This window comes from Plecotus auritus, assembly GCF_963455305.1.
Source record: "Plecotus auritus genome assembly, chromosome: X".
In the NCBI taxonomy this organism is placed as follows: Eukaryota; Metazoa; Chordata; class Mammalia; order Chiroptera; family Vespertilionidae; genus Plecotus; species Plecotus auritus.
Window position 1 is genome coordinate 18,418,549 of NC_137784.1, and position 72,089 is coordinate 18,490,637.

The 72,089-nt window shown below is 45.1% G+C and overlaps 3 protein-coding genes across 3 annotated transcripts; all 3 read left to right on the forward strand.

Annotated features, from left to right (window-relative positions):
• Positions 1-23,423: 23,423 nt before the first annotated feature.
• On the forward strand, positions 23,424-24,461 carry LOC308239320 (melanoma-associated antigen B5-like; the record flags this gene model as incomplete). The annotated part of the gene is made up of 1 exon (XM_080652123.1): positions 23,424-24,461. One exon carries the CDS (start codon positions 23,424-23,426, stop codon positions 24,459-24,461), a length of 1,038 nt encoding a protein of 345 aa, XP_080508249.1.
• A 24,975-nt stretch (positions 24,462-49,436) lies between these two features.
• On the forward strand, positions 49,437-50,462 carry LOC308239527 (melanoma-associated antigen B4-like; the record flags this gene model as incomplete). The annotated part of the gene is made up of 1 exon (XM_080652310.1): positions 49,437-50,462. One exon carries the CDS (start codon positions 49,437-49,439, stop codon positions 50,460-50,462), a length of 1,026 nt encoding a protein of 341 aa, XP_080508436.1.
• Positions 50,463-64,194: 13,732 nt separating this feature from the next.
• On the forward strand, positions 64,195-65,262 carry LOC308239528 (melanoma-associated antigen B5-like; the record flags this gene model as incomplete). The annotated part of the gene is made up of 1 exon (XM_080652311.1): positions 64,195-65,262. The coding sequence occupies one exon, from the start codon at positions 64,195-64,197 to the stop codon at positions 65,260-65,262; it is 1,068 nt and encodes a 355-aa protein (XP_080508437.1).
• Between the last annotated feature and the right edge of the window lie 6,827 nt (positions 65,263-72,089).

Below are 72,089 nucleotides of genomic sequence, written 5' to 3' on the forward strand. Positions count from 1 at the left end.
TACCTCATGATTTTTTCCCTGTGGCATAAGCAGTTGCATAATATTTTCTTTCTTAAAATAGCCATATTCACTCTTACCCACTGAGTATTTTTAGTTCTTTGTCTTTTCCAACCTTGGCCCATTTTCAGTGCCTCATTAATCTCCAAGTTTAACCAAAGATAATTTTCTGTTATAGGTGACATATGCATATTACTTTGCAATGTAATTCTCATAATATTTTTACCTCTTCTTAAAAATGTGTCCGTAATTACCATAGAAGTTTAAAAGTAATGAATAAACAGCAGTATTTTTTCCTAATAATTTTGCTTTATTGATTAAGGTATTATATATGTGTCTTTATGGCCCATTCCCTCCCCCCCTCACTCATGCCCTCACCTCCCTTGGATCTGTGTTCATTGGTTTTGCTTATATGCATGCATACAAGTCCTTTGCTTGATCTCTCCCCCGACTCCCACCCTCCCTTACCTTCCCTCTGAGGTTTGAGCATCTGATCGATGCTTCTCTTTCTCTTGATCTGTTTTTGTTCATCAGCTTATGTTGTTCATTATATTCCATAAATGAGTGAGATTATGCAATATTTATCATTTCAATCAGCATTTCATTCCTGCAAATAAGAACCCTTCTTTCTTTTTCCATTTTATCACCTTGTTTCTTTATTATGCCCTTGCAGAACATCTAAAAAACTTGTTGCCCATTTTTTCTTCAAATATTTACACATTACTACTGGATTATAAGGAAGTCGTTAGTATTCTCCACAATTATATGTTCTGCATTTTAGCTTTCCACAACCTTGTATTATATATTCCTTGCTGAACATGCACAGTTTCCTATACTTTTAGCTGCTCCATATTCTGTTTTGTGAATTTCTCAGGCACACACTAGTTATTGAGATTCTGTGTCCCTGAACCTCTGGCAGTTAACAAGCAAATTTCCTACCCCTTCTGCATTTTATTCTGGTTTGAGCATCGAAGTATAACAATCCCCACACCATCTAAAATTACATTTCTCTCTTTTATATCTCCCGTTTTGACAAATGTTACTTTTTAACTAATTTTTATTTAAGTATAGTTAGCATATAATATATACATAGTTTCAGGTGTCCAATACAGTGATTTTAATACTATACAAAAATATGTCCGTGCCATTCCTTATACCTTTTCTCTTCCATTTATAATATTACTTTATTTATTAATTAGATTCGTTTTCTTCTAGTTGTCCCAGAAACAATTTAACTATGTTTACATGAAAAAGACTTTAAATTAAGGTAACATAATAATTAAAAATGTAAATGATTAAAATAAGATTTTTAAAAATGAGATTAGAAATGGCAAGTAGAACTGAACAAGGAGGTAGTACTCAAAATTTTAGTTGTCTAGCCTGATCTGCTTGGATCTGAAACTTGTTCCTACCCATTCTAACATACAAATGTGAGGTTATTTACGTATTGAGGACCATAAACCGAAAACAAGTGCCATTGCCTGGCACAGCTCTTTTTCCTAACACAAGAAGTACAAGAGGGCAATAGCATTACTGGTCCAGAGCATGCCAACAACAGTAGAGGAGCCCAAGTGCTAGGAGTAGAGGTGGAGAGCCAGAGAGCTAGGGCGTGGGAGCCTGAGAACCAGGTGGAGAGCACAACAGAGAGTCAGAGCATGGGAGAGCAAGAGTGCACAAGAAGAGAGCTCTGGAGAAGAGAGCTTGCCAGATGGAGGTGAGCGTGGGAGACAGAGGGGAGCTTGCCCGGCTGAGGGAAGCTTGGGAGACTCAGAGAGCCCTCTCTTGGCTCTTTAAACATGTGAACAGGGAACATGGTAACTGACACACCCTGTTCTCACCTCAGCATTCTAGTGAGTACAGCAAAGTGTTTCAGGGCTATCCCAGGTGCACTGCTCTATGCTGTGCTGGTGGCTGCAATGACTCACAAGATGGCATGGACTTAATACTTTTCCAGACAACCTCTCTCCCTGTGGTACCTTTTTTCTGCTCTGTTGGGCTTTGGAACCGACCCTCCTTCACTCCTAATGTCTCTCTTTTGCTTCAATTTTCTTCTTCCGGTGTCCTCCTGCCTTAGCCCCATTATTCTCTATTTTGGGAGAGGTAAACTTGAAGTATCTTCTAATACCCGAGTCCCTTTCTGATCCTACCTATAAATGTATAAAAGCTCAATATGCCAATTGTCCCCTCGGGAGTTCGACCAGGAGACCAGGAGTTCGATCGCTCGCTATGATGTGTGCTGACCACCAGGGGGCGGCATAGAATGAAGGAAGACCCAGGTCGGCAGCTGGCAGCCAGGTTAAGTAGGCCCCAGCCAGCAGCTGGCAGTGGAGAAGGGCAGCCCCTGCTGGCAGCCAGAAGGCCCTAATCAGCCTGATCATCGGCCAGGCCTAGGGACCCTACCCATGCACAAATTTCATGCACTGGGCCTCTAGTAGTTTTATAAATGTTTTCAGCATCTTGAGGTCACTAGGCTAGGTTCCTCATTTTCCTTATTTGCATCCCACAAATGGTCATACTGCAACCACTGTGATTTTTAAAATATGAAAATTTTTAAAAATGACTTTTACTGTCCATTTCCATAGCCTTTGCAATATCTACAATCAAATGTAAATTACCTTTAATGGTTTGAGATGTTAATGTTGAATGTCTGGATGTTCTTACTTACTTAGAAGATTGCATTCATTGTTGCCAAGTGCCAAGAGTAACATAGTTGGATCTTGGGAGGGTGACACATATTTGTACAAAAGAGGAATATGAAACGATAGGGTCTCCAGGGAAGACTGTGGCACCTAGAATTTTATTGGGGACACATGATCTTTACGTCCTGGTGATTTTGCCTTTGTGTACTCCCATCCTCAAGGGTAGGGTAGACCTGTGAATTGATTGAAAGGAATCGTTTATGACAAAGGTGCTGGATGTCACTCCCCTGCTAACAGACATTATATAAGACACCATTTTGCTATCAGGAGTGATATTACTATCCTACATGTTGTGAAGAAATAATCAACCATATTTGATTGGGTCAGGGAGTACAAAATGTGGTATGAAAGTGCAGGCTGTGTGTAGGTATGAAGATTAGTTTTTAAGCACATCAGGAAATAACTCTAAATGCTATAGGCAAAAGGAAATGAATTCTGTCCAACAAACTGAGTGAGCTTGAAAGTCGAGTATTCTTGGTCACATGCAGTTTCCAAGCCTGCAGGTAAGGAGCTTCAATGGTCACTCTGATTCTTCCAACAAAAAATAGACTGAAATGAAAATTGAGAAGGCTTCTTAGCCCCAACAGAAGATTGAGGTCACCATGCTCATGCTGCCCCTTAAAATGCAACGATGGAGTGGTGGATACTAAAGGGAAACAATGTCTTGACACATTGACTGCATTTCTTAGAAAACTAATCAAGAGTTCTCAAGAATATGGCATTTCCAAGGAAGCATTTCACAGAACAGTTAGGAGTGAAGAGCGGGATTCTAATGAATGTAGACAGGGGAGGCACAGAGAGACTGTCATGTGTCTTCACTCAGAACCAGAAGGCCCAGGAATGGCTGTCAGATTGAGAATCCATTCACTAATTTTCAGGGTTCTCAGGGACATGAGAGCTTTTGTATACATGGGTGGTGTTAAGGTGAAAGAAAGAGGAGTTCCAGGGGCCTGCCAGGAGTCAAGGGAAGGATCCTGAGTGAGGACTAAGGGCAAACCCTTACTCTGAACAGACAGGCCCGAAGGAGCCTGAATGCTGATGTCAACCCTGGATGGGCACTGGCAGAAGAGCCCAATGTGCATTCTCTGACTTTTCCTCTCTGGCAACTCAGGAGGTGAGGGCATTGACCTACAGCTGTGAGACCTAGGTGAGCACAGGAAGGGAATCTATGCCCTGCCAGGAAACAAGGACAGAACCATGAATTACAGCTCTGGGGAACGTAGACACTAAGACCATGAGGTGGCACAGAGACTGCCAAAACCCTCATCCGTGAGATTCCTAAGACAGGGCCCTTAGACTGACTGTATGGAGGGTGTCAGAGATGTGAGGGCCTTGCTCTGAGGTGAGATCCTCAGGTAAGGAAAGGAAGGAGTTCCACATATCTTCCAGGAGTCAAGGTGAGGACCCTGAGTGGTAATGTTGGGAACCCACTCCTCTAAGAACTGTGAGGGCCCCAGAGTAACATGCCCTTGCTGTTGCCATGGGACACTGGGCATTGTTGGCATGATGTGATGATGCAATCACCACCTCTTATGGTGTCACAATGGGGGTGAGGGACTTGTTCTAAAAGGTATGCCTGAGGCCAGTAGTCAGAGGATTTCTAGGCTTTCCAGAGGCCAAGGTGAATCCTAGGAGGTCTGAGGTAACCACTCACCCCACAATAGTCAGTATACCATAAAAGTAAGTCCTTACTCAGCCTCAAGAATCCAAGGACAGGTATGTTCAGATCAGGAGATCCTCACATTCCTCTAGGGCCCTCAGCGTGGACCTGGCCTTAATATGAAGGGCAAGCCCAAGGGTCAGGGAGAAATCATAGAACAAGAGAGCAGTGGGTCAAGGCAAGGGCAGAGGGTGCATCCATCCTTAAATAGAAGAGATGACAATGCATCTGACCCCACACTGGCTTTCAGAACTTGAAGACCCAGGACAGGGCTAGCAAGCTTCAGCTTCCCCAACACTTATTTTACCTGGTCTATGGAAGGGAAATCCTTAGAATGAAGGTGTAGCCACTATTCAACTAAAAGGGTGGGGACACAAGGACACATATGAAATCAAATGAGGACCCTTAGTGAGAACTGCGGACCCCAAAGAAACCAGGACAGAAAACCCATCACTGAACAGTCAAAGGTGGGAATACATGGACTGGGTGAATGAGTTGAGGGCCCCCTTAACTTCATTCTTTTTGGTCCCATAGCTTGCCACCGGTTGAATGGTCCTCTTGAATGTGAAATTACAGACTGCTCAAACTCAAACACTGCCAGCCTCTACTGTCACCTCAGTATGCCTGAGGAAGGACTGGTAGGATACAGCCTGAAGTTTTCCTAAGGTACAGGAGCCCTGTGGGTTTTTAGAGTGGAGGCATGTGAGTGTACCCTGGGAGGAAACACTACATCAAAGGGGAATCTAGAAGATTATCACCAATGATCTAGTGAAGTTGGAGTACCTGGTGTACCTCTAGGTGCCTGATACTGATCCTCCATGCTATGAGTTCCTCTGGGGTCCCAAGGCTTAAACAGATGATAATCCTGGAGTTTTTTGCGAAGTTCAACAGTATGTTTCCAAGTTCCTTCACATCACAATACAAAGGATCTTTGACAGAGGAGGTAGAAAGTATACAAACCAGATGGGCAGCTGGGGCTGACACTGATACCACAGGCAGGAAATTTTCCATGGCCTGATTCATGAGTTTCTCTATCACTAGTGAAATCTAAGGGTTAATTTTTGTCATGAAGAAAATATCTGACTTCATAATAGAATATTGCCTTGACATAGGAAGGAATCGCACAGTAAGATAGTTGAAACTATAGAATAGAAAAAAATAAAATTTCATCCACCTTGATTCTCCTTTGTCTTTACCATCCTTTCTTTTGTAAACTTAATTGTTTTATACCTCTACTAGAGGACTTGTGCAGGAAATTTGTGCACGGCGGCGGGGAGGTTTCCCCTCAGGCCAGCCTGCAGCCTCTCACAATCTGGGACGCCTTGGTGGGTGTCTGACTTCAGGTTTAGGCCCAATCCCTGCAGTCGGACATCCCTCTCGCAAGCCGGGACCACTTACCCTTAACTTCTCACATGCCTGCTTGCCTCTATCTGCTCAGATTCCTGCCTGCTCACCTCTTACAACTCGCCTGCCTTCCTGCCTGCCTGCTCACCCCTAACCGCTCACCTTCTTGCCTGCCTGCCTGCTCAGTGCACTTCATAGTGACCTGTCTTCTGGATGTTCTGGTCCTTCCAATGTAAGGGTCACTTAGGTTTTATATACATAGATACATATTCTCAGCTTACTAAATGTTGTAAGATATAGTAAATCTTAACACAATAGATCTCTTACACCCTTTCTCCTCTATTCCAAAAAATTAATTGAGTATATGCCTTTAGGACAGTTCATTGCCAGTACCGAGGATGGCAAGATAAAGACCCAGCCTCCCTTCATGCATAAAACCACCACCATTGATTTTCTCACAGTTTTGGAGGCTGGAATTCCAATGTCAAGGTAATGGCAGTTTTTGGTCTGTTCTGAGCCCTCTCTCCTTAGCTTGCAAATGGTTCCATCTTCTCCTGGCTGTCCCTTGTGTGAGCCGGCTGTCACCTTGGGTGACCTACACTCTTATAAGGACCACAAAAATTTAGATTATGTCCTATCATAATGGCCTCCTTCTTTCTTTCTTTTTTTTTTAAATATATTTTTATTGATTTTTTACAGAGAGGAAGGAAGAGGGATAGAGAGTTAGAAACATCGATGAGAGAGAAACATCAATCAGCTGCCTCCTGCACACCTCCCACTGGGGATGTGCCCGCAACCAAGTTACGTGCCCTTGACCGGAATCGAACCTGGGACCTTTCAGTCCGCAGGCTGATGCTCTATCCACTGAGCCAAACCGGTTTTGGCAAGCCTCCTTCTTTCTTAACCATCACTTTAAAGACATAGTATCTCTGGCCATGTAAGGACACAAGGAGAAGTCCTCAGTCAACCATTGCACCTGATCTTAGACTTCCAGGCTTTAGAACTGTGAGAAATCAATGTCTGTTGTTTATATGCCACCCAGTCTCTGATATTTTGTCATAGCAGCCGAAATGATAAAGAGAGTTGAAAATGAAACCCTTGGCTCCCCAGGGCCTCCAGCTGGCTGACTCACCCTGCAGATCCTGAGACTAGCCAGTACCTGTAATCATGTGAACCAACCTCTCTTTGTCTCTACATCCTATTGCTTCAGTTTCTCTGAAGAACCCCAACTCTTCGGCTGCTGTACATATATATTTCATGCTTAGGGACTTAAAATGACATAAATGTACACACTTGTAGTCTGCTAGCCAGAGTCCTACATGACCCTCAAGGGACTGAAATGGAAATGTGATCAGACTGGGCACCCTCCAGAAGTTGGGGAGCATCAACTGGAGGCCTCTAGCAGATGCTTGCGGTGGCTGGTGACCTTGGCTTGTGGCTGCAACCCTTCCATCTCTGCTTCTGTCTTCACATCTCTTTCTCCTCTGTCTATGCTCACCTGCCTCTCTCTGACAGGGACATGGTGATGTTATTTAGAGTCCACCCAAACGATCCAGGGTCATACTCAACTCAGGGTCCTCATCCTCCTTGGAGGCTGCCATAAGTAGGAATATTCGCAGACTCTGGGCATCAGGGCCTGGCATCAACACCCCAGCCTTTCACTCTGCCAACCACGGTGGACTTCTCTGGCCCTGGCACACTGGGACCTGCACACAAGAGGTGATTCATTGCTTGCTGAGGAATGTGTGAACAAGGGGACATTGGAGGTCTCTTCTGAGCAGGTCTCCACACAGGTATCTGGGCAGGCTGCCCCCAGGAAGAGCTTAGCTGAGCAGGCCCTCCCAGCAGTGCAAGGAGACTTTGCTGTCTCAGTCTCTAGGCCTACAGTCCTAGGCCATTCAGGTTTCTCTCCAGACCCTCAAACAAAGGGCTTGCCTACTTTCATCACAGGAAGAAAGTGAATGGTTTGAATTCAGATGCCTCTAGCTCCGGGAGAGTTAGGCCTGGGTGGAAACCAGCTTCCATGGGCGACTAGGGAATGCTACCAGAGCTTCCCTTGTGTTTAGCTCCTTGGCCAGGCTCCTGTGGGGTGTCACCAATTTTCTCAGGTATGGAGCACTTTTCTTGTTTTGCAGCCCTTTTTAATAGTACCAGTGCTGCCAGCTTTCATCCCTATTCTAGTCCATTAACTGAATCATTTCTGAGTCTCAGACCCTGGGAGGGCTCTCTTTTCAGCTTCTCAGGTTTGTGCCCATAGTCCTACCTGCTCGCTTGCTTGGTCCCCACCCCAGTCCCGACAGTGGACTCTAAAAAAATAATTCTTTCATTGATTTTCTTAAGAGAGAGAGGGGGAGGGAGGAGGGGAGAGAGAGAGATATGAGGGGAGATAGAAACATCCATGAGAGAGAACCATTGTTTGGTTGCCTCCTGTACATCACCCACTTGGGATTGGGTCCTCATCTCAGGCATGTGCCCTGAGTGGGAATCAAACCCATGACTTCCTGGTTCATGGGTCAACGCTCAGCTATTCGACACACCAGCCAGAAAAGAGAGGCCTTCTTGCCACTGTGCTGGGTTTTGTGTTGTCCCACCTCCTTCTCTAATGGTTTTCCGTTTCTAATTGTCATAAAATTCTGGTAGGCTGGGTGCTCATTGGGGCTGGTCCTGAGGCTGTGGAATGCATAAGCTGTGAGAAGCCTGGGACCATCAAGAGGTAGAGAGCCCAGCCATTGCCCCAGGCTTTTCAGGCCTATGGAGACTCAGAGGAGCCTAAGCCAGAGTCCCAGGGTTTGGAAGGCTGGGCTGGGGAGCTGGATCCTCTCTCTGACACGTTCTATCACCAGTCACCATGGACTGGGCTGCATGGAAGGACCTTCCTAGGTTGAGTCAGGAGTCCCAAGCTCTCTGTTCTCCCGCCCCAGGAACCAGAGAATAAAGAGACGCCTCTTTGGCCTTCCCCTATGTTTCTCTGTGCACCACTCCAGCCCTGACCCCATTGACAACACTGGGAGGACCCTGATCACCCAGACTGGGTGGCAGCTGGAGGGTTCTGGGGAAGATGGGAAGCCACAGGAAAAACGAGCTTTGTTTGTGCAGCTGACAAGAGGCTGGCAGACATGGGCTTGAGTCCAGGCCCTGCCCAGAGACCAGACTGCAGCTAATTAGCTCCCACCCACCCACATTCTCCCCTCCTGACAAAGAGTCACTTGTGTGGTGCCATTTCAACTCCATATCACCCTGCACCCCAGGACCACCAAATTCCCTCAAAACCCTCTGCAGACAGCCCTCAGCAACCCAGCCCATGTCCCCATGATCCCCAATCCTTGTTGCCCACACTCTCTGGAGACACAATTGCACCCTTTCCCTCCTGTGGGCACCTGTCATGACCAGACTTTCATGGGATCCCAGTACATCTGAATGAGCTCCCGGTGGCCATAATTACCCACATGGTGAGCGGTGAGCAAATGCACAGTGAAAATGAGCAAAGCCACCACCTCCACACATTCGTGTCCCAACTTCACATGCCTCCCACTTCCCAGCCCCTTGGCTCCCTATGGCCTTGGTTTCCATGGACTATTGGTGGATGATTTGCCCCCACAGACTACATCTGCCACCCACAAAAGGAGCAGAAGCCATGTAGACACGGGTGCAAAAAGTCTCAGAGAGACATTTCTGGTTCCTGCATGTCCAGGTTGTGGGGGTGGCCACCAAACTCTGGGCCTCAGTCCATACCCCTCCCCACTTCACCAGCCTCTCCACCTCCTAAACCTTTCCTGAATCATTCTTCCCACCCCTGACTGTTATTAGGTTGTCACATCTCCATGATTGCCCAATCACTATGATGACTCTCAATCCTCTACTTAGTGGCTCCCACAACCCTTCCCAGGATTCATTTCAACCAATTATAGGGCACACTGGTTCCCATCAACTCCCAGTTCCTTCAGCCTCTGAAAACCTGCCCCCTAAATATCTACTCCCAGGCCCAATGCCCCACCAAGACAGGAGTCCCCCTTTACCTGGTTCTTAGTCCTCCATTCTTCCACTTTATCCACAGATTTCAGCTGTATCTAGTAGCTGCACCCTCATCCACATGCTCCTCAAATTCACTGTCCTCATCCTCACCCTTCTCATCCTCATCCTTCTCATCCTCACACTGCTCATCCTCTCTCTCCTCTTCAAGATTCTCCTCTTCCTCACTCTCCTCTTCCTCACTCTCCTCTTCTTCACTGTCCTCATTCTAACCAATACTCTATTTCTGTGCCCAGGGATTTGCTTGAAGGTCTTAGAAAACAAAGCTGACTTCCCCGCAATATTTGGCCACCCACAGCTCCTGTTCCTGCTCAGTTCCTTTGTCAAGGAATTGGAAGAACTGTGTCTGCATTTGTAACATGAGCCCTTGAGGGCTTCTTCTGCAGCTGGCTCCTTGCTCTGCTTCTCTTGGGTTGCCCTGGTGTACCATACTCTGGCCTCATCCTGCATCTGCTCTGTGTCCTGGGAGGTACATCTGAATGAGCTCTGTTGAGGTGGATGTTCTGTCTCCCACTGGCTACGAGGTGGCTGGATCTTGGGAAGTATCAGTAGGAAATGGAGGGCAGGAGGAGAGTGAACTGGGTATTCGTTTTCTGGCTTCCTCCATGCCAAGGTGCTGTACCCTGAACAAGGCACCCCACTGCTTTTGGAATGTTCTCCACCCAGGTCCACTTTGTGGCTCTAGATTCCATTAACTCTTCCTCTTGTTTCCTCAGACCAGGAGAGGGGGGAGCGGAATAGGAGGTGTAAGCTTCACAACTCTTTCTGCTGTTCCTTCCCAAGAAGACACTATAGTCCCTGCAGCCCCTGCCCTCCGCCAACTTTCTAAGCCTCCTTTACTAGGCTCTCCTTACATTACCAGACTTGTATGGGATCCCAGGGGCATTGATCCTGTACCTGACAGTCCTGTAACCTTTCTCACAGTCTCAGTGATAATCAGAACGGTGAGCCAAGATGTTTTCTCAGAGTCGTGCCTTGCGATGCTGAGGAATGAGCATGGAGGACCCAAAATTGAAACAAAAGTGTGAAAAATTTATTATAAGGAGATTCAGACTCCCCACATAGGGAGGGGGCTCAATTATGTGTTGCCCATTGAAGCCCTGTCCTCTAGGGGTATGTGTTTGCTATAATCCTGATCTATATCTACCCCTGTTTGCACCTTTTTGATTCCCTCAATTGTTCTTGCGCAGGAAAGGACCTGAACTTATGTATCAGTTCACCTATTGCTGCAGGTCCTCCCCATTTTCACATGCCTTCTCCTCTGAGTCTAAAAACGTTCTGTTATTCCTGCATGCCCGCTTTCGGTGGTTCGGTGGTTAGGCTCGCTCAAACTGCCGTGTCTGTTCCTGCTTATGTTCCACCTGCCTTTGTTTTCCAATGGACCCCTGCCCTGATTAGTGTCATACTACCTCTTCTCATCAGTGACAGTCAGCGCTACTGTCTTCTCCCTCTCATCCCTGGGTACCTAAGCACCACAGTTGGGTTTTCCTTCTCCCTGTCACAACCTTCATGTCACAGACTCCAGGATGCCAATTCAGGTGGAATAGTTCACATAGAGCACTTGTCCTGTCATTCCTTTTTTTTAATCTGCATCTGAGAATATATCTTCATAGATTTTTCTAGAGAAAGTCAATGGTACAGGGAGAGAGAAACATTGATCACTTACCTCCAGTATGTGCTCTGAGCAGGGATTGATCCTACAAGTAATCACTGCACAGGATGACACTACCACTCCCTAATCCACCAGCCAGGGTGCATTGTTGTACCTTTTAAACCCCTTTTGACTCTGTGACTAAGAAGGGTTCATGCCCTGTTCATCTTCTGCCCAGTAATGCTCCACCACGGGCTTCATTGAGCGGGCACAGCATCTTCCACCTCTGTGGTCCCAGGAACACCCACACCCCCATAGAGTGATGATGGCTTCCTGGAGTCCAGGGAGGAGCCCCTGACTTTCCATGGCCTAGGCCTCACTCCCTCTCACCCACTCTGACTCCAGGTTCTCAAAGACTCGCCTGGCGTGTTGCTGGCCCTCCTGTGGGTGGGTGACTAGAGTTATGATTCTGGAAGCTACTCCAGAGAGAAGGTGGCTGCCCATGATGAGAAGCCCTTCCTTGAAACCCCCTACCCCGAAATCAAGAATCAAAGGTATCTCTTCTATGATCTCGATGCAGGAATATAGAGTACACAAAGAGGTGTTCTATGCACTCTCTTCAGGGAGTTTCTGACAAATAATGGTATACTTTCTTGATGTGAAGGTGAACAAAAGCCAGGGCATTGATTCTTTGTGCCTTGAAGTGGTAGTGTCAGATTCCATTGTAGTAAAAGAGCATTTTAACTAGAATACCTTGAGTGGACTTTTGAGTTCTAAAAGGGGGCTAAATTTTGGTGAGGAAAAAAGAAGAAGAGCGTGGAGGTGGTTTGGATGGAAGGACAGATGGAAAGGATTGAATGATTTGGTCCTTGATTAAATGCTAGAAACTATAAGATGCATCAAGGTATTGTGGCAGGGGAAAACACCACATCAATCTGTATCTATCTATCTATCTATCTATCTATCTATCTATCTATCTATCTATCTATCTATCTATGTAAAAGCCCAGCGAACAGAACAGCAGACCAACCAGAATAACTAGACCAAATGGTGGCTATGACACGCACTGCGCCAGTCAACCATCCTGATCTGGGTCTCAATCAGTTCCTTCCCCCCCAGGCTGACTCCACTTCCGATAGGGCCCCAAAACCTTGAGGGAGAAAGAGAGACTATCTTATATCTCCAATGATACCCAGAAGTCCCAGGAAGTGCTGTCAGATTGAGTGAGAATCCCATCACTAATTTTTAGGGTTCTCTGGGACATGAGACCTTTATTCTGCATGTGTAATGTCAAGTTGAAAGAAATAAGAGCTCCAAGAACCTGCCCAGAGTCAAGGGAAGGATACTGAGTGAGGAATAATGGCACATCCTTAGCCTAGACAGGCCCCAAGGAGCCTGAATCCTGATGTCACCCATGGATGGGCACTAGCAGGAAAGCCTCATGTGCATTCCCTGACATTTGCTCTCTGGCACCTCAGAAGATGAGGGCTTTGTCCTGCAACTGTGAGTCCTAGGTGAGTTCAGGGAGGGGATCTAGGCCAGGGGTGGGCAAACTTTTTGACTCGAGGGCCACAATGGGTTCTTAAACTGGACCGGAGGGCCGGAACAAAAGCATGCATGGAATGTTTGTGTGAACGAATATAAATTCAAAGTAAACATCATTACATAAAAGGGTTTGGCCTTTTTTTTATTTCAATAGTTTTATTCATTTCAAACATTTTAAAAAGAAGAATGTAAACACTAATTATTATAATTTGAAACTTCAAAAAATGGAGAAATCATAGCACAATAACACACCTTATATTGAAAATGGCAAAGGCAAAATAAAATTTCCTAACAAAGGGAAGGTACAAAAGCCTTTCAAATTAAACTTAAATATAATAAAATACTTTAAAACTAAAACAAATAGAAAAGAACAAAATGTGTAAACAGTAAATTAAACATTTTCTTTAGTGCAACTTCCAAATTATGCCCGGGACGTAGATGTAGATGGCAATGTAGACTGGGTTGAAAGGTTTTTGGTCTTTAAAACATCAACTTCAGTGGGAACAGTGTTGTTGGTCTCCTTTTTAGCTAATGCTCTGATACATGCTCTCCAGGGGCGTGTCTCCCTACATCACCACGATAATGTGTCTACCCATCCCCAGGGTGATGTCCCGAGACGCGTCCCTGGGCATTACAAGAAGCCTCTGGAAGATTGACAGGTTGTTCCTTCTACTAAATGGGCGGATATAAATCCGCCCATTCAGAAGAAGGAGCTGAGGTGGTGTTTCCTGATGTTGCCATATTAACACTGCTGCTGGTGAAGGAGCGGTGGGGAGAGCAAGAGAACCCTCTGCTCTTTCAGCTCTGTGGGCTGGATAGAACAGCCAAAAGGGCCGGATCCAGCCCTCAGGCTGTAGTTTGCCCATGGCTGATCTAGGCCCTGCTGGAAACAAAGGCAGAACCCTGAATTACTGCTCTGGGGAACAAAGACCCTAAGACCCTGAGGTGGCACAGAATCTTCTCAAGTCTTCATTCCTGAGATTCCTTAGGCAAGGCCATTAGATTGACTCCATAATAATAGTATTAAAGATGTGAGTGCCTTTCTCTGAGGGTAGGGTCCTCAGGTAAGTAAAGGAAGGACTTCCAAGCATCTTCCAACAGTCAAGGTGAGAAACCTGAGTGAGAATTTAAGGAATCCATTTCTTTCAGAAATGTGAGGGCCCCAGACTACCCCAGCCTTGTTACTGCCATGGGATACCTGGGCATTTTTGGCATGATGTAACATAATCACCACCTACTATGGTGTCATAAGGGGGGTGAGGGACTTGGTCTTAGGGATATGGCCTGAGTCCAGTAGTGGGAATATTTCCAGTTTTCCAGAGGCCAAGGTGAATACTAGGAGTACTCTGGTAACCACAGCCCCCGAACAGTGAGTACACCATAATAATAATTCCTTACTCAGCCTCAAGAATCCAAGGACAGGTATGGTCAGACCGGGAGATCCTCATATTCCCCATGGCCCTCAGTGTGGACCTGGCCTTAATATGAGGGACAGGCCCAAGGGTGATGGAGGAATTATAGAACATGAGAACACTGGGTCAAAGCCAAGGCCTGAGGGTCCATAAGCCTCTAAGTAGAAGGGATGACAATTCATCTGACTCCCCACTGGCTTTCGGCACTTGAAGACCAAGGACAGGGCTAGCAAACTGAAGATCCCCAACACTTATTTTTATTTAGTCTATTGGAGGTGAAATCCTTAGTTTGAAGGTGTAGCCACTATTCAAGGAAAGGTGGGGGGGTGGTGGCACAAGGCCAGATATGAAGCCAAATGATAACCCTTGGTAAGGACTGAGGACACCAAAGAGTCAACAACAAAAACCCACTACTAAGCAATAGACACTAGGAATACCTGGACAGGGTTGGTGAGTTGCGGGCCTCCTGCACTTCATTCTTTTTGGTCCCATGGCATGCCATCAGTTGAATTATACTCTTGAATATGAAATAACAGATTCCTCAAACTCAAAGACTGCCAGCTCCTACTATCACCTCAGTATGCCTGAGGCAGGACTGGCAGGATTCAGCCTAAAGGTTACCCAAGACACAGGAAACCTGGGGGTTTTTAGAGAGGTTCCCCTGAGGAGAACTGCACATGTAGACTTCCTTACAAAGGATGTTACTCCTATGCCAAAGGTGCATCTACTTGTACACTCTTGACCTTCATCCTCCAGGAACTCTGATTACCTATCCTTCTAGTGTCCTCCTGACCGTTTTCTCTGACCATAGTCATTATACCTCAGAGACACAAGAGTAAGAGCTGCATTAATCTGAATCAACAAGATTCCCAAGATGAAGCTGCAGGATATTGGAAGCAGCTGCCACAATAGAAGAGCCCCTCTCCTTCTCATCTTCTGGTTTAGAGGCTAATCTCCTGAGTTCATCAGCTACTGATCCAACTAGTACTTTCCATGTGTCTTGGAGAGCTCCAAATACCTCTATGACCTCTTGAGGTGCTTTTCACATGAGATCTGAGAACAGCCAAGATGAGGAACATTCATGTTCCTCTGAGGTCCCATCTCCTGAAAACTCATGCTGTGATCCTCTAACTATGGAGGTGATTATCTTTCAGAAGTTTATTTTATACAAGTATAGCACAAAGCAGCCCAATCTGCAGGAAGAAATGCTAACCATTGTCGACCAAAAGTAACTCCAACAATTCGTGGAGATCCTCAAGAAAGCCTCTGACAGCATTACCTCTTTGTGGTTGACATGAAGGATGTGGACTCACCCCAACCTACCTATGAACATATAAACAAACTTAAACTTCCCCATAAGGGGAGTGTGGGTGCTGCTAGGGGCTTACCCAAGACTGGTCTCCTGGTGAATGTCCTGGGTGTGATCTTCATGAATGGCAACCATTCCAGCGAGGAAGTGACCTGGGAATTCCTGAAGGCCATGTGAGTAGGAGGAAACACTCTATCTATGGGGAACCCAGGAAGCTTATCACCAAAGATCTAGTCAAGCTAGAGTACCTGGAGTACCCCCAGGTGACCAACATTGATCCTCCATGCTACAAGTTCCTCTGGGGTCCCAAAGCTTACACAGAAACAACCAAGATGAAAATCCTGGAATTTTGGACCAGGCTCAATGATATGGTTGCAAGTCCCTTCACATCACAATATGAAGAAGCTTTGAGAGAGGAGGTAGAAAGAACACAGACAGATGGGCATCCAGGACTGGCACTGGTACTACAGGCAGAAAATGTTCTGTGGCCTGGTCTGCCTGTGTCCCACTAATGGTATAGTCTGAGGAATAATTTTTGGCATGAAAACAATATATGACATCATAATAGAATATTGTGTGGACATGGGAAAGAATCCCAGAGTGATATTGTTGGAATTAGAATAGAAAAAAAAATAAGCTATCTTCAACTGTTATTCTCCTTCCTCTTGTCCATCTTTTCTTTTGTAAAATTGTTTTATACCTCGATATGCTTGTCAAAAGATGTAGAATATAGTACATATTAGCACTTATATCTCTCACACCCTTTGTCCTCTGTTCCCCACTTTTAATTGAGCATATGCCTTTAGGAAAGCACTGTGTTAGTACTGGGGAAAGGAAGCTAAAGACCCAGCCTTCCTTCATAGAACTTTGCTAGCTAAGGAGTTTCAATCACATAAGGAGGACATTGAGATACTTTTTATGACTTATAGGAAAAGTAAAAAGGGTAGGTGATTTGGAAGATGTTCTAGGTGAAAGCAGTGAGTATAAATTCTCTGAGTCAAGGCAGTTCAGAATTTTGGATGCCACAAGTCAGTCTTTGAGATGTCCTTTTCAGTTATGCCACATGGTGGAGAAGATGAGGCAGTGGGACAAGTCAGACACTCAGATGTGTTGTCTGAGTTGAGAAAGTATTTGCATGGAAAACAGCTCTGTGGTGTAAGGTCTAAAATTAAGGCTCAATAACATGTGCTATGTTGACATGCCAGGAAAACAGCACGGCCTCAAATGGCCTAACTACAAGTTCCCCTTCATATTCTTGATGTGCAGATAAAGTCCCCTACCACAAATCCATTTTTTTGAAGGGGATAAGGCCCAGGTCTTATTTTTTCTTAAGTAGTGGGTTTCTCTTTCCTACCCTTCTGTGGACTTCGTAAACCATTTGATTACAGGCTACAGGGAAATTATGGGTCAGCTCATCCCCTTGATACCCAACAGCCTCCCTCCATAGAACTTGCACATTCCCTGTTCGTGAGTACAACTCCCCGCTTATCACTCTGAGGCAGGTGGTGTCCCTCTCCCCCGTCTTGTGAGCTTGCATCATTGAGAAATAGCTGTCTAGCTCATCTATACAGGGTCCAGTGTTGTGGTTTTGAACACCACATAACCATAAAGCAGAAATCCCATCCACGCCTCATGGGGCAAGTAGGGAGCCATTGAACATGCTCTTAGGAATTAATTTGGTAGGGCAGATAATCTAGAAAAAACTCTGCGACTGGGTCAGTGTATGAATCATCTCAGGTTGCCCTAACAATATACCACAGACTGGATAGCTTAATCCATGGAAATTTATTTTCTCACAGTTCTGGAGGCTGGAATTCCAATGTCAAGGTACTGGCAGGTTTGCTTTGCTCTGAGCCCTCTCTCCTTGGTTTGCAAATGGCTATCCCTTTCTCATGGCTTTCCTTGATGTGATCACAAGCCTGCTGTCTCCTTGGGTGACCTAAAGTCTTATAAGGACCCCACTAAGTTTGGATTATGGCCTATCCTAGTGGCCTCATTTTAACTGAACCATCACTTTAAAGACATTATCTCCGACTACAGTCACATTCTGTGGTACTAGGAGTTATGACCTCAACATGAATTTTGGGGGACACAATTCAGCCCTCAGTCTCTGCTATTATCTCTCTGCTAGAAAATAGAGTAAAGAAATGGGTATTCTATACACACTCTCTCCAGGGAGTTTCTGACAATAATGGTATACTCTCTTGATGTGAGATATACAGGACCCACCATGTTGACACTTTTTGCTTTGAACTGGTAGATTCAGATTCTATTGGATTGAAAGGGAATTTAATTAGAGTATCTTAAGTATAATTAGGTGAAGTGTATGAGAGGTTTAGATTTTGACAGGAAAAAATAGAGTAAGTTTGGATGGAAGGTCACCTGGATATGTCTGAAAGAGCTAGTCCTTGACAAAAAAACAAAAAACAAAACAAAAACAAAACAAAACAAAAAAAAAACACTAAGAATCAATGTTTGCCTTTGAGTAAAAACAGATTTGTCAGTATCATGTCACCCTAATGTGTAATCATTTATTACTAAGTCAGTTTTGTTTGAACAAATATTATATATTTAATCCTTTTCCTGGAATCAAATGTAATTGATTTTGCAGTTGATTTCATTGAATTCAGCAAAGATAAGAATGGTGCTTCATTGGTTATTTCAATCTTCAGTAATTTCACTTTAACAGGTGAAATTTCTAACAGAATTCACATACACCATCAGAAGTCAGTGCTATAATTTCTGTGGAAATATTTGTGAAACTCAGTTTTAATTTGGTTTTGATTATTTGGATAAAATATTCATGTGTAAGAGCTGTAAATAAATAATGGGCAACTGTTGTTGTCTTTTTAAGTCTTTGGAACATTGAAGTCATCAATGCTGTTTAATCAAATTTTGTGACACAAAAAAACAGAAATAATTGCTGAAAGAAGGAAAAATTGCTCAGAGACTGTGTCCCATTGTTAAAGATGCCCCAACAAAAATTCGTTTGCCAAACAATTGCTTTTTTCATCTCCATGTGAATTGCCTTCCTCTCTTTTGAACTCCCAAACCACATCCCACCCCTTATTCTTAGCTCAAGTTGGCATATAAGCCTAACTTCCCAATTATCTTCTGGTCTCATATTCCTATAGAACCCCTGTACCTACATGCATAATTAAATTAGGTTATTTTCAACTGTTAATTTGCCTTAATTTTCCCCTCCCCCCACAGTACCATTGCTGTAGTTTTGAATATACTCATTTATATGAATCAAAAAAGTTGATTTCACTTTTTTTTAATTTCACTTTAATAAAGTACTAAGTAGCAGATTTTGTTAAAAATATACCTATTGTTAACTGACTTCTAAAAACACAGACATGGGCAAAAGTAGGTTTACAGTTTGTTGCACTGTGACATTCTTTTGAGTTAAAAACGCTGTTGTAATAATTATGATCTTCATGTCTTTTTCCATACAAGTAACTATAAACCTACTTTTGCCAATTCCTGTATGTATTTAATAAACAAATACACAAACATATACAACACTTACTCTTTGCCAAATAACTTTCTGGATATTCTTCTAACTTAATCACCATAGCAACTCTATGAGGTCAGAACAGATATTTTGTAGGAAAACATGCCTTGGAAAGCATCATGGTTCAAGAAAAGAAAAAAAAAAAAAGAAAAATGTCACAGACTTTCATGACTTCACTCTACTAGTCATGTGTCCTCGAGTTGGTTGTATTAAGGTAAACAAAAAGGAAAAAAATTAATTCCAATGGAAATTCTTCTTTTTCTCCCCTGATTATATGAATAATTAGGAGTGACAGGTGTTTTTTTCCTCTAAAGCATCATTGTTTCATGCTTTCACTTTCTTCTCTGTCCCTTATGCTGATGGAGTAAATAATAGTTTTTCCACATCTCCAGTGGGAATTCTAAATTTGCAGCTCTAACGGATTATTAGATAGTGCTTTGGTATTTTTATAACCTTCTCTTTAGTACTATAGAAAGCAAGATGGCAATTGTAAATATTTCACCGTAGAACTTTTTTCTTCATACTAGAATTCTTCTAGTCAGAAACAAATGTCATTAGAGATTAAAAATACAATGTGGCCTGGCTGGCTTGGCTCAGTGGTTGAGCATCAATCTATGAACCAGGAAGTCATGGTTCAATTCCTGGTCAGGGCACATGCCTGGATTTCGGGTTCGATCCCCAGTGTGGGCATGCAGGAAGCAGCTGATCAATGATTCTCTCTCATCATTGATGTTTCTATCTCTCTCTTCCTCTTTGAAATCAATAAAAATATATTTATAAATAAATAAGTAAATAAATAAATAAATAAAGGTAAATGTGATTTTAGAAAAAGGGTTGGGAGGATGAACAAAAAGGTGAAAGGAATTAAGTACAAATTGTAAATTACAGCATATGGAATATAGTCAATAATCCTATATAATAAAGAGGTAATATGCAAATTGACCCTCACACCCTCACAAGATGGGTGCTCCCATGTCATCACAAGATGGCCACCCTCACGTTGTCGCAAGATGGCCACCACAAGATGGCCGCCCCACATTGTCACAAGATGTCCTCCCCATGGCAATGATACATCTGATAAAGGGTTAATATCCAAAATATTTAAGGAACTCATACAATTTAACAAAAGAAGACAATCCACTTAAAAAATTGGTAAAGGACTTAAATAGACACTTCTCCAAAAAGGACATACAGATGACAAGAAACATTTGAAAAAATGCTTGGTCACTAATCATTACAGAGATGCAAATTAAAACCACAGTGAGGTTCCACCTGCCAGAATAGGTACCATCAAAAAATTTACAAAGGACAAGTCTTGGTGAGAATGTGGAGAAAAGGGAATGCCACTAAATTGCTAGTGGGATTGCAGACTGGTGCAGCCACTGTGGAAAACAGTGTGGAGTTTCCTCAAAAAATTAAAAATAGAACTGCCATCTGTCCCAGTGAGCACACTTCTAGGAATAAACCCTAGGAATCTTGAAATACCAATCAAAAAGTATATATGCAACCCTATGTTCAAATCAGCACAATTCACAATAGCTAATATCCGGAAACACATTGCCCATCAATAGATGAGTAGGTGAAAAAACAGTGCTACATTTACACCATGGAGAACTATGGCAGCTGTAAAAAGAGAAGCCTCTCTTGCCCTTTGAGACATCATGAAGGGTCCTAGAGAGTATTATTCTAATTGAAGTAAGCCAGTCAGAGAACGACAAGTATCACACGATCTCACTCATATGCAGAATGTAATGAGCAAAATAAACTAACAAACAAAATAGATTCAGAGATATAGAATCAGGGAACAGACTGAGGAATCTCAGAGGGAAGGCAGGGGTGGGAGGGAAGAGATCAACCAAAGAACTTATATACCTATATACATAATCCATGGACACAGACAATAGTGCAGTGAAGGCCTGGGGGGGGGCATAGTCTAGAGAGGGTCAGTGGGGAAAAAGTGGACACAATAAAGATAAATATAAAATGTTCTCAGATACTATCAATAAAAACTTATATTTAAAAAATAAATTAGGAAGAGAGCAAAGGGAAGGCAGACATTATAAGCATGTTCATCTAGGCAGTGTCATCAGGAAACTGCAAGTTTCACATTCCCATGGAACCACTGGTCCATTCCCTGCAAACCAATAAGGAACCGGATCAAACAGGAAGATGAGTGCATGTGCAATGAAGTCATGAAGATGTAGCGAAGGTGCTTTCCTGTCAGTCTAGGTTTTCACAGGAGAGACAGGCGTCAAGAGGAGGATTCTAATGAATGATGACTGGAGACAAACACCACATAATAACTGGAGCCACAGAGAGACTGACTTGTATCTCCTCTCAGACCCAGAAGGCCCAGGAATGGCTGTCAGATTTAGCATCCCCTCACTAAATTTCAGGGTTCTTAGGGACATGAGAGCTTTGGTATACATGGGTGATGTTAAGGTGAAAGAAAGAGGAGTTCCAGGGGCCTGCCAGGAGTCAAGGGAAGGATCCTGAGTAAGCACTAAGGGCATACCCTTACCCTGAACAGACAGGCCCCAAGGAGCCTGAATCCTGATGTCAACCCTGGATGGGAACTAGCAGGAGAGCCTCATGTGCATTCTCTGACTTCTCCTTTCATGGCAAATCAGGAGGTGAGGGCATTGACCTACAGCTGTGAGACCTAGGTGAGCACAGGGAGGCAATCTAAGCCCTGCCAGGAAACAAGGACAGAACCACGAATTACAGCTCTTGGGAACGTAGACACTAAGACCATGAGGTGGCACAGAGACTGCCAAAGCCCTCATCCCTGAGATTCCTTAGGTAGGGCCCTTAGACAGACTGTATGAATGGTGTCAGAGATGTGAGGGCCTTGCTTGTACTGCAGGGTCTCAAAATAAGGAAAGGAAGGAGTTCTAAGCATATTCCAGAAGTTAAGGTGAGGATCCTGAATTAGAATGTTGGGAATCCATTCCTCAAAGAACAATGAGGGCACCAGAAGACCCCACCCTTGTTGCTGCCATGGGACACTGGGTGTTGTTGGCATGATGTGATGATGCAATCACCACCTCTTATGGTGTCACAATGAGGCTGAGGGACTTGGTCTAAAAGGTATGGCCTGAGGCCAGTCGTGGGAGGATTTCTAGGCTTTCCAGATTCCAAGGTGAATACTACAAGGATTGAGGTAACCCCACACCCCTCAAAAGTAAGTACACCATAAAAGTAAGTCCTTACTCGGCCTCAAGAACCAAGGACAGGTATGATCAGAGAGGAGTTCCTCACATTACCCTAGGGCCCTCAGGGTGGACCTGGCCTTAATCAGAGGGGCAGGCCCAAAGGTTATGGAGGAATCATAGAACATGAGAAGAGTGGGTCAAAGCAAAAGTTGAGGTCCATCCACTCTAAATAGAAGGGATAAAAGGCATTTTAAAAAATTTCTTTATTGATTGTTACATATGTGTCCTTATTCCCCCATTATCTCTTCTTATCCCCCCATCCCCCTGTTGTCTGTGTCCATTGGTTAGGCTTATATGCATGCATACAAGTCCTTTGGTTGATCTCTCCCCCTTACCTCCACCTTCCCGTACCTTCCCTCTGAGGTTTGACGGTCTGATCTGTTTCTCCGTCTCTGGATCTGTTTTTGTTCATCAGTTTATGTTGTTCATTATATTCCATAAATGAGTGAGATCATGTGATATTTATCTTTCTCTGACTGGCTTATTTCACTTAGCATTACCCCACACCACTTTCAGCACTTGAAAACCCAGGACAGTGGTATCAGGCTGAAGCTCTCTCAACACTTATTTTATGTGGTCTATGGGAAGTGAAATCCTTAGTTTGATGGTGTAGCCACTATTCAGCTAAAGGGGTACAAGGCCAGATATGAAGCCAAATGCAGATCCTTAGTGATGACTGAGGACCCCAAAGAACCACTAAGAAGTAAACACTGGGAATAACTGGATAGGCTTGATGTGTTGAGAGCTTCATTCACTTCATTCTTTATTGTCCCATGGCATTCCACCAGTTGAATGATGCTCTTGAATGTGAAATAACAGATTCCTCAAACACCAAGACTACCAGCCCCTACTGTTATCTCAGTATGCTTGAGGCAGGACTGGCAAGATACATTCTAAAGTTACCCAAAGCACAAGATTAGATCTGGAACACTGAGGGTTTTTAGAGAAGTGCCCTTGGGGAGAACTGCAAATGCAGACTTCCTTACAATCAAGGTGCTATTCGTATGCCAAAGGTGCCCATACACTCTTGACCTTCATCCTCCAGGGACTCTCATTACCTATCCTCCTAATACCCTCCTGACCGATTTTTCTGACCATAGTCATCATGCCTCGGAGGCACAAGAGTAAGCACTGCAAAAAGCAGAATCAACAAGCTACCCAAGATGGAGATGATAGCTGCAAGATGTCACAGGCAGCTGCCACAACAGAAAAGCCCCCCTCCTTCTCATCTTCTGGTTTGGAGAGTAATCCCAAGAGCTCATCAGCTAGTGATCCAACTGGTACTTCCCAGGCATCTTGCAGAGCTCCAAATACCTCTTTGACCTCTTCAGATGCTTTTCACACAAAATCTGAGAACAGCCAAGATGAGGAGCATTCATGTTCCTCTGAGGTCCTATCTCTAGAGAACAAATGCTGTGATCCTCTGACTATGGAGGTGACGATCTTGCAGAAGTTTATTTTGTACAGGTACAGAGTGAAGCAGCTCATTCTGCGGGAAGACATGATAAATATTATTGACCGAAAGTACCACCGCCAATTTCCAGAGATCTTCAAGAGAGCCTGTGAGAGTCTTGAGGATCTCTTTGCAGTTGACCTGAAGGAAGCAGACTCAATCAAACCGGCCTATGAACTTGTCAGCAAACTGAAACTCCCCAATAAGGGGAGGGTGCGTGCTGGCAGGGGGTTACCCAAGACTGGTCTCCTGATGTATGTCCTGGGTGTGATCTTCATGAATGGCAACTGTGCCAGTGAGGAAGAAGTCTGGAACTTCCTGAATTCCATGCGAGTGTTCCCTGGGAGGAAACACTACATCTATGGGGAACCCAGGAAGCTTATCACCAAAGATCTAGTCAAGCTAGACTACCTGGAGTACCGCCAGGTGCCCAACACTGATCCTCCATGCTACGAGTTCCTCTGGGGTCCCAAAGCTTACACAGAAACAACCAAGATGAAAATCCTAGAATTTTGGGCCAAGCTCAATGAAAAAGTTCCAAGTGCCTTCCCATTACAATATGAAGAAGCTTTGAGAGATGAGATAGAAAAAGTAAAAGCCAGATTGGCAGCCAGGATTGGCACTGGTACCACGGGCCAGAAATGTTCCATGTCCTGGTTGACCAGTGTCTCCACAACTAGTAAAATATGAGGATTCATTTTTGTCATGAACAAAATATATGACAACATAATAGAATCTTGCATGGACATGGGAAAGAACCCACAGTAAATCTGTTGGAATAATAGAATAAAAAATAAAGTATCATTCACTTTGATTTTTCTCCCTCCTTTCCATCTTTTCTTTTGTAAAATTGTTTTATACCTCTATATGCTTAGCTTAATAAAGGATGTAGGTTATAGTAAATCTTAACACGTTAGATCTCTTTCACACATAATCGTCTATTCCCCAAATTTATTGAGCATATGTCTTTAGGAATGCCCTGTGTTAGTATGTGGGATAGTAAGATAAAGGCCCATCCTCTCTTCATAGAACTTTGCTAGTTAGGAGCTTCAACCACTTAAAGAGGATGTTGAGGTACTCTCTGTGCCTTATAGGAAACTTAAAAGGGTGGGTGATTTGGGAGGTATTCCAGGTGAAAGCAGTAAGTGTAAATTCTCTGAGACAAAGCACTTTAGATTTGGGGACACTGCAAGTCAGTCTGTGAGACGTCTCTTTCAGTTGTGCTACATTGTGGAGTAGATGAGGCTGTGGGACTGGTGAGCAGAAGCCAGACACCCAGATGAGATGTCTGCGTTGAGAGAGAAAATATTTGCATGGAAAACAGCATTGTTGTGTAAGGTCTAAAATGAAGACCCATACCATTAGGGACTCAAATGGGCTAACTGCATATTCCCCTCCATACTCTTCACTTGCAGATAAAGGCCCTATAAAGGTCGATCTTTTAGAAGGGGACAAGGCCCAGATATTATTTGTTCCTAAGTAGTGGGGTTCTCTTCCCTACTGTCCTGTGGACTTTGCAAACCACCTGTTTATATGCTGCAGGGGAAGTAGGGGTCACCTCATCCTCTTTATATGTCCCAGGTAGCCCCCCCCAAAACTTTCTCATCATTTTTTCCTGAATGTAACCCCCCTCCTGCCACCATGGGGCATGTGGTGTCCCTCTCCCCCATCTTGTGAGCTTGCCATTGAGAAATTGCTGTCTAGCTCATCCATACAGGGTCCAGTGTTGTGGTTTTGAACACAACATAACCATAATGCAGAAATCCCTTCCTCATTTCACACGGTAAATAGGGGGGCATTGAACATGCTCTTGGGAATTAATTTAGTAGGGAAGATAATCCAGAAAAAACAATCTCTGTCTGGGGCAGTATTTTGGTTATTTCAGAGGCTGCGCTAACAACATACCACAGACTGGATAGCTTAATCCATGGAAATTTACTTTCTCACAGTTCTGGAGGCTGGAATTCCAATGTCAAGGTGCTGGCAGGTTTGGTTTGCTCTGATCCCTCTCTCCTTGGTTTCAAATGGCTATCCCCTTCTCATGGCTTTCCCTGGTGTGAGCACATGCCTGCTGTCTCCTTGTGTGACCTAAACCCTTATAAGGACCCCACTAAGTTGGGATTATGGATTATCCTAATGTCCATATTTTAACTTAACCATCACTTTAAAAACATTATATCCTACTAGAGTTCCATTCTGAGGTACTGGGGATATGACCTCAACATGAATTTTGATGGACAGAATGCAGCCCCAAATGGTAAGAATCAAAGTTTTTAGATGTTCCTCTTGATTGTCTAGATGTCCTTCCTTACTAACTGTAGTGCATTTATTGCTACCATATGCGAAGAATAACATAGTTCGATCTTGGGAGGGTGACAGATATTTCCAGAAAACAGGGATATGAAAAAATAGGGTCTCCAGGGAAGACTGTGGCAGACAGAGTTTTATTGAGCCAAGAGGATCTTTAGGTCCTGGTGATTATGCCTTTGTGTATTCCTATCTTCAAGTGTAGGTTGAAGCTATGGCTTGATTGAAAATAATAGATTATGACAAAGATGCTGGGTGTCATGCTCTTGATAATAGACATTATATAAGACACCATTTTGCGATCAGGAGTGATCTTCCTATCCTGCTTGTCTTAAAGAAGAAATCAGCCATGTTTGAATGGCTCAGGAGAGGGCAATGTGGCATGAAAGTGCAGGCTCTGTTTAGGTATGGAGATTAGTCTCTAAGCATGTCAGGAAATAAAAACAACTCTAAATCCTACAGGCAAAAGGAAATGCATTCTGTCCAACAAACTGTGTGAGCTTGAAAGTGGATTTGCCTTGGTTACAAGCAGTTTCCAGCCCAACATGTAAGGAGCTTAAATGCTCTCTCCCATTCTTCTAACAAAAAAATAGGCTAAATTGAAAATGGAGAACTCTTCTTAGACTCAACAGAGAATTGTGGTCACAAGGCTACATGCTGTCCCTCAAAATGAAAAGATGGAGTAGTGGGTACTGAAGGGAGCCAAAGTTTGACTCCCCTGGCTTACCTTTCTTAGGGATATTGATTTTAAGCTGTTCCTTCAGAACAAGACTCAGAAGGAACTTTGACCCTAGCCCCCTCTTCTGACTAAGAAATTCAGAAAGTAAGGCCTGCTTTGGGAAGGGAGTGTTGGCTTAATCACTTTAGGAATCTTCACCCTTGCATTAGTTAGAAAGACTCCATGGCTGACAGCTAGACCCCCTGTGTGCTATGGATTCTGAGTTGCCTAGAGAGAATATTCCTGCAATGTATTTTCTGCCCTTCCTCTACTACCAGAATATTGCCCATTCTAATTTCTGATATCTAAGACCTCATCTTCCAACCATTTTCCCTTTTGTCCAAAAATGTCTTATATATGCTATCTCACCTCACTGTCTTTGGCCTGTTCATGCTTATGTGAATTCGCCATGCACATGTATTAAATGTTGATTTCCTCCTGTTAATCTGTGTTAATTTGATGATTAGCCCAGCCTAAAGCACTTGGAAGGTGGGTGGAACGAATTTATATTTTTTTAGTCTCCACAGTACAAAGAGTCACAGCTCACTGGAACAGGAGTCCAAGAGCAGAAACCGGTGCCAAGAGCCAGTACCAGGATGGGACAACTTGCTACTGGCTCCAATATGTATTTGACAAGTTGCTGGAGGCTCAGTGTCATAGCCTGAAAGTTAAAAATTCCAGGTGGGTCTAGTCTAACAGGGACTCCTAAATTTATATGAACTTTACTTGTAGGAGCACTATCTCATCCTCTCAGAGAAGAATAAAAATCAGATAAAAATGTCCTACTACTTCCAGCAAGACGTAGGGACAACTAGGTTTACATGGGGTGCGGGGTGTAGACCCTCCTCCTTGTGGGCTCTTGCCCTATGAAGTTTGAAGGATAAAGTCACGGACTAAAGGCTTCTTTAGTAAAAAATGTGGAAGTTTATTGGAAACATATACAAACTTTTCTTGGGCAAGGGGCGCCAAAGGGGACCTCCACAGGAGGGGTCCCCAAATAGGGAAAAACCTGCTCACTCTATCTCTAATCGGAAAAAAAAACAATCCTAAAAAATCTTTTGAGTCTCTTTGTCTCCAGATTTGCAAAGGCTTTATCTCTTTGTCACTTCATGACCCTTTCCAGTTGGACCCTACTTACTTTATGACCCCTGTGCTTTCCTAATTGGTCATTCTTCTGCAAAGTATCAGTTTCAAAGTCCAAAGCCCACATGGTTTGCTTCTATTTCATGTCACCTCTTCTTGCAACATTCCTTTATCCTCTATAAATGTATGCCTTCCTCTTGTAACATTTCTCTATCCTCCATGAAAGTAAGATAAGCATTTGGTGACTCCAAGCCCTCACCTATGCATTCCTCATCCATGGACCCCCCTTATTCCTTGAACTGCCTGTCCTGTATCTAAAATTCCTTTCAGTAGCCGTTTGGAAAAATGTCCCATGCAATTCTTCCTTCATAACAAGGTCTGTCTAAAGAGCAACTATTCACCAGAACCTAACTGACTTGGTTTTACTAGTCTAAACAATCTGAGAGGTAAAAACCCCATCTGTAGCCCCCTCCTCCTTCCATGAGGTGGAGAGTCATGCCTATCTCTAAGCTTGCTCAGCTCAACTTCCTATTTTACTGAAGAGGTTAAAACCTGAAAAGTACTTGTGAAGTCATAGCCCAAGGGCACAGGCTCACTAAAAATCTGAGCCCCAGTCATCACATTATAGGACACTCCCCTCACCCCACACCTTATCACTCCATCAGCAGGATTAAGACTGAAAGAGCTACACATCTCAGACTCTGAGATCTTATTTAAGAAGAACAGGGGTGATGAAAATGAGGACACCATGGGAAATTTAGTTTATGACATGCAAGGCTACACCAAACAGTAAACAGAGCCTGAATCCTGGCCAGGAAAACAAAACACTTCACACTAAAGGTCTACTTACCTCAGCAACATTTACCCAATACATTTTTAGTTTTCTACAAAAATATCACTACATATAACAAAAAACAAGAAACAGTTTGCAGAGACAAATGAAGCATCAAATCAAGAATAAGATATATTAGAATTATCATACAAGAAATTTAAAATAACTATGATTATTATGCTCACAAATATAACAAAAAGTAGACAAAATGCAAAAATTGGTACACATTGTAAATAGAGAGATGTAAACTATAAGAAAGAATAAAAAAGCAATGTTAGAAATTCAACACAGTAAAAGAAGAAGAGAAAGTCTTTGATTGGCTCATCAATAGACTAAACATGGATGAGGGGGAAAAACAATGAACAAGAATAAATATTAATAGAAACCTACAACAGAAATGCAAAGAACAAAACAGACAAGAGAGAAGAGTGAAGAACTGTGGGATCATAGTGAAAGATATACCATTTGTGTGATAGAAATACTAGAAGGACAAAGAAGCAAAGAAACAGCAGATATACGTGTAATAGCAATGACTGAGAATTTTCCAAAAGTAATGACAAACAAAAAACCACAGATCCAAGAAGTTTGGAGACTTCCAAGAATTATCATTGCAATTAGGTAGCTCATATTAAAATAGAAGAGGACAAAGGGAAGGACAGATATTATAAGCATGGTCTTCTGGGCAGCTTCACAAGGTAGCAGCAAGTTTCACACTCCCCACAGAACCACTGGTCCATTTTCTGCAAATCAATGGGAAAAGGGATAAAAAATGTATAATAATAAAAGGGTAATATGCTAATTTCCAGACAAAGACACAGTGGCAGGGCTGAGGCATAGGTGGTTAGGGGCGATCAGGCCAGCAGGGGAGAGAAGTTAGTGGGATCAGGCTGTCAGGGGAGAGCAGATAGGCAGTTAGGGGGATCAGGCCAGCAGGGGAGAGCAGTTAGGGGTGATCAGGCTGGCAGGGGAGAGCAGTTAGTGTTGCAGAAAACCAAAGAAAACCAAGGACGCTTCAAAGAAGAGGAGGGACACTGTTTAATACACCGGCAGACTCAGGGAACAGCCTTCCAAATCTGAGTGAAGAAACGTGCATGGGGCTTTCCTTTATATCCTCCTGTGGTCTTTGTCCCACAAATATGGATTATACTTCTGGATCTTTTCGGGGGCCTTGCAAGAGTGACCCCTGGTTTTGGGAGTCTCCAGGCCATATCTGATGGTGTGGCCTGGTGCCAGCGTTAATAACCCATCCTCCAGGGCAGTGCACTGTTCACAGTGACACGTTCTGCAAGACCAGTATCTGGGAAGTAGGTAGTGACTTAATTATAGGTTATCAGGAATGTACACTGAGCTTTCTGGCTTGGATTCAGATCACTAGCCCCAAATATCAGGGTTACATTGGAATTAGCCCTTTTTAGCCTTCTCATTAGGGGCAATCAGGCAGGCACACAGAGTGGTTAGGGGCAATTAGGCAGGCGAGCAGTTGAGTGGTTAGGAGCAAGTGGTCCCGGATTGCTAGAGGGATGCCCAACTGTTGGTTTAGGCCCGAGCCCATGTGGTCAGGCCTAAACCATCAGTCGGACATTTTCCGGGGAGTCCCAGATTGGAGAGGGTGCAGGCTGGGCTGAGGGGCCACCTCTGTGCACGAATTTTGTGTCCCGGGACTCTAGTAAATAAATAAAAGAGCAAGATGGGCAATTGCTCAGTGAAGTTGCCTAGGAGGGCAGAGCCACTGAAAGCACACCAAATCCTGAAGGCTTACTTGGTTAAGTTCCTAGCTGTACACCTGAGGCAAAGATTTCTCACCCTCTTGTTCTTCTTGCCTTGCTCCTGCTTCCTCTTACTTGCGTGGTTCTTGACATGCACTCACCTGCCAAGTGGTCTAAGCAGCTACATGGCCCATGGCCAGGCAGACCCTACACCAAGCATGTCAAACTCAAAGGCTAACATGGGCCACATAAACAAGCTTTAAGTTCATGTGGGCTGCAAAAAAAAACCTTCAATTTTCATGGAAATATGTTTTTTGTTTTTTTTTTATAGAGACCTGCAGAATACAAAGGGCTAAAATAAAGGAGTAATTGTTAACATAAAAGAATAGAACATTTTAATGAAAATTAATATTTTTTCTTGAACATTAACTTACCAGATACTGAATAACTGCACAAATTAATAAACATAACACAAATAAACCTATTTTTCTTGTTCTCCAAAAGCAAAGTATTTCCTGTTAGGCACACCAAACAAGTCGGTCTAAGACTACTGATGTGGTGATCTGCCACTATTCGCTGCTAGTATTAGTGGAGAGAAATGGTGCACCTGCATGTAAGGCATGTAAGGGAAACGAATACAACACGATTATAGTAATCAGTCATCAGTGAACACTAGAGTTCGTTATTAATAACTAGAGGCCCAATACACGAATTCGTGCATGGGTGCAGTCCCTCACTCTGGCTGGTGATCAGGGCTGATAGAGGCCATCTACCCCCATCCTGATTAGGGGCTGATTGGGGTCAGCCAGCAGGGGAGGGACTGCAGAGGGTTCAAGGGCATGTCCAGCCCTCTCACCTAGTCCTGATTCGCTGGACCTCAGCAGCAAGATAACCTACTGGTCGGACCATCTGTCCCTTCGTGGTCAATGCACATCATAGCTACTGACCAAGCAGTCGACTGACTGGTCGACAGATGGGTCGGACTCTTAGCATATTATGCTTTTATTATATAGGATTGTGTATAACAGAATATTGTAAAAATTAAGTTATGAAATTTTATTAAAACATTCCTCACATACCATTATATTGGCTGGGCCACAAAAATATTTATTGTGGACCACATGTGGCCTATAGGCCACAAGTTTGACATGCTTGCCCGACACACAATGAACTGCATCTGGGAACAGAGCTAAACTAGCCAGATGTTGCACTGCAATGTGCTTTGATATGGAGCGGCAATTGGGCAGTGTCTTTCATCTTAGCCATGCTGAAGACACACCTGGACTTTTTACATGGCGGGACAGAGCAAAATGGGACCTTGGAAAACCACACAAATAAATATCATTTTACTTTCACACAAATAAATATCACTCGTCCTCATGTGTGAGTCCCAGAAAATTCTTTTTCTTGTGACATCAGAAGTATTCCATCTTGACCAGCAACAGTGCGGACACAGTGGGCACCCTATTAATAACACAAGCAGTATATATACCAAAAAATCTCTACCTAGAAATATCCTACCCACACCTTAGAAAACCAAACAAGAAGAGAAACTGTTTTCTTTAGCTGTTCACCTTGGTTGTTGACACAACAGAAACACATTACTATTAAATAACTAGTTTTTGAAACAGTAGCAAAATGGTATGTTGGGCTGAGTCCATGAGAATTACCTTGCATATATAGAATTTTTCATCATGGGAGGAAGAAATCACTGGCCACAGCTCATCTTTCTAAACAAAATAGAATATCTGTTTGGTAGTGGAATACAGTGAAATATATTTGTCTAATTCAATAAATCTTTTCTGATTAAAAAATATTTGTACATATTCTTGTGAAAAGAGCCAGTGAAGAAGGAACCTTATCTCTGGAGATACAAAGCTAAAAATTACATTAGCCTTCTCTTCACAAAACATGAAAGTAAGATGACAGTTAACTTAAATCTTTAAAGTGTTGAAAGCAAACACACAGACACACACACACACACACACACACACACACACACACACCACCAAAACCGTAAAATTCTATATCCAGTGATATTTTAATTTAAAGTGAAGGAGGATAAAAGACTTTCGCAGACAAACATAAAATGAGATAATTTGTCAACAGAAAAGCCTTGCAAGAATTGGTCGAAGAAGTACTTCAGAGAGCAGGAAAATGATAAAAGTCAGAAACTCCAATCTACATAAAAACAGGAAGATTGTTAATGAAGATAAAATAAATAGTTTATTTTCTTATTTGATCTAACAGCGAACAGTGGAGGATGATGGCAGCAGCAATGTACTCAGTGAGGATAACCTTATGAATAATTGAAATGAAAGAAACAGGATGGAAGAACTGGCCCAGCCTGTGAGTTAATAGTGCTTTATTTGAAAGTGGACTTGGATTAGCTGCAAATGTATACTGTGAAGGGACCAAAGTTTTGTCACCCTGAAGCTGCCTTTTAGCATATTGATTTTAAGCTGTGTATCAACAAACACGACTCAGAAACTTTGACCCTCCCCTTTCCTGCCCAAGAAACTCAGACAGAGAAACCTGCTTTGGGAAGAAGACCTGGGTTCCACCTTAGCCTAATGTGAATGATGTATGGTAAACCAGAATGATGTGTCGTAAAAAACAAACAAACAAACAAACAAACAAACAAACAAAAAACAAGTTCTTTAGACAGGTGCCTGTTAGCTGGATTCCCGTGCCCCTGTTTCCCAGTTGCCTAGCAGGGATTTTCCTGCTTGCGTGTTCCCCCTCTCCCAACTACCTGTACATAACCCATTCTTAACTTCTGAACTCTAAGAGCTGGTTACTCCCTTTCGTCTTCGTCCAAAATGTCTTATAGACCCAATCTTGCCTTGCTGTCCTTGGAATATTCATGCCTATGTGAATTCCCATGTAAATGTATTCAGAATTGGATTTTCTCCTGTTAATCTGTCTGTGTCAACTTGATAATTAGCCCACCAAGAGGAACATAGAAAGTGGGAAGTATTGTGTTACTATTTTTTAGCTCCCACATAAATATGTACTGCAAACTCTAGGGAATTCACTTTAAAAAGCAAATAAATTAGTATAATTGATATGGTAAAGTGTATAGAAGATGGAATCATGTAAACTGCTCAATTAAAACCAGAGAAGGTAGCAAAAGATTGGGAGAAAAAAACACACCCCCGCCACAGGAATAATAAGGTCAAAAAGTAAAAAAAAGAGTAACATGTAGTGTTGATGATAATCTAAATATGGCAATGATTACTTTAAAAGTCAGTAATCTAAGTATACCCATTAAAAGACAGAACTTGCCCTAACCGGTTTGGCTCAGTGGATAGACCGTCAGTCTGTGGACTGAAGGGTTCCAGGTTCGATTCAGGTCAAGGGCATGTACCTTGGTTGCGGGCACATACCCAGTGGGGGATGTGCAGGAGGCAGCTGATCGATGTTTCTCTCTCATCGATCTTTCTAACTCTCTATACCTCTCCTTTCCTTTTTGTAAAAAATCAAAATATATTTTTAAAAAATCCTGTCTTTCTTCTTTAAAAAAAAAAGATAGAACTTGTCAGAGGAGATAAAAAAAACAAACAAAAAACACAAGACCGTATTATATAGTCCCTTTGAGAAACCCACCCTAAATGAAAAGATACAGGTAGATTAAAGTAAAGAGATGGAAAAATATACACCATTCTAATGCAAATGAACAGGAAGCTGGAATAGTAACATTTATTTCACACACAAAAAATCAAATTCAGATCCAGTAGTATTATCAGTGTTAAAGTGGGGTATTATGTAATCATAAAGGAGCCAATTATCCAAGAAGATGTAACACTCCTTAATGTGTGTGCACCAAAAACACAGTGTCAAAATACATGAGAAAACCACCGATGGCACAAACCCACTATTACAATTGTATACTTCACCACAACTCTCTTAGTAATTCACAGATCCAGCACTCAGAAAAGCAGTAGAGATAAAAGTGACTTGAACAGCATCATCAGGATAACTGGATTGAAATGACATTTTTAGGAAGCACAACAGCAGAAAACACATTTTTTTTCAAGCTCACATGGGAACACATCAAGATGCACAACATTCTGTGCCATAAAACAAATATCATTTAATTTAAATAACATAAATCACACAAATCACACAAAGTATTCTCTAAGACCACAATGGAATCAAATTTTAAATCAATAACAAAAACATAGCCAAAAATTCTCCAAATAGTTGGAGACTAAGCAAAATACTTCTAAATAACACATGGCTGAAAGAAGAACACAGAAGGGAAATGTAAAACCTTATTCTGAACTCAATGAAATGCAAACACACTTATCAAAAGTTTTTGGGTGGAGCAAAAGCAGTATTTGAAGGGACAGTTATAGCATTGAATGCCTATACTAGAAAAGAGGAAAGTTTTAATCTAATGATCTGAACAGTAACCATAAAACTAGAGAAAGAACACCAAATCAATTCCTAAGTAAACAGAAGAAGCAAAATAATAAATATTAGAGCAGAAATCCATAACAATGAAAATATGAAGAGAAGAAATCAGTAAAAGCAGAAGCCAATACTTTGGTAATATTAATCCTATTTAATAAAGGCTAATATGCAAACTGTCCCCTCGACTGGGAGTTCGACCAGGAGTTCAACCAGGAGTTTGACCAGGGGCCAGGGGTAGCTGGCCAAATGCCCACAGCCTCTCCCACTGGCCAGCCAGGCCTGATCGGCCCCAATTGGGGAGGGCTGCCAGACCCCACCTGTGCATGAATTCATGCATTAGGCCTTTAGTTGATAATAAAATTGATAAACCACTAGCCTGGTTAACTAAGAGAGAGAAGACAGAAATTACTAATATCAAAAATAAACAGAGGCCATAGCTAATGATACCATGGGCATTAAAATGATACTAAAGAAATCTAATGGCCCTAACTGGTTTGGCTCAGTGGATAGAGCATCAGCCTGAGGACTGAAGGATCCCAGGTTTAATTCTAGTCAAGGGCATGTACCTTGTTTGCGGGCACATCCCCAATAGGGGGTGTTCAGGAGACAGCTGATCGATGTTTTTCTCTTATGGATGTTTCTGACTCTCTATCCCTCTCCCTCCCTCTCTGTAAAAAATGAATAAAATATATTTTTTAAAAAAAGAAATCTTGCCCTGACCGGTTTGGCTCAGTGGATAGAGCGTCGGCCTGCAGATTGAAAGGTCCCAGGTGCGATTCCAGTCAAGGGCATGTACCTTGGTTGCAGGCACATCCCCAGTAGGAGGTGTGCAGGAGGCAGCTGATCGATGTTTCTCTCTCATCCATGTTTCTAACTCTCTGTCCCTCTCTCTTCCTCTCTGTAAAAAATTAATAAAATATATTTTTTTAAAAAGAAATCTTATGAACATCCCAATGCCCACAATTTGATAAAGGACATGAAATGGACCAATTTTCAAAATACACAATTGACCAAAGCTTACACAAGGAAAATAGATATCTCAATAGACCTACCTCTATTAAACAAATTGAATCAGTAATTAATAAATCCTCCCAAAATGAAAGCAACATTTTCAGATGGGCTCACTGATGAATTTGATCAAATCCTTAGGACAGTGGTCGGTTAATCACGGCTCCCCAGCCACATGAGGCTTGGGAGCAGCGGTTTGCTGCTCTGTTGACTAATGAGTTTGCCGACCACTGTCATATACTACCCTTTACCTCTTTGCACACAATGTGCCACAATTGCCTAATCCTCACAGCTTCCACCTTCCGCAGCAACGTTTAGTCTAGTCCAGTGGTTGGCAAACTCATTAGTCAACAGAGCGGCAAACCGCTGCTCCCAAGCCTCATGTGGCTCGCGAGCCACGGTTTGCCGACCACTGCCTTAGGAAGAAATGATAGCAATGTTCTACATATGAGCATATGAAAGGATGCTTAGCATAATATATCATTAGGGAATTGCAAATTAAAACAAAAAGACATTAGTGCACATCTACTAAAAGTGCTAACATCTAAAACACCAACAAGGTCAAATGCTGGAGAAGGTGCTGAGCTTCAAGAACTCTCTCTCACTGCTGGCGGGATTGCAGAATGGTACAGTCTCATGGAAAGACAGTTTAGTGGAATCTCACAAAAGTAAACATAATATTACCATACAATGCACCAAATGCACTCCTTTGTGTCTATGCAACAGAGATAAAAAGTTATGTCCATGCAAAAGCTTGCACACAAATGCTTTAGCAGCTTTATTTATAAGTGCCCAAACTAGAAAACAACCAACATGTCCTTCAGTAGAGGAATGGATCAATAAACTGTGGTATCTGTGTACAATGAGATATGGTTCAACAATAAATAAAAAGAAATGATCTAACAAGTCATGAAAAGATAGAGGACCCCTACATGCATATTACTATGTGACAGTAGCCCATCTGAAAATGTTATACACTATATAATTTCAACTACTTGACATCCTTAAAAGGCTAAACTATGGAGAGACAGTATAAAAGATCAGGAGTTCCAACGGTTAGAGGGAGGGATGAATAAGTAAAGGACAAGGAGTTTTAGTGCAGTGAAACTAATCTGTATGAGGGGGACATGTCAATATACATTTGTCAAATCCCACAGAACATACAACACAAAGAGTAAACCCTATTGTAGGCTGTGTACTTTAGCTTAAAATAATGTATCAATGGTACCTGTTTCATTGTAACATGTATACTATACTAATGCCAGGAGGAGACGTTTACCATAGGAGAAACTCTGTGGTTAAGGGATGGAAAGGGTATGTGGAAACTCACTATATTTCTGCCCAATTTCACCATGATTGTTTAATGGATAAAAAAAATACATAAATAACGACTGTGGAAAAAACTCCTCTCACTGTTACATATTTAGAGTAGTTTCTGTTTTCCTGGATAATCTGAATTCTGTAGTTGGCCAATTATCATAATTAAATTTTTCACGTGACAACTTGCATTTATTTATGAAAAATCAACTCTGTTACTAGCAGTAAAGTTTGTTCAAATTTCTTCAGTCACTAATATGTAAAATATAACAAAACAAAACATCCCAAGGACCTCAAACCTGAAACATAAAAAAAAACAACACAAAACTATTGCTGTCCTAGAAAAAAATGAAAACTTATAAGAGCATTAAGAGAGATACATTTATTCAACTTGTAAAAATGTGAGCACTACACATAAAGCTCTGTAGCACTGTTGTTGGAAACAGCCCCGGTGGTACCTACGGTATAGTGATAGTAATTACATTAAGTAGATTCATTAGAAAAATGTTTAAAACATTAAAACTATTCAAGAAGCTAGCATAAGCATAGCATATTGAACACAAAGAAGTAGAAGGTAGGAGAAAATAGAGATAAATGTGAAACCATGAAATAGAAGACAGCAGAGCCAACAACTAGTGAAAGCTAGTACTTTGAAAGGATTTATATGACAAATTTATAACTATTACAATCATATATGGAATAAGCAGAAATAAGTGATTCTAGAAAAAATAAATTGTGAGAACATTAAGTGTGGAAGTTAATGAGCACTTATAAGAGAACTCTTTAAAGTAGTGCTACCAATATCTCAAGATAATGGAAGGTGCACAAAGACAAAGTTATACCTAAAGGACAATTTCAGGTAATAAACTCAAAGGAATTTTATAATTATAGAACTAACAGTCCCTAGTGGGTTTATGGATAAAGATGATGATCCCCATCACCACAAGGGAGAAAACAGACATCATATATCTCCTAATGGAAGTGCATATTGTTATCTCTAGAGTGTGCTTGTCAATAACCAAACAAATACCTATCCTTAATATGAACAAGATTTTCCTATAAAAGTGGAAGATTGTTGTAGATGTATGCCAGGTAACTGGGTTAATTATTCTATTCTCTGTACTGTGGTATATGTTTGAGAATATCTGCCTTAAGAGGATTTTATTTAAATGTCATTCCTATTATATGAAGATTCAAATGGACAATTTTAGGCAAAAAATAAATGGTTACATAGGTCCACAGAAAAATAGAAATCTCCAATCAAAAGGTCAAAAACAGAACCTACACTCTTACCCAAGGCTACATAAAAATACTGCAAGACCAGCCAGGTTTAGGTACTTGATAACACAAAATGGCAAAGGAAAAATGAATTACCATCTCAGATAAACTCTTCTAAACCATAAAAAAGACTGGGAGTTATTCAACCATTTTAGCAAGCTACCACTCTAAATACAAAGACCAGATGAGTATACCTCAATAAAACATCACCTAAGCCAACATTAAATAGTCACAAATACTGTACATACATTCACACTATTTCCAACATAGCAGTTAATAAACATTAGAAAATACTTTGAACTACAAATCACTCCATTTGCCAAAATATAGTTTAAAAAAACATGTGACAATGTGTAGGAGTAAAGAAACAGTCATTGGCAAAAATTCATACCAGTTAATGATATCTTTTAGCAAGGTTGCATTATGAGAGAATTTCCATTTTTCAAGCTCTACATGGTGAATCATTATGAACATAACCATTAGAGTTCAGAGGAGGACAAAGATGCTTGGCATTTAATACACAGTTAAGAACTCAATAAAAATACATGGGTATTACACAGCTATTATAAAAGAGTACAAACATCAAAGTAAATTAAAAGTAAGAATAGTACATAGGAAGAGATAATAATGGAAAAACTATTATCTCCTAATTAAAAAGTACGGAGAAAATGGTGCAAAAATGCACATTGTAAGGAACTTTGGAAAATTGATGTATGGAAAATTATTAAGCAGAATCAGGACCCTGATCAAACCAAACTGCTAACAAATAACATGTAATGCAAAATATACCATTCACAACAATATTATATGTAACATATCTAAGAGAAAACCAAGCAGAAATCTACAAGTCTTTTTTAGAGCAACTGTAAAACCTTACTGATACGCTTATGAAAAAGACGTCTCAGAGCAGAATACTATGTTTAATGGAGGGAAAGAGAGCATTGTAAATATGTTAATTCTCCTGAAGATATTTACAGACTTACTTCCTAACCTATAACTTCAAAGGTGACAACCAAGCTCAGGCTGCTGTTTCCCATACCCCATAACATCCCTGGAAAAAATTGAAGAAGAAGTAACAAAAATGATTTTGAGGATAGGAGGAAAGCACCATCAAGTATGACAAAGTGCTGGGGAACCCTAGCTCAGTGTTGAACTAGAAGGTGTGTGCAGGCAGGTGGGGAGACAGACTTGAGGTTGAGACTGGTCGACTGGTCTGGAGGAAGCAATAAAGGCAGATAGAGAGGATCGACTGGAGGAAGATTTTGAGGCTCAACCTTTGATTCTTGCAGGATACCCTGGGAGGAAGCCTTTCTAGTGCTTCACAGAAGGAACCTGAGACAGCACCCCAGAGCCCATATGCCAGGAGCGACCATGGGGCACTATGAGGACCAACATTTTGGATGGTCTGAGTGCAGAGTCTGTGCTATAAGCACCTGAAATGCTGTTAGTGGATGAGGACTGGGCTTTTATAGGATCATCTTAATAGACCGTCAGCACAGATTCAAGGAGAATAGCAAGTAGCACAGGAATTGCACATCATGCATTTTAGAAAATGTGGGCAATGACAAATGATGTCAGGCCAGAGAGGGCCCAGTCTGAGCTGTCAAGCTAAGGAGCACCCCACGTTCCCACTGGGTGCTAGAGGAACGTGGTCAGGAAAGCAGGGCGTTAAGTTCAGAAAGGGAGCAGGTTGTCTACCCCCGGGCCCAGGAACCCACTGGATTCTCCTGCCCTGCAGCCTTGTCTGGGAGGCCTCAGGCAGGAGAGGCCCGAAGAGAGGAACCTGCGATAGATCAGGAGTCGCAGGGAGTTGAGGTCATTGATGTGAGGGGCTGGACTCAGGGGAGCAGAGGGGAGGTAGCCCAGCACCCACCAGGAGTCAAGGGACAACATCAAGAGAGGACTGTGGGGAGCACCCAGCCAGTCAGTCTTGGGAGGCGCCAGGCCTGGCGGCTGAGCTCAGGCCCCTAAGACTTCCTACTGGGTTCTGAGGGAACTGAGAGCCTGGTTCTGAGGACAGATGATGAAGGAGAGCCCCGGGGAAGGCCTCGCACCTGCGCAGGGCCCACGCAAGGCCCACGTGGATCTGTGGGACTCTGCCCCTTCCGGTGCCCCCCCCCAGCCCCCGCTGACCGGAAGTGCCGGGCCCAGCTGCCATCGAAGCCCGCTCGAAGACGAGGCCCGACTAACGGCTGCTGCCCAGGCCGAGCAGAGGGAGCAGAGCCAGTCCAGTCAGTGTCAAGGTGCGAGGGGTGCTGAGTGCGGACAGGGGACGCTTCCCCAGCAACTCCAGTCCCTTTTCCCTGGAAAGAGGGGGCCGCCAAGGGCTGAACCACTGCCCCTGCTCTCGGCCCCGGAGACCCCAGCATGGCCTCCAGGCCCAAAGGCCCTGGCTTCCCGCGGGCGGGGTCTCAGCAAATGAAGGCCAGTTGTTGGACTCTGGCTTGGCTCGGGTTGACAGACATCCCAGACCATGGACAGGGAAAATGGGGATGCTCGGAGGGAGTGAGAGCACCCCAGACGGAGGCCTCCCATAGCCCTGGTTCTGTCATGGGCCTAGGAGGTTCCATTCAGGTCTAATAACCCAGCTCCTGAGTCCCTGTGACTCCTGGAGAGACTGGAGAGTGTGGGCATTGGTGGGAGTGGCTGGCAGAGGGAGGATGGCCAGGTTCTGCATAGACTTAGGGAGAGTGATGGAGGTGGGGGCCTTGGTGGGAGGGGCTGGCAGAGGGAGGATGTCCAGGTCCTGGGAAGACTCAGGAATTGTGAGGGAGGTGGGGGCCTTGGTGGGAGGGGCTGGCAGAGGGAGGATGTCCAGGTTCTGCATAGACTTAGGGAGAGTGAGGGATGTGGTGCCTTGGTGTGAGGGGCTGAGAGACGGAGGATGTCCAGGTCCTGGGAAGACTCAGGGAGAGTGAGGGAGGTGGGGGCCTTGGTGGGAGGGGCTGGCAGAGGCAGGATGTCCAGGTCCTGGGAAGACTCAGGGAGAGTGCATGAGGTGGGGGCCTTGGTGGGAGGGGCTGGCAGAGGGAGGATGTCCAGGTCCTGGGAAGACTCAGGGATAGAGAGTGAAGTGTGGGCCTCATTGGAAGGGGCTGGCAGAGGGAGGTTTTGTCCAGGTTCTGCATAGACTTAGGGAGAGTGAGGGATGTGGTGCCTTGGTGTGAGGGGCTGAGAGACGGAGGATGTCCAGGTCCTGGGAAGACTCAGGGAGAGTGAGGGAGGTGGGGGCCTTGGTGGGAGGGGCTGGCAGAGGCAGGATGTCCAGGTCCTGGGAAGACTCAGGGAGAGTGCATGAGGTGGGGGCCTTGGTGGGAGGGGCTGGCAGAGGGAGGATGTCCAGGTCCTGGGAAGACTCAGGGATAGAGAGTGAAGTGTGGGCCTCATTGGAAGGGGCTGGCAGAGGGAGGTTTTGTCCAGGTTCTGCATAGACTTAGGGAGAGTGAGGGATGTGGGGCCTTGGTGTGAGGGGCTGAGAGACGGAGGATGTCCAGGTCCTGGGAAGACTCAGGGAGAGTGAGGGAGGTGGGGGCCTTGGTGGGAGGGGCTGGCAGAGGCAGGATGTCCAGGTCCTGGGAAGACTCAGGGAGAGTGCATGAGGTGGGGGCCTTGGTGGGAGGGGCTGGCAGAGGGAGGATGTCCAGGTCCAGGGAAGATTTAGGGATAGTGAGGGAGGTGGGGCCTTGGTGGGAGGGGCTGGCAGAGGGAGGATGTCCAGGTCCTGGGAAGACTCAGGGAATGTTAGGGAGGTGGGAGCCTTGGTGGGAGGGACTGAGAGAGGGAGGGTGTCCAGGTCCTGGGAAGACTCAGGGAGAGTGAGGGAGGTGGGAGCCTTGGTGGGAGGGGCTGGAAGAGGGAGGATGTCCAGGTCCTGGGAAGACTCAGGAATTGTGAGGGATGTGGGGCCTTGGTGGGAGGGGCTGTTAGAGAGAGGATGTCCAGGTCCTGGGAAGACTCAGGGAGAGTGAGGGAGGTGGGGGCCTTGGTGGGATGGGCTGGCAGAGGGAGGATGTCCAGGTCTTGGGAAGACTCAGGGAGAGTGAGGGGGGTGGGGAACTTGGTGGGATGGGCTGGCAGAGGGAGGATGTCCAGGTCCTGGGAAGACTCAGGGAGAGTGAGGGAGGTGGGGGCCTTGGTGGGAGGGGCTGGCACAGGGAGGATGTCCAGGTTCTGCGTAGACTTATGGAGAGTGAATGAGGTGGGGGCCTTGGTGGGAGGGGCTGGCAGAGGGAGGATATCCAGGTACAGGGAAGACTCAGCGAGAGTGAGGGAGGTGGGGGCCTTAGTGGGAGGGGCTGACAGAAGTAGGAAATCCAGGTCCTGGGAATACTCATGGAGAGTGAGCGAAGTGGGGGCTTTGGTGTGTGGGGATTGGGAGATGGAAGATTTCCAGGTCCTGGGAAGACTCAGAGAGAGTGAGGGAGGTGGGGGCTTTGGTGGGATGGGCTTGCTGCAGGAGGATATCCTGGTCCTAGTTAGAGTCACGGAGAGTGAGGTAGGTGGGCCCTTGATTGGATGTTCTGGCAGAGGGAGGATGTCCAGGTCCTGGAAAGACTAGGGAGAATGAGGGTGGTGGGGCCTTGGTGGGCGGGGCTCGCAGAGGGAGGAAGTCCCTGTTCTTGGAAGACTCATGGAGAGTGAGGGAGGTGGGGGTCTTGTTGGGAGGGGCTGGCAGAGGGAGGATGTCCAGGTCCTGGGAAGACACATTAGAGTGAGGGAGGTGGGGTCCTTGGTGTGAGGGGATGGCAGAGGGAGGATGACAGTGTCCTAGGAAGACTCAGGGACAGTGAGGGAAGTGGGCTCTTGATGGGAGGGGCTTGCAGAGGGAGGATTTCCAGGTCCTAGGAAGACTCAGGGAGAGTGATGGGGGTGGGTGCCTTGGTGTGACGGGCTGGCAGGGGAAGGATGTCAAGGTCCTGGGAAGATCCAGGGAGAGTGAGGGAGGTGGGGAACTTGGTGGGAGGGGCTGACAGAAGGAGGAAGTCCAGGTCCTGGGAACACTCATGGAGAATGAGGAAGGTGGGGTGCTTGGTGAGAGGGGCTGGCAGAGGGAGGATATCCAGGTCCTGGGAAGACTCAGGGAAAGTGAGGGATGTGGAAACTTGGTGGGAGGGGCTGGCAGAGGGAGGATGTCCAGGTCCTGGAAGACTCTTGGAGAGTGAGGGAGGTGGGGGCCTTGGTGTGAGGTGATGGCAGAGGGAGAATGACAATGTCCTAGGAAGACTCAGGGAGAGTGAGGGAAGTGAGCTCTTGGTGGGAGCGGCTGGCAGAGGAGGGTGTCCAAGTCCTGGGAAGACACAGGGGAGTGAGGGAGTCGTGGTCCTTGGTGTGAGGCGATAGCAGAGGGAGGATGACAATGTCCTAGGAATACTCAGGGACAGTGGGGGAAGTGGGCTCTTGGTGGGAGGGGCTGACAGAAGGAGGAAGTCCATGTCCTGGGAACACTCATGGAGAGTGAGGGAGGTGTGGTGCTTGGGAGAGGGGCTTGCAGAGGGAGGATGTCCAGGTCCTGGGAAGACTCAGGGATAGTGAGGGAGGTGGGGCCTTGGTGGGAGGGGCTGTCAGGGGGATTAAGTCCAGGTCCTGGGAAGACTCAGGGCGAGTGAGGGATGTGGGAGCCTTGGTGGGAAGGTATGGCAGAGGGAAGATGTCCAGGTCCAGGGAAGACTCAGGGAGAGTGAGGGACGTGGGCCCTTGGTGGGAGGAGCTGGCAGAGGGAGGATATCCAGGTCCAGGGAAGACTCAGGGAAAGTGAGGGAGGTGGGGGTCTTGGTGTGAAGGGATGGCAGAGAGAGGATGAGAATGTCCTAGGAAGACTCAGGGAGAGTGAGGGAGGTGGGGCCTTGGTGGGAGGGGCTGGCAGAGGGAGGATGTCCAGGTCCTGGGAAGACTCAGGGAGAGTGAGGGAGGTGGGGGCCTTGGTGGGAGGGGCTGAGAGAGGGAGGATGTCCAGGTCCTGGGAAAACTCAGGGAGAGTGAGGGAGGTGGGGGCCTTGGTATGAGGGGATGGCAGAGATAGGATGAGAATGTCCTAGGAAGACTCAGGGAGAGTGAAGGAGGTGGGGCCTTGGTGGGAGGGGTTGGCAGAGGGAGGAAGTCCAGATCCTGGGAAGACTCAGGGAATGTTAGGGAGGTGGGAGCCTTGGTGGGAGGGACTGAGAGAGGGAGGATGTCCAGGTCCTGGGAAAACTCAGGGAGAGTGAGGGAGGTGGGGGCCTTGGTGGGAGGGACTGAGAGAGGGATAATGTCCAGGTCCTGGGAAGACTCAGGGAGAGTGAGGGAGGTGGGGGCCTTGGTGGGAGGGGATGGCAGAGATAGGATGAGAATGTCCTAGGAAGACTCAGGGAGAGTGAAGGAGGTGGGGCCTTGGTGGGATGGGCTGGCAGAGGGAGGATGTCCAGGTCCTGGGAAGACTCAGGGAGAGTGAGGGGGGTGGGTGCCTTGGTGGGAGGGGCTGGCAGAGGGAGGATTTCCAGGTCCTGGGAAGATCCAGGGAGAGTGAGGGAGGTGGGGAACTTGGTGGGAAGGGCTGGCAGAGGGAGGATATCCAGGTACAGGGAAGACTCAGCGAGAGTGAGGGAGGTGGGGGCCTTGGTATGAGGGGATGGCAGAGATAGGATGAGAATGTCCTAGGAAGACTCAGGGAGAGTGAAGGAGGTGGGGCCTTGGTGGGAGGGGTTGGCAGAGGGAGGAAGTCCAGATCCTGGGAAGACTCAGGGAATGTTAGGGAGGTGGGAGCCTTGGTGGGAGGGACTGAGAGAGGGAGGATGTCCAGGTCCTGGGAAAACTCAGGGAGAGTGAGGGAGGTGGGGGCCTTGGTGGGAGGGACTGAGAGAGGGATAATGTCCAGGTCCTGGGAAGACTCAGGGAGAGTGAGGGAGGTGGGGGCCTTGGTGGGAGGGGATGGCAGAGATAGGATGAGAATGTCCTAGGAAGACTCAGGGAGAGTGAAGGAGGTGGGGCCTTGGTGGGATGGGCTGGCAGAGGGAGGATGTCCAGGTCCTGGGAAGACTCAGGGAGAGTGAGGGGGGTGGGTGCCTTGGTGGGAGGGGCTGGCAGAGGGAGGATTTCCAGGTCCTGGGAAGATCCAGGGAGAGTGAGGGAGGTGGGGAACTTGGTGGGAAGGGCTGGCAGAGGGAGGATATCCAGGTACAGGGAAGACTCAGCGAGAGTGAGGGAGGTGGGGGCCTTAGTGGGAGGGGCTGACAGAAGTAGGGAATCCAGGTCCTGGGAATACTCATGGAGAGTGAGCGAAGTGGGGGCTTTGGTGTGTGGGGATTGGGAGATGGAAGATTTCCAGGTCCTGGGAAGACTCAGAGAGAGTGAGGGAGGTGGGGGCTTTGGTGGGATGGGCTGGCTGCAGGAGGATATCCAGGTCCTAGTTAGAGTCACGGAGAGTGAGGTAGGTGGGCCCTTGATTGGATGTTCTGGCAGAGGGAGGATGTCCAGGTCCTGGAAAGACTAGGGAGAATGAGGGTGGTGGGGCCTTGGTGGGCGGGGCTCGCAGAGGGAGGAAGTCCCTGTTCTTGGAAGACTCATGGAGAGTGAGGGAGGTGAGGGTCTTGTTGGTAGGGGCTGGCAGAGGGAGGATGTCCAGGTCCTGGGAAGACACATTAGAGTGAGGGAGGTGGGGTCCTTGGTGTGAGGGGATGGCAGAGGGAGGATGACAATGTCCTAGGAAGACTCAGGGACAGTGAGGGAAGTGGGCTCTTGATGGGAGGGGCTTGCAGAGGGAGGATTTCCAGGTCCTAGGAAGACTCAGGGAGAGTGATGGGGGTGGGTGCCTTGGTGTGACGGGCTGGCAGGGGAAGGATGTCAAGGTCCTGGGAAGATCCAGGGAGAGTGAGGGAGGTGGGGAACTTGGTGGGAGGCTCTGACAGAAGGAGGAAGTCCAGGTCCTGGGAACACTCATGGAGAATGAGGAAGGTGGGGTGCTTGGTGAGAGGGGCTGGCAGAGGGAGGATGTCCAGGTCCTGGAAGACTCAGGGAGAGTGAGGGAGGTGGGGGCTTTGCTGTGAGGGGATTAATAGAGGGAAGATTTCCAGGTCCTGGGAAGACTCAGGGAGAGTGAGGGCGGTTGGGGCTTTGGTGGGATGGGCTGGCAGCGGGAGGATGTCCAGGTTCTGGGAAGACTCAGGAAGAGTGAGGGATGTTGGTGCCTGGGTGGGATGGGCTGGCAAAGGGAGGATGTTCGGGTCCTGGGAAGAGTCAGGGAGAGTGAGGGAGGTGGGGGCCTTGGTGAGGGGATTGCAGAGGGAGGATGACAATGTCCTATGAAGACTCAGGGACAGTGAGGGAAGTGGGCTCTTGGTGGGAGTGGCTGGCAAAGGGAGGATGACCAGGTCCTAGGAAGACTCAGGGAGATTGAGGGAGGTGGGTGCCTTGGTGGGAAGCGCTGACAGAGGGAAGATTACCAGGTCCAGGGAAGACTCAGGGAGAGTGTGGGATGTGGGGGTCTTGGTGGGAGGGGCTGGCAGAGGAAGGATGTCCAGGTCCTGGGAAGCCTCATGGAGGGTGAGGGAGGTGGGGGCCTTGGTGTGAGGTGATGGCAGAGGGAGGATGACAATGTCCTAGGAAGACTCAGGGACAGTGAGGGAAGTGAGCTCTTGGTGGGAGCGGCTGGCAGAGGGAGGATGTCCAGGTCCTGGGAAGACTCAGGGAGAGTGAGGGAGGTGGGGCCTTGGTGGGAGGTGCTGGCAGAGGGAGGATGTCCAAGTCCTGGGAAGACACAGGAGAGTGAGGGAGTTGTGGTCCTTGGTGTGAGGGGATAGCAGAGGGAGGATGACAATGTCCTAGGAATACTCAGGGACAGTGGGAGAAGTGGGCTCTTGGTGGGAGGGGCTGACAGAAGGAGGAAGTCCATGTCCTGGGAACACTCATGGAGAGTGAGGGAGGTGGGGTGCTTGGGAGAGGGGCTTGCAGATGGAGGATGTCCAGGTCCTGGGAAGACTCAGGGAAAGTGAGGGATGTGGGAACTTGGTGGGAGGGGCTGGCAGAGGGAGGATGTCCAGGTCCTGGGAAGACTCTGGGAGAGTGAATGAGGTGGGGGCTTTGGTGTGAGGGGATTGGGAGAGGGAAGATTTCCAGGTCCTGGGAAGACTCAGGGAGAGTGAGGGAGGTGGGTGCTTTGTTGCATGGGCTGTCAGCGGGAGGATGTCCAGGTCCTGGGAAGACTCAGGAAGAGTGAGGGAGCTTGGGGCCTGAGTGGGATGGGCTGGCAAAGGGAGGATGTCTGGGTCCTGGGAAGACTCAGGGAGAATGAGGGAGGTGGGGCTTTGGTGGGAGGGGCTGGCAGAGGGAGGAAGTCCAGGTCCTGGGAAGGCTCTTGGAGAGTGAGGGAGGTGGGGGCCTTGGTGGGATGGCCTGGCAAAATATCAGTAGAGAGAGGATATCCAGGTCCTGGGAAGACTCAGGGAGAGTGAGTTAGGTGTGTTCCTTGGTTGGAGGGGCTGGCAGCATCTCAGTAGAGAGAGGATATCCTGGTCCTGGGAATACTCAGGGACAGTGCGGAAGGTGCCGGTCCTTGGTGGGAGTGGTTGGCAGAGGGAGGATGTCCATATCCTGGGATGACTCAGGTAGGGTAAGGGATTTGGGGACCTTGGTGGGAGGGGTATGCAGAGGGAGGATGTTCAGGTCCTAGGAAATCTCAGGGAGAGTGAGGGAGGTGGGGTTCTTGGTGGGAGTTTCTGGCAGTGGGAGGATGTCCATGTCCTGGGAAAACTCATGATCTGTGTTAGGACCATGGACCCCTTAACATGGAGGACACCTCAGCATCCCTAAATACTGCCAATCAAATAAGCCCAGGCAGTTGTCAGCAGAAGTGCCTCTTAATTCCTGTTCAGGGTTCAGGAAGGGTAAGACTTTCGCTTGATAAGCACATTCACAATACAGCTGAGGGAGTCCTGCTAGATACACATCTAGTGGGCAAACAGGATTGATGTGAGATCCTGGGGCACCTCTCCCAAGGGGGCCTCCATTTGATGCGTGCATCCTGCATTTGGGAGAAGACAGGCAAATGCAGCTATACTGTGTCAAACTCAGTTCCTCCTCTGGCTCCCGGCTACCTACTGACCACAGTGGAAGATAGGCCACAAGCAGAGACACAGAGGACCCTAGCTCTTGAGGTGCCAAGCAGGAAAATTGCATGTGCACTGAAAAATGATCCACCCTGATCAGGTGATGAAGGGAAAGTTAAGAGCAGAAATTGGCGCTCTGATGCCCTACTTGGAGACCAGGTGAGGATTGTAAATGAGGACTGAGGACCCTAAAAATGGAGGACAGAGAAGGCTCATAGTGATGTCAGTTCTGGGTGCCCCTGCCAGAAGCAGCATCTCAACACAAACTTGTGTCATGGAGGTTTGAGTGTCACCTTCAGAGCAAGGGCAGGTAGTGGTGCCCAGGTCTTGCCAACAATTAACTTGATGATCCTGATATAGGTGTCCTCAAACTACAGCCCGAGGGCCACATGCGGCCCGCGGAAGACATTTATCCGGCCTGCTGGGTGCCGCTGCCTGTCCTGCTTAGCAGCTGACTAGTCCCGGGCCCGCAGTGCGCATAGGAATTTGTTCATAGTTTTTTTTAAAAACTATAGTCCGGCCCTCCAACAGTCTGAGGGACAGTGAACTGGCCCCCTGTTTAAAAAGTTTGAGGACCCCTGATCCTGAATGTGAACTGAGAGCATTTCCCAACCCAGGGTCCCGTATCCTCCCTGCCAGCCCCCGTAGTCACCTAGGGAACACCCAGGTAGGATTCTGTGGCTCTGACTAAGGCACACTCTAACTTCCTCTGCAGGGTCATAGGGCAGAGACTGGGCAGAACAGGAGCCCTGTGGGTCCCTGGAGAACTGCCCTCAGACCCTGCAGACACGGCCTGGGTTAAAGCCCAGGTGCAATGTCCCTGCTGAGGGTGCACATGCCATCTCACTCTCCCTCCTCCAGGTGCCAGCATCACCTTCTCTCCTGCCCCAAGGGTGCCTGCTGTCCCTGACCAGTGTCCTCATGCCTCGGGGAAAGAAGAGCAAGCGCCGACGAGAGAAACGAGAAAAACGCCGACAGGCCCTGAGTGAGACTCAGGGCACAGCAGGGGAGGTTGAAGAGGCCCCCACCTCTCCTCCCAATGATGATTCTTCCCCAAGCTCCCCTGCACCTGGCCCATCCCAGGAGCCTCAGGGAGATGCAGCCACTAGCACTCCTGAGGCAGGTGTCTCTTGCCCAATATCTGATGCCAGTGTCAAGATCCAAGGTGAGGAAAGTGCAAGTGCCTCCCAGGCAGCACCTTCTGCTCTGCGGGCTCGCAAAGATCCTCTAAGCAGGGAGGTGAGCAAGGTGGTGCAGTTCCTGCTGGAGAAGCTGAAAAGGAAGGAGCCCATCACTCAGAACGCACTGCTAGAGTTTGTCAACAGGAAGTACAAGGAGCACTTCCCTGAGATCCTGAGGAGAGCCTCTGAGCGCATGGAGCTGGTCTTTGGCCTTGAGTTCAAGGAAGTCGACCTCAACAACCACACCTATGCCTTTTTCAGCAAGCTGGGCCTCCCGATTGAGGGAGACCTGAGCAGTGATGAGGTCTTGCCCAAGACCCCAATTGTGATGGTGATCCTGGGCGTGATCTTCATGAAGGGCAACCTCGCCACTGAAGAAGAGATCTGGAAGTTCCTTGATGTGTTCGGGGTCCACCCTGGGAAGAAGCATGTCATCTTCGGGGAGCCCAGGCAATTCATCACCGAGGATCTGGTTCAGCAGAAGTACCTTGAGTGCCGTCAGGTTCCTGACAGTAATCCTCCCCGCTATGTGTTCCTGTGGGGCCAAAGAGCACACAATGATATCAGCAAGATGAAAGTGCTGGAGGTGCTGGCCCGGATCTTCAACAAGGTTCCCTCTGCCTTCCCAAACCTGTATGAGGAGGCCTTGAGAGATGAGGAAGAGAAAGCATGGTTGAGAGCCGCAGCCATGGTTGGCTCTTTTACCAAGCACAGGGCTCCTTCCAAGGCGAAGTCCAGCAGCTCCTCCACACTTAGTAAGATCTGAGGCAGCCTTTTCGGGTTAAGTTTCAGGAGGGCAGTCACCCTTCTGAATAGTAGAGTAGTGGGCTCAGGAGAGAACAAAACGTTTATGCGGTTGGGTTTCTTTTTCTTCTGCAGATGACTAATTTTTAGGGTTGTATGTATTTTCAAAAGTTGTTCCTTCTAAGTAAAGGTTTATTTGCTTCAGAATCTAAGTTTCTTAATGTCATAGATGTCACATTTATTAAAGTTGAGGTTTAATATTAAGAGTTTTGTTTATTACAAACCGATTGAAATGCCTTCAATATGTTCTTTTTCCTACAGTGCAAGGGCACAGGAATAGGATTTTTCTGGGCATATGAAAATATTTGGGATAACAAAATGGAGAAACAAAAGTAAAGGCTGATTAATTCTTAGTTTGCATTATTCTTCTTGTACTTTTCTTATAAAATTAAATAGCATATACCTGGATTTGCTTATCTCTTCAGAGTTTTTGAGAAAATAAATCCTAATAAATTTGAATTCTTGCTCATGTCTTTTCTTTTCTCCTGCGTCATTAGTAGACCATCTGCTCTTTGGAAATGTCTAATAGCACTAGTGATGGTAAGAAAAAGAAGCCTAATAGCCACTGTCCATAAAATTTAGAGTTTATCATCAGCGTTGGTCATATTAGGAAAATGGTGTCATAAAATGTAAGAAATAATGACAATAAACTGAAGAGGTGTAGAAGAGAGCAATTTATTGCCCATCATGTGAGCAAGGCAGTGTTGGGCCTTGGAAATCTCCAGTTCCTCAGGGTGTGGGGGGCAGGTAATTTTCAGTCAGATTTCATGATGGGCTGGATGAAGATGAGGAAGTGGGGGTATGGGGCATACCTTTAGGTGATAGGTCTTAGAGTTGAGAGACTTAGCCTGGAATGGAAAACAGATCTTAAGAGTTATTTTGGATGTGGGAAAACCTGAGGGAAATATCCACATTGGGCCAGGCTGGAAGGGGTTCAGTCTGCTTGCTGCAGGGCAGGTAAACACACTGCATGAACTAGGTTTTTGGGGCACAGAATATCCAGAGTGTTTCTGAGAAAAAACGTGGTACTCCCTTGAAGTGAGTTACCAAGGAGCCACAGGAAAGTACTTCTTTTCATGGACTATAAGAGCCAGATCTCACTCCATGAAAATAGCACTTTAATTAGAATATTTGAGTGTAACTTGGCAAAATGTAAGGGCAGGCTCTATTTCTGGTTGTGGTGAAATGAATAAAATGAAGGGTGGTTTGGATGAAAAGGCACCTGGAAAAGAAGTTGTTGGTCCTTGAGAATAATAAACTTTGAGTGCCTCTTGCTAGAGAAGACAACTCCACACCCAATTGTATAACAAATGCTCTATTTAGGAATTTCTATTTATTTCTACTTGCTCAGCAACATTTCGGCTGATATGGTTTTCTAACTTATATAAAGTTGTATGTTCTGGAATAGAGCACGGAATTAAATTATTTGTGGATAAGTGGTTATTATTCAGGGTCAAAATCATCTTACTAATAACTGCCATGCATTAAAAGCACCAAATTCACTTAATGTTGTACCAGGTGTTTTATATTAATCACAAATGAATGTCCACACTCCTGCATGAATGAATACCAGAATCATTTTGTGCATAAAGAACTTTGAATAATCTCACATTCAAGGCCAAAAACTGACAGAGCAGGACTTGACCATCGCTATGAATTCCTCGAGAGTACATACTAAGCCAATCTTCCAAGTCTGTGGTATACCTCATGTCACTTAATTCATTTTTTTCTGATTCCAGCTTAAAAATGTATTTCAGGTGTCAGAAAGCAGAATTTCATAATCAAAATATTGATTTGGAAAAAACAGCCCCAGCAACAAGCAAGATAATTATCAAAATATATTAGAGATATGAATAAAGGCAGAAAATGATGATATTCAGTAATAATATCAAAATCTACAAAGGATATATCAGTAAACCACAAAAGCTCAGATCACAAAGTCATTTGGCTCAGCCCCTCTACCGTAGAGAGTAAAACTCTTAGAAGCAAAATTAGATAAGAGGCTAAGTCTGGCTAGTGAAAGGAAGGAAGAGGCTGTTGTATTTTCAACGATAGCACATCACTGGTCCTGGGCTCTCTGTTTTGGCTGCATATTCTCATCTCACATGATTCCTTGCATCAACAGACCCTCTGCTATGTTTACAGTAGGAAGATTAATCAAGAGTTCTCAAGGATATGGCATTACCAAGGAAGCTTTTGACAGGATAGATAAGAGTCAAGAGGAGGATTCAGATAAAGGAGGACAGGGGAGACACAGAGAGACTACCTTGTGTCACCAGTCAGACCCAGAAGGCCCAGGAAGAGCTGTAAGATTGAGAATCCACTCACTAATTTTCAGGGTTCTCAGGGACATGAGAGATAAGGTGTAAATGGGTGATGTTAAGGTGAAAGAAATAGGAGTTCCAGGGGCCTACCAGGAGACAAGGGAAGGATCCTGAGTGAGGACTTAGGGCACACCCTTACCCTGAACATGCAGGGCCCATGGACCCTGAATCCTGATGTCACCCCTGGATGGGCACTAGCAGGAAAGCCTCATGTGCATTCCCTGACCTTTCCTTCCATGACTTCTCAGGAGGTGAGGGCATTGACTTACAGCTGTGAGACCTAGGTGAGCACAGGGAGGCAATCTAGGCCCTGCTGGAAACAAGGGAAGAACCATGAATTACAGCTCTGGGGAACAAAGACCCTAAGACCATGAGGTGGCACAGAGACTGCCAAAGAGATCATCTCTGAGATTCCTTAGGCAAGGCCATTAGATTGACTCCATAAGAATGGTATTAAAGATGTGAGTGCCTTTCTCTGAGGGTAGGGTCCTCAGGTAAGTAAAGGAAGGACTTCCAAGCATCTTCCAACAGTCAAGGTGAGAAACCTGAGTGAGAATTTTAGGAATCCATTTCTTTCAGAAATGTGAGGGCCCCAGACTACCCCACCTTTGTTATTGCCATGAGATACCTGGGCATTGTTGGCATGATGTAACATAATCACCACCTACTATGGTGTCATAAGGGGGGTGAGGGACTTGGTCTAAGGGGTATGGCCTGAGTCCAGTAGTGGGGATATTTCCAGTTTTCCAGAGGCCAAGGTAAATACTAGGAGTACTCTGGTAACCACAGCCCCCAAACTGTGAGTACACCATAATAATAATTCCTTACTCAGCCTCAAGAATCCAAGGACAGGTATGGTCAGACCAGGAGATCCTCATATTCCCCATGGCCCTCAGGGTGGACCTGGCCTTAATATGAGGGACAGGCCCAAGGGTGATGGAGGAATTATAGAACATGAGAACATTGGGTCAAAGCAAGGCCTGTGGGTCCATAAGCCTCTAAGTAGAAGGGATGACAATTCATCTGACTCCCCACTGGCTTTCGGCACTTGAAGACCAAGGACAGGGCTAGCAAACTGAAGATCCCCAACACTTATTTTTATTTAGTCTATTGGAGGTGAAATCCTTAGTTTGAAGGTGTAGCCAATATTTAGCTAAAGGGGTGGGGACACAAGGCCAGATATGAAGCTAAATGAAGACTTTTAGTGAGGACTGAGGACAGCCAAAGCGACCAGAACAGAAAACCGCCACTGAACCGTCAACACGGGGAATACCTGCACTGAGTTGATGAGTTGAGGGCCCCATTCACTTCATTCTTTTTGGTCCCATGGCATGCCACCAGTTGAATGATGCTCTTGAATGTGAAATAACAGACTCCTCAAACTCAAAGACTGCCAGCCCCTACATTCACCTCAGTATGCCTGAGGCAGGACTGGCAGGATGCAACCTAATGTTTTTCCAAAGCACAGGATGAAGGTTTTTAAAGAGGTGCCCTTGAGGGGAACTGCAAATGCTGCCTTCCTTCCAATCAAGGTGTCACTCCTATGCCAAAGCTGTACATACATTCTTGACCTTCGTTCTCCAGGAGCTCTCATTACCTATCTTTTGAGTACCCTCCTGACCTTTTTCTCTGACCATAATCATCGTGCCTCAGAGGCACAAGAGTAAGTGCTGCAACAATCAGAATCAACAAGATTCCCAAGAGTAAACCCAGAGCCTCAGGATATTGGAGGCAGCTGCCACAATAGAAAAAAATGCCCCCCTCATTCTCATCTTCTGGTTTGGAGCTTAATCTTCAGCGCTCATCAGCTACTGATCTAACTGGTGCTTCCCAGGCGTCTTGGAGAGCTCAAAAAACCTCTATTACTCTTCAGGTGCATTTCACACAATATCTGAGAACAGCCAAGATGAGGAGCATTCATGTTCCTCTGAGGTTCTATCTCCAGAGAACACATGCTGTGACCCTCTAATTATGGAGGTGGCTATCTTGAAGAACTTTATCTTGTACAAGTATAGAGTGAAGCAGCCCATTCTGCAGGGAGACCTGCTAACCATTGTTGACCAAAAGTAATGCCAACAATTTGTGGAGATCCTCAAGAAAGCCTCTGACAGTATTGAGGATCTCTTTGTGGTTGACATGAAGGAAATGGACTCAACAAAACCTCCCTGTGAACTTGTCAGCAAACTAAAACTCCCCAATAAGGGGAAGGTGCGTTCTGGCATGGGGTTACCCAAGACTGGTCTCCTGATGAATATCTTTGGTGTGATCTTCATGAATGGCAACTATGCCAGTGAGGAAGAGAGCTGGGAATTCCTGAATGCCATGCGAGTGTACCCTGGCAGGAAACACTACATCTATGGGGAACCTAGGAAACTTTTCACCAAAGATACAGTGCAGCTAGAGTACCTGGAGTACCGCCTGGTGCCCAACACTGATCCTCCATGCTACGAGTTCTTCTGAGGTCCCAAAGCTTACACAGAAACAGCCAAGATGAAAATCCTGGAATTTTGGGCCAAGTTCAGTGATAAAGTTCCAAGTGCCTTCCCATTACAATATGAAGAAGCTTTGAGAGATGAGATTGAAAAAGTAAAAGCCAGATTGGCAGCCAGGGCTGGCACTGGTACCACAGGCAGGAAATGTTCCATGACCTGGTCCACTATTTTCTCCACAACTAGTAAAATATGAGGATTAATTTTTGTCATGAAAAAATATATAGCATCATGATAGAATCTTGAGTGGACATAGGATGGAATCCCACAGTAAAATTGTTGGAACAATAAAATAGAAAAAAAATTATCATCAACTCTGATTCTCCTTCCTCTTTTCCATCTTTTCTTTTATAAAATTAATTGCTTTATACCTAAATATGCTTAGCTTATTAAAGGATGAAGTATATAGTAAATCTTAGCACATTATATCTCTTATACCCGTATTCCTCTATTCCCCAAAAGTAATTGAGCATGTGCCTTTTGGAAGGCCCTGTGTTAGTACTGGGGACAGTAAGATAAAGAACCAGCCTCTCTCCATAAAACTTTGCTAGCTAGGACCTTCAATCACATAAGGAAGATGTTGAAATACTTTCTATGCTTTATAGTAACTTAAAGGGGTGGGTGATTTGGGAGGTGTTCCAGGTGAAATCAGTAAGTGTAAATTCTCTGTCATGTTAGTTTAAATTTGGGGATGCTGCAAGTCAGCCTCTGAGATGTTGTTCTCAGTTAGGCTACATGGTGGAGAAGATGAGTCTTTGGGACTGGTGAGCAAAAGCCAGACATTCAGGTGAGTTGTCTGAGTTGAGAGAGAAAATATTTGCATGGCTAACTGCACTGTGGTGTATGGTGCAATATTAAGGCCCAATAATATGTGCTACATTGACATGCCTTGAAACCAGCAGGGACTCAAATGACCTAACTGCAAGTTCTCCTCCATGTTCTTCACTTGCAGATAAAGTCTCTACCAAATCCATTTTTGTGGTGGGATAAAGCCTCGATCTTACTTATTCTTAAGTAGTGGATTTCTTTTCTTTACCATTCTGTGGACTTTGCAAATCATCTGATTACATGCTGCAGGCGAAGTAGAGGTCACCTCATCCTCTTGATACCCCACAGCCTGCCTCCCCCAGAAATTGCTCATTCACCGTTCCTTCATGTAACCCCCCACACACACACCGAGTGCCACTGTGTGCTGTGTGGTGTCCCACTCCTCCACCTTGTGAGCTTGCATCATTGATAATTGCTGTCTAGCTAATTTATACAGGGCCCAGTGTTATGGTTTTGGACACCCCATAACCATAATGCAGAAATCCCATCCTCATCCCAGGGGGTATAATAGGGGGCGTTGAACATGCTCTTAGTAATTAATTTGGTAGGGCAGATAATCCAGAAAAACAATCCCTGTCTGGGGCAGTGTATTAGTTATCTCAGGCTGCCCTAACAACATACCCAGACTTGATAGCTTAATCAATGGAAATTGATTTTCTCACAGTTCTGTAGGTTGGAATTCCAATGTTAAGGTGCTGGTAGGTTTGGCTTGCCCTGAGACTTCTCTCCTTGATTGCAGATGGCTACCCCCTTCTCATGGCTGTCCCTTGTGTGAGTGCATGCCTGCTGTCTCCTTGGGTGATCTAAACTCTTATTAGGACTCCACTAAATTTGGATCATGGCCTATCTTAATGGCCTCATTTTAACTGAACCATCACTTTAAAGACATTATCTACAACTAGAGCCACATTCTTTGGTACTGGGGGTTATGAAGTCAACATGAATTTGGGAGGACACAATGCAGCGCCAAACAGGCAGGAATAAAATGTGTCTCTGATATTATATTAATGAAGGAAAATAGAGTGCACAAATAGGTGTTCTATGCACATTCTCTCCAGGGGGTTTCTGCCAAATAATGGTGAAGGTGAACAGAAGCCACCATGTTGACACTTTTTGCCTTGTAGTTGTAGAGTCAGATCCTACAGTATTAAAAGAGCATTTTGCCGTAGCTGGTGTGGCTCAGTGGATAGAGCATCAGCCTGGGGACTGAAGGGTCCCAGGTTCGATTCTGGTCAAGGGAACATGCCTGGGTTGCAGACTCTATCCCCAGTAGGGGGCATACAAGAGGCAGCCAATCAATGATTCTCTCTCATCATTGATGTTTCTATCTCTCTGTCCCTCTACCGTCCACTGTGAAATCAATATATATATATATATATATATATTGTATATATGTGTATGTGTGTATATGTATATATATATATATATATACATATATATGTGTGTGTGTGTGTGTGTGTATATATATATATATATATATATATATATATATATATATATATACTGAGTGGCCAGATTATTATGATCTCTGAACACATAATAATCTGACCACTCAGTGTATATCCTATATTATAAAAGGCTAATATGCAAATTGTCCCCTTGACCAGGAGTTCGACCAGCAGGCAGGCCGGCCAACCGTCCATGTCCCCTTCCCCTGGCCAGGCTGGCCGGACCCCACCCATGAACGAATTCATGCACCGGGCCTCTAATATGTATATATATGTGTGTATATATATATATATATATATATATATATATATACACACACACACACACACACACACACATCCTATCTAATAAAAGAGTAATATGCAAATTATCCATCACTCTGCTACACCCACAAGCCACGCCCACCAGCCAATCAGGAGCAAATATGCAAATAAACCCAACCAAGATGGCTACAGCCACAGAGAGCAGGAGGGAGGCTTGGGTTTCCCTGGCAATGGAGGAAGCCAAGTTTTCCGCCTGCCCTTGCCAGCCTAGGCCTCCACTCAAGGCTACAAAGTTTCAATGATAGAAGATACATAAATCCAAACAGAAATGGCGGCAGCCACGGAGCTGGAAAGAGCAGGAGGCTAGGGTTGCCCGCTACGATGAAGGAAGCCAAGCTTTCCACACACCCTGGCTGGCCCAGGCCTCCGCTGAAGGCTACAAAGTTTCAATTATAGAAGATACATAAACCCAAACAGAAAGGGCTGCCGCCATAGAGCAAGCAGAAGGCTTGGCTCCACTCCAGGCTACAAAGTTTCAATTGTAGAAGATAAATAAACCCCAGATATCAGGGCCTCCACTTGGGTCGCCAGGGGGCATGGCCAGCCTGCAAACCACCACAGGCCCCTCGCCCAGGCCGCCCCATGCACCAAGGGAACCCCCACCCTGATCCGGGACACCCTTAAGGGAAAACCAGCTGGCCCCCACCCGTGCACCAGGCCTCTATCCCATTTAATAAAAGAGTAATATGCAAACTGACCATCACTCCAACACACAAGGTGGCTGACCCAATGTGGTCAAAGATCCTGCCCCCATGTGGACACAAGATGGCCACCACAAGATGGCCAGCAAGGGAGGGCAGTTGGGAGGAACAAGGCCTGCAAGGGAGGGCAGTTGTGGGTGATCAGGCCAGCAGGGGAGGGCAGTTGGGAGGGACCCGGCCTGCAAGGGAGGGCAGTTGTGGGTGATCAGGCCAGCAGGGGAGGGCAGTTGGGAGGGACCCGGCCTGCAAGGGAGGGCAGTTGTGGGTGATCAGGCCAGCAGGGGACGGCAGTTGGGAGGGACCCGGCCTGCAGGGGAGGGCAGTTAGGGGTGACCTGGCCAGCAGAGGAGGGAAGCTGGGGGTGATTGAGTCTGCAGGGAAGGGCAGTTGGGGGGGACTCAGGCCTGCAAGGGAGAGCAGTTGGGGGTACCAGGCCTGTAGGGGAGAATAGTTAGGGGTGACCAGGCCTGCAGGGAAGGGCAGTTAGAGGTGACCAGGCCTGCAGGGGAATGCAGTTAGGGGCAAACAGGCTGGCAGGGGAGTGGTTAGGGGGTGATCAGGCTGGCAGGCAGAAGCGGTTAGGGGCAATCAGGAAGGCAGGCAGGCGAGCAGTTGGGAGCCAGCAGTCCTGGATTGTGAGAGGTATGTTCGACTGCCCATTTAGGCCTGATCCCACTGGGATCGGGCTTAAACGGGCAGTCGGACATCCCTCGAGGGGTCCCAGATTGGAGAGGGTGCAGGCTGGGCTGAGGGACACACACCCCGGTGCATGAATTTCGTGCACCAGGCCTCTGGTATACACACACACACACACACACACACACACACACACACACATATACACTGAGTGGCCAGATTATTATGTGTTATATAAAAATATATAATATATAAAAAATATTATATTTTATATAAATATATAAAAATTATATATATAATTTTTTAAAGAGCATTTTAACTAGAATACCTTTAGTGGACTTAGGCGAGTTCTAAAGGAGGGCTAGATTTTGGTGGGAAAAAGAGAAAATAAAATTTACATGGTTTGGATTGAAGGACAGCTGGAAAGGATTCAATGAGTTAGTCCTTGATGAAATTCTAGAAACTATAAGCTGCATCAGGGCCATGGGGGGTGGGGGTGTCACTAAACCAATATTAAATAACAAATGCTTTATTGGAGAAAAGGTATTTAACTTTACATTGCAAATAGAAATTTTAGCTGATTTGGTGTTGTTCTGTCTGAGAGCATCACATTTTCTCCGACAGATCCTGGATTAAAAAAAAAAAATGCCTGATGATACTGTGTAGCTAAACATCATAACTGGCTTTCATTAAAAACCCAGTGTTTGCCAGTCATCTTGACAGATGTTTCCCATACAACACATACATTCCCACAATCTTAAATTATAGGGCTTATCACACTCAGTTGGCAGATGGTGAACTTGTCATATTCTGATAGTCACAAGAATGTAAGTGACAGAACTAGACTAGACCCCTGGTCTGAATTCATCTAGAGCAAGCATGTCAAACTCACAGCCGGCACACAATGTCCAAACTCTTCCACCCTGATGCAGACCTTATATATCTGCATTCACTTTTTTTTTAAATATATTTTATTGCTTTTTTACAGAGAGGAAGGGAGAGGGAGAGAGAGTTAGAAACATCGATGAGAGAGAAACATCGATCAGCTGCCTCCTGCACACCTCCCACTGGGGATGTGCCCATAACCAAGGTACATGCCCTTGACCGGAATCGAACCCGGGACCCTTCAGTCCGCAGGCCGACGCTCTATCCACTGAGCCAAACCGGTTTCGGCTGCATTCACTTTTATTCTCAGTTATCCAAAATATATCTCAGACAATTAATTAAAAATTTTGTGCTGCATGTGGTGGACTGGAATGCATATCCAGAGCACTAAGCATAAGAGACCATTGAGAAAGGTGAATAATGAAAGGCAGGAGATAATATCCAGTGATAATATTATCATGTGAGATGGGGCCTTATAAAATTATCTGGGTCAGCCTGTCTCTTATAGTAGGGAAATCTTTAAGAACAGGAGTTCATAAAGAGCCAAGTCGGGGTCCTAAAGAGAAGAAATAGAAGATCTGGGTTGTATGTGTGTGTTTGTTTTTGTTTTTGTCTGGAACCTGCCATCTACCCTGGGTCCTCTGCCTGGTCCCTCAGCCTCCCCATCTCACATCACTCCTGGACACAGACCTGTTTTCTGTGAGACCTTGCAGTAGGCAGGTTAGTCAAGAGTTTGCATTTTTTTAAATTAAATTTTATTAAAGTGACATTGGTCAACATGAACATACAGGTTTCATGTGTGGGTTTCTATGTTACAAGATCTGTATATAGCACCATGTGCCCACCACCCAAAGTTAAATCTCCTGTCATCTCATATTCTGACACCCTTCCCCTCACCCCCTTCCCTCTGGCAACCACAACACTGCTATTTGCATTTATAAGTTTAAGTTTTAAATCCCACATATGAATTAAATCATACGGTTCCTACCTTTTCTGTCTGACTTAATTCACTTAGCATAATGTTTTCAAGGTCCATCCATGTTGTTGCAGATGATGCTATATCATCCTTTTTTAAAAATCTTTTATGTATTTATTCATTTATTTATTTTTAAATTTATTGTCTAAAGTTTTACATATGTCTCCTTTTCCCCCGATTGGCCCCATCCCCCCAGCCATTCCCACGCCGGGCAAGATCCCACTGCCCAAGTGTCTGTGTCCATTGGTTATGCTAATATGCATGCATACAAGTCCTTTGGTTGCTCTCTAAAACCCCCTCCCCTGCCATTTGTCTCTGGATCTATTCTTGTTCATCAACTTACGTTGATCATTATATCCCACATATGAGTGAGATCATGTGATATTTACCTTTCTCCAACTGGCTTATTTTGCTTAGCATAATGCTCTCCAGTTCCATCTATGCTGTTGCAAATGGTAAGAATGCCTTCTTTTTTACTGCAGTGTAGTATTCCATTGTATTTCATCCTTTTTATGGCTGAGTAGTATTCTATTGTGTATATCTACCACTTCTTCCTTATCCAGTCCTCTGTCGACATGTCACCCCAATAAAATTAAACAAACAAAACCCCAGTATATTCTATCACAAAAAAGCTTATTGTTTGCCTCAATGATTAACACATAAATTGAGAGAAAATATCCTTTAAAATTTAAATGTAGAGTTCATATGCCTGTCTTGCTAATTTATATATTATGTATATATACATAATATATATAAATTTTTAATGAAAAAGAAAAGAGTTTTCAGGGATGTGGCATTCCTGGGGAAGCCTTTTCTTAAAGAGACAGCAGCCCAGATGAGGACCCAGATGAATGACGCAATCACCGAGCCAGTCCTGCAGACCCTTCCCTCATCTGCTCTTAGATCTCCCTGGGGGCTGACTAGGACAGGGACTCCCCTGGGAGGTGAGGGCCTTGCCTAAGGGCTGGGGCCCAGGGAAGTGTCCCAGGTCCTGAGAGGAGTGCAGGTGACAATCCCTGTGAGAGGGAGGGTGCTTCCACGCTACAACACAGGGGGCGCCAGAGATCCCACCAACTGTCACTGTGGAGAGGCCCTGTCTCTTTAACTGAGGGGCACCACGCCAGCTCCCTCCTGGGGCGCCTTGGAAGGGAGACTTTACCTGAGGGGACAGCACCCTGAGGGCAGAAGGAGAGAAGGCACAGGCTGTAGCTCTGGTCAAGGAGGAAGGAAAGAGGAGTGAGCAAACCCCCTCTGTGCGGGGCCCCGCCCCTCCCCGGTTGTCCCGCCCCTCCCCCACCCTCCAGCCCTGCCCCTGCTCTCAGGCCTGGGGGACCCTGGGCGCAGAGCTCAGGCTGAGGGCGATCCCCTGGAAGGGTCTCGGGAAGGTGTGGGCCCTGGGATGCGGGGGCGGCCCAGTTCCGCAGGGGAGAGTGAGTGACACCCCCACCGGAGCCAAGGTGAGGGAACGTGGGAGAAATCCGCCCCGGGCCTGCTCATGGCTCCCTGAGGACCCAAACATGGCGGGCCCGTGGGGTGGGCCTTCCTGCCCCCCTCGGTGGATCGGACACTGAGGGCCTTGGTCTGAGGGAAGGGGACCGCGTCCTGAAGGATGTCAGGGTGGGAAGTCTGAGGGTCCCCCGGGGCCGGCCCACCCCCTCAATGAGGAGGCCGGGACCTTGCCGCTGCCCTCCACCCTGGGAGGCCCGGGCAGCGAGGCTGTCAGGCCACCTCTTTAGCAAGACAGAGAGGGGTGATGGCCTTGGTGTGAGAGGAGGGGACCCCGTTCTGAAGGAAGTCAGGGTGGGAAGTGGGAGGGTCCCACGGGGACGGCCCACCCCCTCAGTGAGGAGGCCGGGACCTTGCCGCTGTCCTCCACCCTGGGAGGCCCGGGCAGGGAGGCTGTCAGGCCGCCTCTGGGAGCAAGTCACAGGGTGTGAGGCCTTGGCGAGAGGGAGGGCCCTCAAGTGAGGAAGCATCCCAGGTGGGGCAGGGGGCAGGCCTCTGTGAGGACCCAGGGAGTCCCCATCCCGCTGCTGGACTAGGATGCCAGGAGGTTTCCGGAAAAGATGGCTGACACTCCTTTTCTCCTTGGGTGTCCTGCAAGCTGGTTGGGGGGTCAGGGGATGGGGCTGCTGGGTACGGGGATTGGGAGCTTTCATTTTGAGGGACGGTTTGCCCTCACCGTAGGAGAATATCCAGGACTTTCCAGAAGTTAAGGGGACATCTCCCTGGGCCATCATATCATACCCATGACCATAGTAAGAGAACCCCTATTCTCAGCCTTGAGAACCTGGGCAGGTGGGGTGACTCTCATCCTCATGGAAGCCCAGTCTCAGGAAATGCTGGAAGGAGAGAGGAGTCCCAGGTTACTACACCAAAAGTCAAATGAAAGATTGAAGGGCCCACCCACCTTTGAATAAGATAGGATCCTGATCCCCATCTTTGCATTCAGCACCTGAAGGCTGAGGGTAGGCCTGCTAAGCTGAGACTCACCCTCACTTATTTCCATTCAATATAAAAGAAAAGAAGGCTTTAGTGTGAGGGTGCAGCCACCAGTCAGCAGAAGGGAGGTATGTTACCAGGCACTACCTGGAGACCAGGTAAATACCCTGCAGGGCTCCATATAACTCTTAGTTGGGTGTCCCTGACAGGCACAGGAGCTAAGGAACTTTTCACTGTCTCTTTTAGGGTCTCAGAGAGCTGCTAGGTTTGGTTTGAGGTGTCAATTTCACAGAAGCAGAATAGAGGGGACCCAGCACCTGCCAATATTTGACATGATGATTCTGATAGTGGACTCAGAAGTATATGACACCCTAGAACACAGGCTTCCCACTGGTTACCAGGATGTACTCTAAGATTACCTGCAACTGCCTCACCACGTTACTCAAGGAACAGATTGATAAGAACGGAAGCCCTGTGTGTTGCTTCAAGGAAACCTGCAGAGGCAGCCTTAGCTAAAGCCAAGGTAGAATCCATCTTGCCGTTGAAGACACTAGCACCATCTCATTCTCCTTCATCCTGGTGTCTGTATTTCCTGATTTCCTGTCCAGACTCTGCCTGCTGTCCCTGACCATAGTGACATCATGCCCCGGCGTCGCAAAAATAAGAAACGCCATCATGCCCGAAGTGAACCTCAGAGTTGTGGCAATGTTCCGGCCACTGCAGAAGCTGAAGAAGAGTCCACTCCCTCCTTCTCTACTCAGTGTGAAGGTATTAGACAGGGTCTGCCTGTGGCTGGGTCACGTAACACTTCCAAGGGCCCTCAAAGCATGCTAAACACTATCACTACTTCTGTAGCTGTTTCTTGCCCTGGGTCTGATGAGGCTTTCAGCAGCCAAGATGAGGATGAGGCTGTCTCCTCTAAGACCCCACTCTTCACTGAAGTCTCAGAGGTGGATGAGTTCAAAAACAAGACTGTGTCTTTGGAACAATTCATTCTGAACAAGTATAAATTGAGAAAGCCCATTTTGAAGGATGATATGCTGCGTATTGTTGGGAAAGATTACCAACACCGATTTGCTGAGATGCTCAAGAAAGTTTCTCAGCAAATTGAAACCTTCTTTGCATTAGACATGCATGAAGTGGACTCAACCAGACACTCCTACGCCCTTGTCAGCAAACTGAAACTCCCCAATAATGGGAGGGTGCGTCCTGGCAGGGGGTTACCCAAGACTGGTCTCCTGATGCATATCCTGGGTATGATCTTCATGAATGGCAACTGTGTCTCTGAAGAGGAGGTCTGGAGAGATTTGCGTCTGATGCATGTGTACCCTCGGAGGAAGCACTTTGTCTTTGGGGAGCCCAGGAAGCTCATTACCAATTTTGTGAGGCTGAAGTACCTGGAGTGCCGTCAGGTGCCCGACAGTGATCCTCCACGCTATGAATTCCTGTGGGGTCCAAAAGCATATCATGAAACCAGCAAGTTGAAAGTGCTGGAGTTTTGGGCAAAGGTCAATGATACCCACCCCAGTGCCTTCCCATACTGTTATCAGGAGGCTTTGCGAGATGAGGAAGAGAGAGCCCGAGGCAGAGTTGTATCCATGGCTGCCACTACTGCCCAAGTCACTGCACTTTCCAGGGCCATGGCCAGAACAACCCTTCTACCCATAGAGAAACCTAAAGCTTTTCGTCCTTCACACCAGAATATATAACATCATAATAGGGATAATATTCTTGGAAGTGTACAAGGATCCCTATTCTAGCTGTTGGGATAAATGAATAGAAATCAAAAAGCATGATAATTCTTAGTTTTCCTTGTTCCTTTTAATTTCCAGTTCTGTGAAATTAACAAAGTTATACTCTGATGTTTTAAGTTTGTTGAAGAAGTAGGATAAATTAAAGTTTAATAAATTAGATCTTGTGTTTGCTGGCCCTTTTATCCACCACACAGTGTCTGCTCTTGGGAGTCTCATTGTTAGGACTGGGGATACTAAAGTAAATGCAGCCTCTTCTCATAATTTTATGACCTGCAAGTTGCACTCATATGAGGAAGATGTTGAAGCACCCCATAGGACCTAGAGGTAAAGTAAAAAGAATGGGTGAGGAAGAGGGTGTTCATTATGAGAGCAGTTAGGCAGAAATTTCCTGAGCAAGGCAGTTTGGGAATTTAGGCAACTGTCAGTCCTTAGTGGGTTGTAATTTTCATTTATACTATGTGCTAGGCCAATGGAGGTTGTGGAAATGGTAAGCAGAGGCCTGACCCTCCTATGTTGTGCTTGAGAATTGGGAGACAAAGTGTGAGTTAGTCTGCTCTGGCTGCTCTAACAAAATACCACAGCCTGGGTGGCTGAAACGTTTTCACAGTTTGTGGCCTGGGAAATCCACAATCAATGTGCCTGTGGATTCGGTTTCCCATGAGAGCTCTCTTCCTTGCTGGCAGATGGCCTTCTTCTCCCAGTGCCCTGGCCAGGTAGAGAGAAGGTTTTCATCTCTCTTTCTCTCTTGTGCTTCTTAGAAGAACACTAATGTCATCTTGGCCACCCCATCCTCATGACAGCAACTAAACCTAAGTACCTCCCAAAATCTCCACCTCCAAACACCATCCATCACACTCGGGGTTAGGGCTGCAGCATGTTAATTGGGGTGATGCAGAAGGGGGACACCACCATTTGTCTCTAAATGACAACTGCTGCTACAAGTTACTCTGGCACTGTGGGTAAACCAGAGAGAATTCTCCTGGGTCAGGATAGGAAGGTACCCTTTGTTCTTGTCATAGTGCAGGTGGACACAATGTGCAAACTTGGTGTTCTATGCTCATCATCTCCTGGCAGTTGCTGAGAAATAGAGATGACATTCCCTTGAGGTGAGATGCCAAGAAGCCACTGTGCTGATGTGCTTTACCCTGAGTTGGAAAGGAGAACCTGCTCCCTTAAATGGGTATTTCACTCAGGTTATCTTGAGGGAGTTTGGCAAACTCTAAGTGAAGGCTAGCTTTTGTCCAGGGTGTAATGAATGTGAACCGAGGTGGTGTGGATGGAAGGGCCACTGCCAAGGATGGAAGGACTTGCTCCTTGACAGCAATTCTAGAAGCTTGAGGTGCATCCAGCTGGGGAAGGCAACTGCTCACCTGAATTAAATGACAGGCACTCTAATGTGGAAACTTTACTTAGTTTCCTTAGGTAGGACCATTTTTGGTTTACTGAGTGTTCTTTGTCTGAGATAATTATGTCTTCTATGACATGTCCTGGACTCAAAAATATTCCAAGCAAAGTGGGTGGTATCATCTGGGATGAAAATTATATCATCAACTGTCATTTAATAAATATAGGGCAGCCCGGGCTGGCTTGTCTCAGTGGATAAATCTTTGGCCTGCGGACCAAAGGGTCCTGGTTTTGATTCTGGTCAAGGGCAGGTACCTGGGTTGTAGGCTCCTCCCCAGCCTGGGCCCTGGTTGAGGCATGTGCAGGAGGCAACTAATCAATGTGTCTTTCTCACATAGATGTTTCTCTCTGCCTTTCCCTCTCTTACACTCTCCCTAAAAATCAATGGAAAAATATCTTCGGGTAAGGATTAAAAATATATATGGCAATATTTGCTAGCCATCTTTCCATGTGGTTTATATGTTTGTTGTTGAAGAGCAACACCTGGGATATATATAAAGCAAATTCTCCCTGACATAATTGAATTCAATTTTATATGATTGACTGTATGCAACTAATATTGGCAGCAACAATAACATTGATCACTGACACTACTAAAAATGCTGTGTTTATATGTTTGTTGTCCAAGTTTACATAATGCAGTTGTGCTACTTAAAAATATGTAATTTTTCATTGCTGCCATTAATTCCAAGTAGTGACTGACAATGTACTTTTAAAACTTAATTGATTTTCTGGCAAACAATGCAAAATGAAACAAATTTTCCTTCATAGGCTCTTAGTTAATGCAACATTTCTTGAGGTAACATGCATCTTTCACGAAATAAATACCATGTAAACAGAATTGAGGTTCTTGATCTTCTTAATTCTTCTCTTGTGTAAATTTTTATCTTCCCAGTTGTTAGTTACATCTCAGATACTTATTTTCTGGTCTCAGTGTAGTTCAATCTTAAGGTTTTCATTCATAAATTTTCCTCCTAACAAAGGCATGAATTATTTTGCTCATGTTGATATAATCCCATATTATTTGGTGCCTTATGATTTTCTCCCTATGGCATTATCAGTTGCATAACCTTTTCTTTCTTAAAAGAATCATATTCACTCTTTTCCAGTGAGTAATTTTATTTCTTTGTCTTTTCCAACCATGGCCCTTTTTCCATGATTCATCAATCCCCAAGTTTAACCAAAGGTGATTCTGCAGATTTTCTGTTATAGATGACATGCACATAGTACTTTGCAATATAATTCACATAATATTTTTACTTATTCCACTTTAAAATGTGTCTACATTCTCCACAAATATAAAAATAATGAATAAACACCAGTAATTTCCCTAATACAGTTATATATTTGAACCAGCATTTCATTCCTACAAATAAAACCTTTCCTTCTTTTTCCATTTTATCATCTTGTTTCTTTATTATGCCCCTGATGAATTCTAAAAGCTTTGGTGTCCCATTTTTCCTTTTGGATATTTACATCTCACTACTGGATCATAAAGCCATTGTTAGTGTTCTCCATGATTATAATATATGTTCCGTCATTTTAGCTTTCCACAACCCTGTATTATATATTCCTTGCTGAACATGGACAGTTTCCTATAATTTTAGCTGCTCAATATTCTGTTTTGTGAATTTCTCAGATGCACATTAGTTATTGAGATTCTGTGTCCCTGAACCTCCATCACGCAACAAGCCAATTTCCTACCCATTCTGCATTTTATTCTGGTTTGAACATCAAAATATAATAATCCTCACACCATCTAAAATTAAATTTCTCTCTCTTTTTAAAACCTCTATTGTTTAAAAATGTTATTTTTAATTAATTTTTATTTAAGTATAGTTGACATACAGCCTTCTATTGGTTATATTAGTTTCAGGTGTCCAATACAGTGATTTGACATTTTTATACCTTACAAAAATGTTTCTATGTCATTTCTTATGCCTTTTCTCTTCCCTTAATGATACTACTTGATTTATTCATTAATATAGTTGTTTCCCAATTGTCTCAGAAATAATTTAAGAATGTTTATATAAAAATCACTTTACAGTAAGATAACTGTAAAAATGCACCCCTGGCTGGTTAGCTCATTGATTAGAGCGTAGGTCTGCACACCAAAGGATTGTGGGTTTGATTCCTGGTCTAGGGCACTTACCTAGGTTGTGGCTTCTCTCCCTGCCCCTGGTAGCAGAACAGTGGGTGAGGCAACCAGTCAATGTGTCTCTCTCACATTGATATTTCTTGTTCTCTCTCTCTTTCCCTCCCTCCCTCCCATTTACTCTCTCTGAAAAGGAATGGAAAAATATTTTCAGGTAATTATTTAAATAATAGTAAGAAGAATAATAATGCAAATAGTTAAAATAAGATTTTAAAAATTGCATTAGAAATGGCGAATAGAACTTAACAAGAAAGTAGTATTCGAAATAATAGTTCCGTAGCCCTATTTGATGGGATCTGAAATTTGGTCCTACCCTTTCTAACATTCATTACAAAAAGGAGATAAAAAGATATTTTCTTATTAAGTCCCATAAAATGAAAACCAATGTCATTGTCCTTTCCATAATACAAGAAATAAAGGAGGGTGAAAGAACTAGTGGGCCAAAGCATGCCAACTATTGCAGGGGAACCCAAGAGATAGGGGGAGAGCTTGAGAGCAAGGGGAGGAGTGCCAAGACTAGGGGTCGGAGCTGAGAGCATTATAGCCAGCTGGAGGGTCTAATGGAGATACAAAGCACCCAAGAAGAGAGTTCTGAAGAGGAGAGCATGCAAGACAGAAGGGAGCTCCTGAGACAGAAGGGAGTCCAGTGCTGGAGACTGAAGGGAGCATGCAGACAGATGGGAGCACAGGCGAAGAGAGTCTGCTGGACATCTCCTGGCTCCTTAAACATGTGAACAAGGAACATGGTAACTGACACACCCTGTTCTCACCTCAGCCTTATAGTGAGTACAGCAAAATGTTTCAGGGGTATTCCAGATGCACTGCTGTCTGCAGTACTGGTGGCTGCAGAGGCTCAGAGGAACTCAGGGACTTAGTGCTTTTCCAGCCAATCTCCCTCCCTGTGTTACATTTCTCCTGCTCTGCTGGGCTATTGAAGTGACTCTCCTCTCCTAATGCCTCTTTTGCTTCACTTTTTTTCTTCCTGTTTCCTCCTGGGTTGGCCCCATGTTCCCCTTTTTGGGAGACCTCTTCTTTTTTTTTTAAATATATTTTATTGATTTCTTATAGAGAGGAAAGGGAGAGGATAGATAGCTAGAAACATCGATGAGAGAGAAACACCGACCAGCTGCCTCCTGCACACCTCCCACTGGGGATGTGCCTGCAATCCAGGTACATGCCCTTGACCGGAATCGAACCCGGGACCCCTCAGTCCACAGGCCAACGCTCTATCCACTGAGCCAAACCGGTCAGGGCGGGAGACCTCTTCTTGATGTCTCTTCTGATAGCTGAGTCCCCCTCCCACCCTACAGCTTCATAAATGTTTTCAGCATCTGAAGGGACCTAGGTTAGGTTCCTCGTTTTCCTTATCCTACAGGTGGGAAATTTGCATCCCATAAAAAGATTATGTGGTTTTGAAAAATGTAGACCTAAATCTCCATCTTCACTATTGTAAGCAATGTGACTTTAAAAATGTTTAAAATTTTTAAGATGTTATTTACTAGCCATTTCCACAGTCTTCACATGATCTGTATTGAAGTTTAAATTACCTTTCACTGAGATGTTACTGTTGAATGTATCCATGTCCTTCCTTACTTAGAATGTTGTGTCCATTGTTGACAAGTACCAAGAGTAAGACAGCTGAAACAAAAAGCATGCAAGCAATATGTTTATGTCCATGTATTAGTCCCCCCTTTTTTTCATTCTGTTCCTTTGACCTATCTCATCAGCAATAACCCAGAGATTATTCCTTATCTCTCCTTTTGTGTTTATATAAGCAATTTTATCCTATCCCACTGCCATTGTATCACTAAGAATTTTATTTAAAATCACTACCTTTATCATAAGTGTATTCTAACTGTAGGCCCAGTCAAATACAGTGGGCCTCAGAAATGCTATACTAGGAGAAAAGAAAGTGAACATTGGTGGACACTAGAAATTTCACCATGAGTTATAGCCTCCCTGTTCATTTTAAATGCTTTTGCATAAAATAATTTTAGACTGACAGAATTGTAGAAATAGCACAAACTTCTCATGTACCTTTTCCCAGCTTCAACCTAAGATATCAGTCTATGTACAACAGTACATTTATCAAAAACTCAGAAAATGACATTAGCACAATATTATGAACTAAACTGAATTTTAACTCATATTGCAAAGTCTTAATATGCACCTTTTTGACAGGTGAGTGGAAATAGTTCTATAAGTTCTTGTTAGCATTTTTTATTCATGTAACCCAGCCTTGGGCAAACTACGGCCTGCAGGCCGGATCCAGCTGTTCTATCCGGTTCTCTTGCTCTCCCCTCTGCTCCTTTACTTTGAATTTATATTAGTTCACACAAACACTCCATCCATGCTTTTGTTCTGGCCCTCCGGTCCAGTTTAAGAAACCATTGTGGCCCTCGAGTCAAAAAGTTTGCCCACCCCTGATAACCACTACTACAATCAGTATATTTAAGTGTAACCTTGTCCTTCCTTCCTCCCCTCCCTTCTTTCCTTCCTTCCTTCCTTCCTTCCTTCCTTCCTTCCTTCCTTCCTTCCTTCCTTCCTTCCTTCCTTTTTTTCTTTCTTTCTTTCTTTCTTTCTTTCTTTCTTTCTTTCTTTCTTTCTTCCTTTCTTTCTTTCTCTTTCTCTCTTTCCAGATAATTTGTAAATGTCATTCTTTTTAACAGAAGATTTGATATATTTAAGTAGAAGATAAGTTTATGAATCACCATTTTATATTTAGTGCTGTGTATCCAATTTAAGAGTAAGAACTATGCTCTTTCATAAAATAAATTGGAAAATTTTCTGTCTTATTTTATGATTTGAAACAGAATAATGTGGCAATCAAGTAACTGTTTATTTGGAAATATTCAATAACTCAGCAGTAAAATTGTTGTGCTCAGGAAATAGAGGTAAATGAAATGAAAGATATTCAACCCTTAGATACCCTAAACTTATATTTTGTTTGAAAATTTTGAACATACACACACACTTGGATTTACTTAGCTTATTTAAGAATGTAGGAGAAATTAAATTTTAATCAATCAGATGCTGTGTTTATTGGCACATTCAACCTTAAATATTAATTAGGTATCTCCTTTTTGGAAGACACTGTGCTATTTCTGGGAATACTACAATTTCTGCCACTGGAGCAATTGGACCTTTGTATGTATCATGGAAGTTGTGAATGAAAATTAAAAAGAAGGAGGTAGAAGGTGGGAATGTAAGCAAACACTATCTA